Source organism: Pogona vitticeps, chromosome 3 (genome assembly GCF_051106095.1).
Source record: "Pogona vitticeps strain Pit_001003342236 chromosome 3, PviZW2.1, whole genome shotgun sequence".
Lineage (NCBI taxonomy): Eukaryota > Metazoa > Chordata > Lepidosauria > Squamata > Agamidae > Pogona > Pogona vitticeps.
In genome coordinates this window covers 37,000,094-37,072,182 of record NC_135785.1, presented here as the reverse complement: position 1 = coordinate 37,072,182, position 72,089 = coordinate 37,000,094, and the positions used below count along the sequence as shown (strand labels likewise).

The 72,089-nt window shown below is 40.8% G+C and overlaps 1 long non-coding RNA gene across 1 annotated transcript; it reads right to left on the bottom strand.

Moving 5' to 3' along the window:
* Window positions 1–23,278: 23,278 nt before the first annotated feature.
* On the bottom strand, window positions 23,279–51,263 carry LOC144587825 (uncharacterized). Its single transcript, XR_013542993.1, has 2 exons — window positions 49,605–51,263; window positions 23,279–23,580 (listed from the first exon to the last, which is right to left on the bottom strand). It is a non-coding gene; the product is annotated as an uncharacterized LOC144587825 (long non-coding RNA).
* Between the last annotated feature and the right edge of the window lie 20,826 nt (window positions 51,264–72,089).

Below are 72,089 nucleotides of genomic sequence, written 5' to 3'. Positions count from 1 at the left end.
ATGAGAAAACTGTCAACCCATTCCCAAAATTCCTGGCAGAAATTCCAGTTTAAATGACAGAGAGAATTATGCATTCTATCTTTCCTGGCAGAAAATTGACCTCTACAACAACCTGAATAACACAATTTCACTGTAAGAAGAAGGCTGACAAGGCCAACTCTAACATTAGTCAGGATGAGGCAGGTACCTCAGGCCGCTGTTTTGGGCTATAATGAATAGGTATCAAACAGTCATGTTTTAAAAACCAATATATAGTTACTTGATGCCACATTGGTATGGAGTGGGATTTTGCCTCAGGTACTAGAATAACTGGAGTTGCTACTTTTTTTTTGATAGCAAAATGTTTTAGGCTCATTTTGGATCAGATCCAATGCTTGTAAAAGTTACTTTTGTTCCCCAGAACTCCCAAAATACCCTGGTTGCAAATATTTTTCCAAACCCTATTAAATCTTATTTTTATTCTAGCAAATCAAGTTATTTAGTAACTCTTTGTCCCTTTTTAATATAGAAGGCAGAGGAAATCAGAACAATTAAATTTGTGGAGCTGTATTCAGACCTTATCCTGAGTCAGATAGCTTAGATATGTTACCTACAGTCATGCTGACTTAGTATTTTTGTAGTCTTTAAAAAGTGATGAAAAGGTCTTTCTAGAGCAGGAGTGGGCAATCTTTGTGGGGCTTCAGGCCAAATTTTACCTTTCAGATTTCACTAGAAAGTAGGTACACCAGGGGAGACACTTGGGAGATCCCCATTAGATCCTTACTGTGAAAATCACAGTCATTGGGGGCCTCAAGGTATGAAATAGTCATTCACCACCATTGATAAAACTTTTTTTTTCAAATGGGAGGCACTGGAGTCACACTGGGAGACCAAGAGTGACCTGTATGAAGCCTTGCACTGCACTTTGCCCACCCCTGACCTAGACTATTCTCAGCTCTAACTGACAGCAGTGATCCATGGTTTCAATGTAGAATCTGACCTGGACTTTTTAATGGCAGTTGTTGTTTTGCTGGTGCTGTTGTTCTTAATGGTATAAAATGGTTTAGAAGGGTTTAAATTATCTTAATTATGTACTTGCTTTATTTTGATAATGCATTTAATATTCTTTTAATACTGACATTGGTTGTGCTTTTTGCTCACACATGTTTGTAAACATAGGTCGTCAAGCCATCTTGAGTCTTCCAACAGAAGAGCTTCAGGATAGAAGCAAAATTAAAGAATGCATGTTTTAAGTATTCTGAAGGAAAGCAGATGCAAAAATACATCCAACCAGTCTAACCCGGGGGCTATTGCCTTCTCATCCTTCCCAGTCAAACTGGGATATCTGCATTGGGCGTAGATGGCTGGAATCTCATTTGCAAAACTTTCTCTAATATTAATTCATAAATAAGCCTGCTTAGAAAAAGGTAAAGGTAAAGGTTCCCCTTGACAATTTTTGTCCAGGTGTGTTCGACTCTAGGGGGCGGTGCTCATCCCCATTTCCAAGCCATAGAGCCAGCGTTTGTCCGAAGGCAATCTTTCATGGTCACATGGCCAGTGCGATTTACACACGGAACGCTGTTACCTTCCTACCAAGGTGGTTCCTATTAATCTACTTGCATTTGCATGCTTTTGAACCGCTACGTTGGCGGGAGCTGGGACAAAGCAACGGGAGCTCACTCCATCACATGGATTCGATCTTACGACTGCTTGGTTTTCTGACCCTGCAGCACAGGCTTCTGCAGTTTAGCCCACAGCGCCACCACGTCCCCCTGCTTAGAAAAGTGCTTCCTAAACCTAAGTCTCAAAAACCCAAGGTGGATATTTCTTAAATTTAGGTCTTGCTGGGCTACAGCTCCCACAATCCCTCCTCATTGACCACATTGCCTGGGCTTTTACATTAAATATATTGCAATCTATAAGAAAGAAACAGTAAAATGTGGCATGAATGTCATAGATATGAGGAGCTCATTTAAGACACGAACACTTTCATATTTTGTTATTATCACCATTTCACCAGAGTGGAGTGAAGAATAGGCAATCATGCTCACCATAACAATTATAGCTGCATGCGGTCAATTCAATTCTTACTTATGCTGACCCTTTCCAGGGTTTTCTATGTAGAGAATACTCAGAAGTGGTTGATCATTCCCTTCTTCTAGGGGCACTTTGGGACTGTGCAGATTGCTCATGACTGCATAGGCTGGCTCTTCTCCCAGGAGGCACAGTGGAGAACTGAACTCCCAACTTTTGGTTCTGTGGCCAGATATACAAAACATTGAACTGCCCCATCAGTTCATGTTCACCATATTTATTTATTTATTTATTTATTTATTTATTTATTTATTTATTTATTTATTTATTTATTTATTTTTCTATCTTGCCATTCTCCTTAAAATGAACCCAAGGCGGATTTCATAATTAAAAGTACAATATTTAAAAGCTAAAGCAGTAAGTACAAAATATTTAAAAGTTTAAGAAAAAAAATTAAACAAGTATATTACAAACGGTAAGTAAAATCAATATTAAAACACATTTTAAACAACAGTTTTAACAGAGCACAACATTCCATTTAAAAACCCTCCCAGACCACTAGTCACTAAGGAAACGCCTGCCTGAAGGGAAAATATAAGTCCTAAGTCTTTTCCTCACTGTTTTTCCCCTTGTTTTCTGGCTGTGTTATATGTTATGTTGTTTTATTATTACTTTGATCATTCGTGTTGATAATTATTTTTAATGTTTAGTGACACTTGCTCTGAGCTGCAGATGAACTGGAAAAATAGGATGTCAGCCTTTAAAAGAAAGGAATAAATGATATACAAAAGTCCAATTGATTACAATGGAACTTACTCCTCTAGTCTGTATGTCTTTGATTGTAGTCATCTAAGCCAATGTGTACTGACTTACAGTATTTGGCAGTCAGCAGAAAAAGAGAAAGAAGGGCAGCTAACCATCCCCAGCTGTGCAAGAAAGAGTCAAGTAATCGATCCTGTCCTTTTTTTTTTCCTCACAAGGGACAGGACTTTGTAGAAGGAAGATGTGAAGCTGGCAGAGGCCAGATGTAAAGTTGCAGATCAATTTGTGGGTGGTTGGCACATCAGCCTGCCATGGTACACTGCCATTTGTTGCCTAGCTACACAAGATGGAAATAGCTGGGCTAAATAGGAAGCAGGCAGGATGTAATATTTTGCTAAACAAATCCATCAAATGTAATAATGCAACAAAAGGAAAAGAGTTAATAAAATAAAGATTTCAGTCAGGAGTAGGCTGTTCGTCATCACTACAGGAGAGATAAAGTTTGGATCCAGTCTGTTAATAGATCTGAAAACAATCTAATTTGAAAATTTAGCACAATATCTATATAAAGAGGATGTCACTGGCGTCCGCATATTTCATTCTAACAAGTGTTCAGCTGGAGTCCCATAAAACAGTGCTTCCCAAACTCTTTCAATTTATGACTCCCTTTTATAATAGTCAAGTAACTGTGACCCCACAACCACCACATTTTTCATTTAAATTTTTTTCATAGGGTAAAGAAAAACCTTAAAAATAGATTTTTCAGAATATAATTCTAACCTAATATTTAATGTGATGGTTTTACTTGCATCTGAGCAACCAGATTCAAAATTCATGGCTAAGTGATTGTTAAAAACCATTCATCTGCCCCTTAATGGGCTCTGGAAGGTGGAAGCAACAAAGGTGGTTTAAAATTGGGTTTTACTGGAGGTGAGTGAGTTTTCCCTTAGGAAGAGAACTGTCATCCTTTCTGTCTTCTCTTTAAGCAGTAGCTCAGCCATCTTCTCTAATATGGCAGCTGCCATGCATAGCTGAGGTGAGGAGGGGGCAAGATCACCTCAGTCATGGCAGCAGCCTTTTCCTCCTCCACAACCATTTCTCCCACTCCAATCTGCCACTGCCTCATCATCACCTCTCAAAGCTTGCTGTACCTGGGTTCCACCTCCCGCTCCTCCCTGCCCCGGCCCCCCCACTCAAGCCTCCTTCCTTCTTATTATCATCATTATCATTATCATCATAACAAATGACCTGACCTGGAGTGCAAACACCGCTGCGTTAATCAGGAAGGCGCAACAACGGTTGTATTTTCTAAGGACTCTTAGAAAACAACAATTGACTGAGAGTTTGTTGATCACCTTCTATCGGAGTTCGATTGAGAGCATATTATCCTACTGTCTCTGTGTATGGTTTACGAGCTGCACAGTGGCAGAGAAAAAGGCAATTCAAGGGGTGATCAAGACGGCCCAAAACATCATTGGCTGTTCACTCCTCTCTTTGGAAGAATTGTATAAGAACAGATGTAAGAGGAAGATATCTAATATACTGAAGGACTCCTCTCATCTGGAACATCAGCTCTTTGAACTATTGCCATCGAGAAGGAGATTCAGGGTATTGAAAGCAAGGACAAGCAGATTCAAGAACAGCTTTTACCCAAGTGCAGTATTGAGTTTAATGCGGGGTCATAAGTTTTTGGTGGAATTTTAATTGCTGGGAGAAATGGGGTATCTATATTGGTATGGTGAGTGTTGTGTATATTTCAACTTTTTTTTCTGTAGTGGTGTTGTCCAGTTTTACCTTGGGGAAGAGCACCCCATTTCGTTGCACCCACTTGTGAGTGCAATGACAATAAATTTCTTATGTCTTATGTCTTATTCCTATATTTATTGCCATAATTGTATCTATAACCCTGTTCTGGAAGCACATAGCTAGCACATGCAATGAGGGGAGTGTGCTAGCTCTTTGTAGTCAGTCATGTTTTCAACACACAAAAGCAATAATCTGAGCAGAAGGAGATGTGGTACACTCACCACATTGGCCATGTGCCTAAAGTAAAGGGAAAATAATATTTCCGTTACAGACTGTCACTTGGCGTACAACAAAGTGGTGTGACTAGCACAATCCCTTCATTTCGTGTGCTCTTCATATGATTTCAGAACAACTCTCAGTAGGCAGATGTTCCAGCAAGGAAACATCTTCCTCCTCAAATCAATGAATCATAAAATATTGTTTATATACTGGACATAGATCCAGTTGGTTATGTACACTGCTGTAACTGCAATGGCACAAATTGCAATGGTGAATTGCTGCTGGCTAGTGAGACACCACTTGTATCCCTCAGTGAATAACAGTGGCATGACTTGGAATACAAGTCACAGTGAGGAATACAAGTGGCAACCCATTAACTAGCAGCAATTCACCACTCTGATTCATGTCATTCCCCTTATACAGACATGAAAGCCAATTAGTTAGTTAGGCATCCTTCAGTCTCAAAAGACTATGGTGACGTGCTCTGTATGGAGGACTTGGAACAGCGTCTAGTGTGGCTGATGAGGCCAATTCGAGAGTGACAATCTCTTCCACACTGAAGACAAATCCAATCTGTCCCCTGTCCAGCTCCCTGGTTTTGCTGCTTTTGTGACTTCCTCTTTGCCTCGGCCTGCTGGACAAGGGTCTCTTCAAGTTGGGAGAGGCTGTGATGCACTGCCTGCCTCCAGGCTGAACGGTCAGATGTCAGGGTTTCCCATTTGTTGAGGTCTATTCCTTAGGCCTTCAGATCCCGCTTGCAGATATCCTTGTATCGCAGCTGTGGTCTCCCTCTGGGGCGATTTCCCTGCACTAATTCTCCATACAGGAGATCCTTTGGAATCCGACCATCAGCCATTCTCACGACGTGCCCAAGCCAACGTAGACATCGCTGTTTCAGTAATGTATACATGCTGAATATTCCAGCTCGTTCTAGGACTACTCTGTTTGGAACTTTGTCCTGCCAGGTGATGCCAAAAATCCGTCGGAGGCAATGCATATGGAAGGTGTTCAGCTTCCTCTCCTGCCGTGCACGAAGGGTCCAGGACTCACTGCAGTACAGGAGTGTGAATAACCAATAGGATCTTGCCAACTTACTGAAATGAAATAAATATTATTTATAGAGGAATATATGTAAATATTTTTCCTTGTATTTCACCCTTAGATGTCTATCTGAATTTATTCTGTTTGTTCTTAACAATACTTAACGAAACAAATGACCAAATCAACTAAAATTTCATGGAGATAGTAATCATGATCACATCATTACAATTAAAATTGGGCACCTGGAAAAAAAAGTCCTGGAAAAAATTAATACACTACAGGAAGGACAAGGACAAGTGGAGCTGAGCAGATCTTCTTTGGGAAGGGGTTTCTTAGACTTCACACCACCGTAGGGGAGGTCCCAGCCATCAGAAGCACTCATCGCAGTTTTAAAACTGACCTCAATGTTCAGACAGGTTCATATAGGAGGAGACTGTTATTCATTGCTTGCTTTTCAGGAGAGTCACTGCTCTCCCCCTCATTTCCTCATGATACTTTAAAAAAAGCACACTGAGTGACTTTGGTTTCAAGGACATTGGTTTCAAGGATGACTAGGGACTTGAATCTGATTTCTCCACTTCTTCCCCATCTTTGTAGACATCACACCACATACAAATTCTTATAGTTACCCTGTTTTCCCCCTATTATGTAGCAACTCAGCAATAGGTATGTATTGCAACATATTTGAATTATTTAGACATCTTTTTATAGATGAACATTATTTACTGAAGACAATAAGCATCAGCAGATATTGCATATATTTTGAGTAGCAGCAAAAGAAATTCTATCAGTGTGAGGTTTTTTTTATCTCAACTAAGGGAAAGAACAATACTCAGTTTGGTGTAGTGAACAAAGTGACACATTAGGACTCAGGAGACCTGGGTTCAAATCCCTGCTCTACTATAGAAATTCACTGGGATTCACTGATAAAAACCACTCTTTAAATCTCTCACTTACCTTGCAAGCTTATTAGGGTCGCACTAAATCAGTTGCAGTTTGATGGTGGATAAGAACAACAGGAGAAAGAACATGTAGGTCAAAATGAACATTCTGAATTCAGTCTAGATACAGCTTTGCAGCCAAAGGAGACTGCATAAAATGTGCAACATTTGAAAACAGGTGATTGCAGTTAAGTCACAGCGACTGCATTTTTAACCTATTCAAATGCCAAACTGTATTCTTTAGCAGCTATCATCCAAGTATATGATAGAAATCTAATATCCTTAGCTATCTTGAAGGTTCATCATGGACTCTGAGCCATTAGAATTAATCTGTCATTACAGCGTTCATGTCTATGTACAACCATTTGCCTAGCCAGGTTATAATCATGGCCAGCCCTTCCATTAAGAATGCACAATGTGAGACCAGATAGCCCTTCCCTATGTCTCAAACACCAGCAGGCTACCCTCAGAGGAAATCATCATCACCTTAGAACTGCAGAGCTGGAAGGGACCCTATGGATTATTGAGCCCAGCCCCTGTCAAGGAGACACAGTGGGGAATCGAACTCCCAACCCATGCAGCCAGATATCAAAAAAATTGAGCTATGGAATATGTTGATCTGTCACTGATTTTAGTAAGATTCTTACTCTGGTTTATTTATAAACATGGAATGGAGGGCATCATCTTCTATTCTCAGTCCGAGACAGCAAAATGTTCTACTCCAGCCTGGTTTTAATACTTTTGGAGATATGATCCAGCTCTGAGTAATGATTCATTTTTATCAGAAGAATGAGTATCTCTCTAAAAGTACAATGGGTCCAATGCTGACTTACTTTGTACCCTTTAGGAGACAGGACAGATTTGGCCTTTAAGGATGGAGACCAAAGCCGAGATCTTCCACACTATTATATTCCCTATTTCTATGTATGGATGTGAAACCTGGATAGTGAAGAAAGATGACAGGGAAAAAATTGATTGATTTGTAATATGTTACATATTACAAATGATACCCTGGACTGCTAGAAAGAGGGAGAGAGAGAGAGAGAGAGAGAGAGAGAGAGAGAGAGAGTCCTGGAGCAAATCCAGCCTGAACTATCTCTGGAGGCAAAAATGACAAAAACTGAAGCTGTCCTACTTTGGGCACATGATGAGAAGGTGACCTTGAAGGCAGCAAGAAAAGAGAATGACCAAATACAAGATGGGCTGAATTTACAAGAGCTGAGCAGGGCTGTTAAGGACAGGTCATGTCAAAGGTCTCTCATTCATAGGTGACTTTATAGCATGCAATAACAACAATGCTATTTTCCTCCCAAGCATTGAAAAAAAAAAGGAGGTGAGTGGAAACTCCCTGACCTGCTCTGTATGCAAATAAAGGGCACTCAGATTAGGGATGACCCATCTAGTGTCCTTTAGGTGACATTACATTCAGGACTGATCTGGCCTGATTTGGTTTCAAGTCCAAACCAAAGTTTAGAAATCTGAATTTTCATTCTGCCCTCCTCCCTCTCTTCATAACCAGGCATTTTCCATTTACGGTGCTGGCTTGCCACATTTTGGGGACACAGTGTTTGGCTTTCTTCTACTCTCCACATCACTAAATCCATTCAAAATATTTCAGAACAATCCAATCTGATTCAGAGCAGATTCTGATGGGTCTGATTTGGATCCCATTTGAATTGGCTCAGTTCATTTTGGGATTGGGCTGAATTGGTTGTATAGTCCCATAGTCTATACCAAGACTCCATCTCTTCCATGAAAAGTTCCACAAAAAAGAACATAAAGCAATCTTCTTTCCCCATTACAGTAATGCTATAGTTATGCAATTTTCCTAAATTGACCTTCATGTATTTAAAAACCTACTTGCCTTTCCCCAGGAGATATTTTAAACAATAGTTCTCATCTTCCTTTTCAACGTCCTTTAAATATTTATAAGCAGCAACATATTCCCTCTTGATCTTTTTTTTCCCTGAAAACACTTCCATTCAGCATTTACATATATACTGTGCTTTCTTTTTTTATCTTATAGCTCCCTCTAAATACTGCTTGAAACTGAGCCTCAAATACTACTTGCTGGGCAAAATGTCCTTGCTGGTCCTCCTGACCACTCAGTGGCCTTTGAGATCACCAGCCACAGTATTCCCCTGAGGAGGCTCTCTGGGCTGAGACTTGGTGGTCTGGCTTTGTCCTGGATCCAATTCTCCTTGGGAAACTGTCATCAGAGAGTGCCATTTGGGGAGATGATGTCCATCCGTTGGAGTCTTAATTGTGGAGTTCCATGGGGGTTGATCATCTCCCCATTGCTGTTTAATATCTATATGAGGCTTCTGGAGGTGGTCATCAGAGGCTTTGACGTTTCATGTCACCAATATGTAGATGACACCCAGCTCTATCTCTCTTTCCACCCTTCTACAGTAGATGTCATCCCGCCCCTTGTGCTCTGCCTGGATACTGTGCTGGGATGGATGAGGGACAATAGACTGAGGCAAAATTTGGACAAGACAGATGTTCTGTGGGTGGGTGCCCCTAGTGTCTACAGATTGGGGGGGCTCCCTCTCTTTTGTGTGGGCTACTCTCACCACTAAGGATGTTGGTCTGTAGCCTGGATGTACTTCTGGTCCCAGCACAATCAGTGGAGTCCCAGATAGGATCTGTGGTTCACTTCACCTTTTTTGCCATCTGAGACAGATTGCCCAGTTGCATGCCTACCTTGACAGCAGCTCCCTCACCACACTGGTCCATGCACCGGTAACCTTGATATTAGACTACTGTATTGCTCTTTACATGGGGCTGCCTATGAGATTGCTATGGAAACTTCAGCAGGTGCAGAATATGATGGCCAGACTACTGAGTGGAATGAAGACATACCACCATAGGTCCCCCAGCTTGGTTGCCTTGCACAGGGTACCTGTTAGTTTCCGTGTCAGTGTCAAGGTGATAATGCTGACAAACAAAGCCCTAAATGGTTTGGAACCTCAGTACCTGGCAGAATGCCTCCTTCCAATGAGATGTATCCAGACTACATAATCCTCCCAGGCCAGGCAGTTGAGAACACTAACCCCAAGAGAATCCCACAAAGAGAAGAGCAGAAACTGGGCCTTCTCAGCAGTCGCTCCCCATCTTTTGAATAATCTCCTGCCCAAAATTCACCTGGCCCTTTTATTCAGAATTTTCAAACAATCCTTAAAAACACGACTCTTCAGACAAGCTTTCCTGGAGCTTACAACATCATTACACAGTGGTTGTTTCAGTGTTCACATGATTAGTTCCACCACTGGCCTTGGTAGCCAGATGGGAAGTACAACACTCAAATAAATACATACATAAATATTATTCATTCATTCATTCATTCATTCATTCATTCATTCATTCATTCATTCATTCATTCATTCATTTATTTATATACTGCCCATCTAGAACTTGTCTACTCTGGGCGGTTTACATATAATATGATAAATAAACTAAAATAAAATCCAGATTAATCCAAGATGGGAAAGGAAAAAAACAAAGAGGGAGGAGGAGGAGAAGAAGAAGAAGAAGAAGAAGAAGAAGAAGAAGAAGAAGAAGAAGAAGAAGAAGAAGAAGAAGAAGAAGAAGCCTAGAGTGGTCTTATGTGACTAGGTAGGCAGGATATAAATAAATAAATAAATAAATAAATAAATAAATAAATAAATAAATAAAAATAAAAAATAAAAAATTAAATAAATAAAAAATTAAATAAATAAATAAAAAATTAAATAAATAAATAAATAAAAGAAGAAGAAGAAGAGAAAAGAAAAATAAAGTAATAAAATTAATCACTTAATTATCCTACAGGAGCCAGGCCAAAATTGTTGGAGTTTTATTTGCAACCTCACATGTTGTCTGTACTTTGTGTGACTGGAAGGGCCTTTCCTGGCCAGGCTGATAATCTAACTGATGTTCCTTCCAGCCTTTAGATCCAAAGAGAATCCTTTCTGCTGAATGTTCTTTTTCTCTCTCTTTAGTCTGTTGGTGAATGTATTTTGTTTGTTGTTGATCTGTTCAGTTGGTTGTCAGTATATGTGCAGTAAAGAAAGCAGTAAGCACAAGCCTGTCATTTGAAGAAGTTGTAAGTAAAGAAATCGCTTTATTCTTTCTCCTTCAAATATCTCAGAATTAGTTGTTGAGACTTTAAGTGCCAGTCAATGAGAAAGGGGTGGGCTCTTGTAGCAATTCTCCTCTGTGAATCTCTGCACTTCTACTGCATAGCAAAAAGGAATTTCACTAGAAATTCAAAACTCTGCAACAAATATTCCAACGAATGACACAACTCCCTGTTCTCTTTTCAGTTCTTAGATATCTCTTACATACTTTAAAACATCCCATTCAAATTCAATAGAAAGGTTTCATGTGACTAGAACAGCTGACCCTATAAACAGTGTCACCCAGCCTGTTAGGGTCATTTTAAAATATCATTGGGTGAAGCTTCTCACTGTCATTCAGCTATTAGCACTTCCATTATCTTCTTCACTGCCTGACATCCCTGCTCAGCAGTGTAACAGTCAGGGGCAGGGAGTGTCTTCTCACATTCAGCAAGGCCTCATCAGTTTATTTCTTCTTGTTAATTAAAGTATTGCTGATTGTACTGTGCAATCTGGTATGTGTTCAATGTTTATTGATACACATTCCCTCATAGGGGGCTTCTGGGTGAGAAGGGAGAGAGACACAGAAAAAGGAGTGTGAGGAGTTGTAGTGATTATAATGACATGATTATTATTTCAACATAGTCATAATGACATCCCACCTCCAACAGGAGAGGAGGACTTTTAAAAAATTGTTTCGTTCTTCACTTTGTTTCAACTTGTAAACTCATTTAATTTTTAATTATATATGCAAGCTAAGCTGCCTTGAGTGTCATTCCTTAGAGGGAAGGGAGGATAGAAATGTAATAAATAAATAAGATTATAAATATCTTATGAAGGGGTTCCAAGTAAATCCTGAGTTGAATTAAACGCAGAAAGGGGAAATTATAGTCCAGAAAGAGATCATGTGATGCAGCTCCAGGAAGAGACAGCAGGATTATATGATATTTTCTAAATCTTGAATCACTTGAGTTTGGAAAATGTGGTTATAGTGCCTAAGAAACCATAACTTTCTTTTATTCTTTTTCTCAGGTGCCTGAGCTTAAAAAGAAGTTCTAAAGGAGAGCTACTAATGTCAGAGCAGACTGTGTTGGGCTAAATGTACCCATACTTTTCTTAGAAAATATTTTGCTGCTACGGGGATAAATATTAGTGATGGTTCTTTCCCATATTTCTTGACACAGATACCCAGGTGCAATATCTGGTAGACAACTGATTTTATTAATAGGGTTTGGCTTTAGACATGGATGAGAGACTATGTGACCAATGGCTATGCAACCATTCAACAACTGTGTATGCTGTAGTCCAAGAGAGAAACTTCCCCAAACCCTGTTTTATTTCAGGCAGTAAGGCTGCTAACCAAGATCACAGCCCCAAAGAAAGAGTCTCCACCTTAACATGCTTTATTTTAATCCCAAATTCTCCACCACCCAGCTCTGTCCCCATTAATTAGTTATCATGTACCATCAAATCAATTCTGATTTATGGTGACCCTTTTCAGGGTTTCCCCAGGTATATATTTAGAAGGGGTTTACCATTCTGTTCTTTGCAGGGGTGCCCTGGGGCTGTGCAACTTGCACAGGCTCACACAGGCTGGCTGTGATCACAGGAGACACAGTGGGGAATTGAACTCCTAACTAGAGATTGGCAGGAAGCTAAAAATGAACCAGGAAATGCATCAAAAATTGCTAATTTGTTTGTTCGGACCAGTTCATCCAAACAGGAAAACCTGAACTTTCCCAAACCAACAATATTTTTGGCAATTCACAAACCTCCTGATTCGTTGTCTCACCACAGCCTGCCCTGCTCCCTTCCCACCGTTGCCTTCCTATCTTTTTCTGCCACTGCCTCCTCTTTTTCTTCTGCCACCACCACCACCATCTTGAGAGCCCTGCCACCAGGCTGCCTAAAACAAATCCTGAAGGAACCAATTACCTGATTCATGGTTTGTTCAGAAAAAAAAAATGTAAATTCGTGGTTCATGGTTCATGGATGGTTGGTTCCCATCTCCACTTCCAACCTCTGGTGCTGCAGCCAGATACTGAACCATTGAACTGTCCAGCCAGTTGGACACTTCTCATTGCTTCCTTATAAATACTATGAGATGCTGCTTTGTAGCAGTCAGCAAGAAATGAATTAAAATGACGATTCTCCACAATCCTTGGCTTGTCATCACAGATAAAGTCCAATGTTCATTGAGAAAAAAAATCTGTTATACAAAGTTACCCCAGCAACATTAAGTAGGGGCATTTTCTTTTTGTTTTTCTTCAATATTTTTTCCTGTTGAGCATGGTTATAACATTATTATACTACAGTGGTGCCTCGCTAGACAGTTACCCCACATGACAGTTTTTTTGCTAGACATTGACTTTTTGTGACCGCTATAGCGATTCGCAAAACAGTGATTCCTATGGGGGAATTTCGCTGGACAATGTTTGGTCCCTGCTTCGCAAACCGATTTTCGCTAGATGACAATTTTGACAGCTTCCTCCGTCCTCACAAAACAGGTGTTTTTGGGACCTAAGCTTTGCAAGACAACGATTTAAACAGCTGATTGGCGGTTCACAAAGCGGCTTTCCTATGGCCGATCTTTACTAGGCAACGACAATTCTTCCCCATTGGAACGCATTAAGCAGGTTTCTATGCATTCCAATGAGGAAATGCTTTTCGCTAGACAATTATTTCGCTAAACAGCGATTTCAGTGGAATGGATTATCATTGTCTAGCGAGGCATCACTGTATATTTTCTCCTGGTCAATCAGTTCTAGGAATTACAGGAGGGAAAGGGTTTCATTACTGGCTTCCTCTCTTTCTTTTATTTTCTTCTTTATTAAAAAAGAAAAGAGAAAAAAGATCATTATCATCATCATTGTCGAATTGCAGAGCTGGAAGGGACCCTATGGATCATCAAGTCCAGCCCTTGTCAAGAAGTCACAGAATCGATCTCCCAACCTATGATTCTGTAGCCATGTACCTTAATTACTGAGCTATCCAGAAGTACCAAAGGGAAATCAATAAGTAAAGTCTCACATCTTTTCATAAGACAACAGGAGCTGACTAATTAAGGGGTAATTCAGCTGAATGGGAAGTAATTATGAGGCAGAAGGCACAAGGAGAACTTTTCTGAAGGCATTTTAGCCCTGAAAGTGTCAATTGTACTACACAGTCCCAGGGTGCCCCTAACTGATGCTTCTCTAATTGATACAACATGGCCATACCAGTGATCTGGAAAAGTCAGACATTGACTCATTTCTTCTTTTAAATATTTAGTCAGATAAAACTAAAACATTTCTCTCTCCTAAATTTTCTTTTGCTTTGAGCGTTTTAAAGCTTCCTACCTCTTCTTCAGATAAATTGATGTTTCTTTTTGAACATCATTATTGGGAGAAAGCAACAACAACTTGAAATTACTCCTGATGAAAGTGAAAGAAAAAAGTGCAAAAGCAGGGTTGTAGTTGAACATTAAGAAGGCAAAATTCATGACTGCAGAAGATCTACATAACTTCAAAGTTGACAATGAGGAAATTCAAATTGGTGAAAATTTTGTATATCATGGTTCAAAGATCAATTCTAGTGAACACTGTAGCTAGGAAATCTAAATAAGACCAAAATGCAGGAGGACAGTTATGAAGCAGCTAGAAAAAATGATTAAGTCTAAGGATGTGGCAAAGGAAACAAAGGCCAAAGTCATATATACTACTGTGTTTCTGATTACTATGTACAGATATGAAAGCTGGACAATGAAGAAAGCTGACAGGGGAAGAAAATAATGCGTTCAGAAAATATTGTTGGAAGATTGTGTTGTAGCTACCAAGGACTGCCAGAAAGATAAAGAAGTGGGTCCTAAATCAAACCAAGCCTGAAAAATGACAAAACTGAGGTTTTTGTACTTTGAGCACATTATGAGAAGACAAAACTCACTAGAAAAAAAATGCTGGTCCTGAGAAAATTTGAAGGCAGCAGGAACAGAGAAAGACTAAATATGAAACAGATTGACTCAGGATACACTATGGATACATTATGAAAATAAATCAGGAGATGGATCGGGTTTTTGAAGTTGGTTTAAAGCCAGTGTACTCACATGGTTTTTGGATTGGTGTGTGTGTCCTCTTGGGGGAAAAAATTAATCCATTTTTAAAATGTGTTGTCGTGGTGTTATTTTTAAATATTTTTTTATTTCTTTCAAACTGGGATAGTGCTAGCTCAGTGTTACAGATAGAAAAAAACAGATCAAACTGCAAGGATTCCCTGCAGCCCTACACCCACATACATGTGCACACACAGGGGTGCAGATGGAGAGGGAACAACTGGCAGCTGGGCTGGGAAGAGGAAAGGCACACGCCAGTGGCAAAGAGAAAATGACCAGAAAAATTGGCAAGCCCAGCAGCTTCTAGACTGGAGAGAATGCTTTCCCCCGCCCAGTCTTTCTCTGCTGGCAATATTTCAGGTTTGTTTGTTGTTGTTGTTGTTGTTGTTGTTGTTGTTGTTGTTGTTGTTAAATCTAACAAAGCTAACAATCTAACCTATACTCTGTGCTTGCCTTGTGGCACAAGTCAATGCTGTTTTGATTCCCTCCAGCTTTGATCACAAACAAGGGAGAGCAGAGACATTCCAACACAAGCAAGAACACATACCAAAATGATTCAAAATAAATAATGTTTACAGTTCAGTTAAAATAAACAACCCCCTCCTAGGTAAAAACATGTTGAGCTGTACATCATGTAAACAGATATTTTAAAATTGATTTCAACCATGCTAAACACAACACAAACCCAGGAGTATTTCAATGTGTAACCGAGCCCTCAATTAAGGAAGCTGTGGCCTTGAGCTTGCAAGAAATTATTGCATTCGAAACACCTGTAGCTACTGTTCCAAATTCTGATCTCAATTTCAGTTGTGCAAACATGACAATTGTTGTCTAAAACTGTCTTAGTTTTCTGAGTTATGAACCATAATCTCATTACCTGCTAGAGAGTGGTAGAAGTCCTTGTTCTAGCTAACTAAGCTGGAGATGTAAGGGCCATCGTTGCTCTTCTCACATCTGGAGAAAAAAGGAACAATGTCTTCTCCTTAGAGGAGTAAGAGAAAAGTGTGAGAAGGAAGTAATGTCAGCAATCCCGAAAACAGAAATCCAAGATCAAATGACTGATTAGCCCCACCTCCAAAAAAGTCTGTATTTGGTAGGACACAGATGCTAACTAGTACTAACTGGCATATCAGTAATGGTCCTTCTTTAGGGTGTGTGTATGCAGTATTCCACGCTGTCCTCCTTTTCTTTTTTATTCCAGCAGAGATTTCCCACACATTGGTCCAGTGCACTGAGTGACCATCCAACACTGGCACCATCCTGCCCTCTGTAACATGGGGTTGGCGTGGAAAAGCATCTTGTACTAAATACTAAAGAGAGAGAAAGAGAGACACACACATGCCCTGAGAAGCAGTGTACAGATCAGTCTGGAAATGACGGCCATAAAACCACACTAAAATTCAGTTTGATCATATTTCCTAGGAAGCTTAGCATGGTCTCGTGAGAGGAGAAATGGGGTATTGAGCAGTTTTCAAGCCATGCTTTTGTGTCAACTGACTCTCCAAGGAAATAACTTCCAGAATCAGTGGAAAGTGCAAAAGCATTTTCTCTGCAGCAAAGCAGGATACAAACCATTATTCTATTTCTTTGTAGGTGAAGAGGTCACTACTGTGAGCCCAAACAGACACATCTCAGACTACTGGGGGTAGAAAAATCATGAATAGTTTCAATAAAGTGAACTTTCCCCTGCCCACAGATAAATTGAAGTCAACTATGGAAGAAAACTCCTTGTCAGGTGTAGAATTGGAAGTCAGTGTATTTCAGCTGATTCTTCTGGTCTGGTGCATTTATTAAGTGCAACTCAGAGCACATGTTACAGAAGGGTAGGGGGTGGAGGCAAGCACTAAAGGCTATTTTTAGAGATTGTTTCCTGTTGCTACTGCTGCAATATGTGCTATCATAAAGTCTTAATCATTATCCCCTGCAGCTCCCAGTTTGAAGCGAATAGCAATAATGGAAAGCAGACAATGGGTACACAGAACGAATCCTGTTTCAAAGCTGATAGCAAGTTCTGGATTGCACATTTGAACAGTACTCACATCTTAGGCAAATCTTCACTAAAAGGGTATTTATAATATTTGATTGTGCTTTTCCAGTTTCAAAATGAACATACCACAACCCAAGAAAACACATGCTTTATTTGATTCCCCTTGCCCACCAAAAAATACTCATGGCAGGCCTTCGTGGGAATGTGGGAAAGTGCATGACCGCAGAACAGTGATGATAAAATTTAAGCCTCCTCTTTCACTGAATTACAGTGTATAACAAGGATGTGTAAGACTCAGTGTGTGAAAATCACATCTAACCTTCCTCCCTTGTGGTTCCAAAGCAGCCTCAGGCATGCACTGGGAACAATTCTGCTACAAAATTGCCAGCTTTGCTCCATTCTAGACCTTTTGTGTATGTTCAAAGTGGACAGGAGGTCACTTCCTATTTGTACAAAAGATCATTTCAGACCTAAAATAGGAATGGTGATGTCAGTGGGAGCAAGTGGGATTCTATGGAGGTGTGCAGTCCTATGATTACTTGGAAGTAAGTCCTTTTGACCTCAGTTACTCCATTGGCAGTGCACCTAGATTGCTACTGGAAACACTCAAAGCTGCTTTACATAAATGTTACTTGTAGCTCTTCTCACAATTTATGATGATCATGCTCCATTCCAATAGAAGAAACAGCTAGACAACATTATGAAAGAGATAGGTAGTGCTTTTCTTTGCTGAGGCAATATTTTTAATTATCTTTTAGGTCTACTGGAGAGATTTTTCCTCTGGTTGTCAAACTTAAAATTTCTGTGCATAAATCTAGCTTCATACTAGCAGATGTCTACTAACTTGATCTGACTTTTTTCCCCCTCTCTTCCCTGCAACTATGCATGTCATGTGAAAACCTACTTTGAATGGTTTCCAGCCTTCTGGAACTAGGTGCAAGAGTGCACAGGAAGGAGGGAAGAATCATCCTCCCAGAAATGTCAACGAAAGCATTGCTAGTTAGAATTATAACTAGCAATCTTGACACCAGAGGCTTTGCTGGCTCCTTGGTTAAACTTTACACATGTGAAGTTGACATATGTGGTAAGAAGAGGGAGGAAAGAAGGGGGGTGCCTCTCTTGGAGCATGCAACAGCCCTGTTGGTTCTGTGCCAAACCTGCTTGTTTTGTTTCCCTTTGCGCAAGGAAGACGAGCATGAAGTGCTCAGGGCAGGCGGGTTTGGTGCCTTCTTGTGGTGTTAGGGAGATATTTGTTCCCTTCCAGCAGCAAATGTATATGCCCTCTAAATTTCAGCATCCTGGTCCAAAGCACCATTCACCCTGCCTTAATTATGACTCTAGTTCCAACACCTTTAGGTGTTGGAACATCCTGACATGATGTTACACAGTCCAGGAAAACCAAGTGGAATTCATAGAATCATTTGTCTGAACATGATGCAAGTTCTACTGCATTTTTAAAAATGGTGTCCAAACTACCACATTTTAATCTGCAGTAGATCTTCTGTAGCTCTCTGGCTTGGCAAGGAGATGCCAAATTATCTGAGCAGCTTCTCCGTTCTGGCCAGCCATCAATGCTGCTCTTGCCCAGGGCAGCTCTGTTTTCACCGCATGTTGAAGAGGCAAAGGACTCTCAGTTGCTGCTCCAACCCTGCTGCTGTCAGTTGCTGGGAAGCTTCCCAGCATTGGCCGGCCAGCAATGTCCCACTTTAATCTGAAGAACTGCACCGAAATGGGGCATGTGCTGCAAGCAGAATCCTATCACTTTGCAGATAACCCGCAGTAAATACCTTTGCTTCAGCTGATTGTCAACATGTAGTTTCCAGCCCTGTACTTAACCCTTGACAATCATGTTCTTGGACTTCTGAAGCTGTGTTTATCTTGCTGGAACTGGTCTTATTGTAAAACAATTTTCTATTGCCATATTATGTCTGCCTTCTTTCTATTTTCGCTGTTTGATGGTGGTCTCCTTAAGTCTAGGAAGCAATTGTTTAAGATTTCCCATCTGTGAGCCCAATACTGCAGTATGGACTATTTTCTCCACTCTTCTAGTAGCTGAAGCTGAAAGATGCGATTAAAAAAATCATTAAAAGTAACTTAGGAAAGTTACTTTTTTAAAACACAACTCAAATAAAATTCCAAAGATTCTAAAAGTTATTGTGAGAAGCCCTGATACTATGAGAGTGGTGGCCCTATCCTTTCTTGAATGGTCTCAGGGCACCATTCAAAAATGATGACAATAATCATTAGCATGGTAGCTACTGTCTTCTTGCTGTCACCTTTTGTAATGTGGAGAACTAAGATTCATTTCTATAAGGCAGAATCTTTTCTTCATGAAGGAGAGAATGTAGGACAAAGCCCATGTTTTCTATTTGAAGGTCCCTAGCATCATCATTTAAGATAAGGTAAGCAGGTAATCCCCTTGACTGATTGCTGCCTTGTCGTGGAGAAGGGCCTCGAGGAATTCAGAGAAGCTATGGGCTATGCCGTGAAGGGACAACCAACACGGACAAATCATAGTGGAGAGTTCTGATGAAACATGATCCACCTGGAGCAGGAACTGGCAACTGGTATCTTTACCAAGAAAACTCCATGAACAGAAACAAAAGGCTAAAAGATATGATGCTGGAAGACAAGCCCCTCAGGTCAGAAGGCGACCAACATGCTACTGAGGAAGAGCGGAGGACAAGTACAAGTAGCTCCAGAGCTAATGAAGTGGTTGGGCCAAAGCCGAAAGGATGCCCAGCTGTGGATGTGCCTGGAAGTGAAAGGAAAGTCCGATGCTGCAAAGAAAAATACTGCATAGGAACCTGGAATGTAAGATCTATGACCGTTGGTAAGCTGGAGGTGGTCAAACAGGAGATGGCAAGAATAAACATTGACATCCTGGGTGTCAGTGAACCAAAATGGATGGGAATTTGCTAATTTAACTTAGACAATTATCAAATCTACTACTGTGGGCAAGAATCCCATAGAAAAAATGGATTAGGCCTCATAGTCAACACAAGAGTGGGAAAAGCTGTACTGGGATACAATCTCAAAAATGATAGAATTATGTCAATACGAATCCAAGGCAGACCTTTCAACTTCACAGTAATCCAAGTTTATGCACCAACCACCAATGCTGAAGAGGTTGAAATTGACTAATTCTATGAAGACTTACTACACCTTCTAGAATTAACACCAAAGAAAGATGTTCTTCTCATTATAGGGGACTGGAATGCTAAAGTTGGGAATCAAGAGATAAATGAAACAACAGGGAAGTTTGGCCTTGGAGTTCAAAATGAAGCAAGGCAAAGACTAATAGAGTTTTATCAAGAGAACAAGCTGGTCATCACAAACACTCTTTTCCAAAAACACAACAGGCGACTCTAGACATGGAAATCACCAGATGAGCAATATCGAAATCAGTTTGACTATATTCTCTGCAGCTAAAGATGGAGAAGCTTTATACAGTCAGCAAAAACAAGACCTGGAGCTGACTGTGGCTCTGATCATCATCTTCTCATAGCAAAATTCAAGCTTATACTGAAGAGAGTAGGAAAAACCACTGGGCTAGTCAGGAAAACTGTTCAAGAAAACTGGAGATATTAAAGGAATGTTTTGTGCAAAGATGGATATGATAAAGGATAAAAATGGGAGGGATCTAACAGAAGCAGAAGACATCAAAAAGAGGTGGCAAGAATACACAGAGGAATTATATCAGAAATATTTGGATGTCCCTGAAAACCCAGATAAGTGTGTTTCCTGACATTGAGCCAGACATCCTGGACAGTGAAGTCGTGGGCGTTAGAAAGCACGGCTAACAAAAAAAGGCCAGTGGAGGTGATGGCATTCCAGTTGAACTATTTAAAATCTTAAAAGATGGCGCTGTTAAGGTGCTACACTCAATATGCCAGCATATTTGGAAAATTCAGCAGTGGCCAGAGGATTGGAAAAAATCAGTCTACATCCCAATCCCAAATAAGGGCAGTGGCAAAGAATGCTCCAACTACTGTACAATTGCACTCATTTCACACACTACCAAGGTTATGCTCAAAATCCTACAAGGTAGGCTTCAGCAGTATGTGGACCGAGAACTCCCAGAAGTACAAGCTGGATTTCAAAGGGGCAGACTTAATTGCTGGATTATGGAGAAAGCCAGAGAGTTCCAGAAAAACATCTACAGTTCTGCTTCATTGACTGTTCAAAAGCCTTGGACTGTGTGGACCACAGCAAACTATGGCAAGTCCTTAAAGAAATGGGAGCATCTGACCACCTTATCTATCTCCTGAGAAATATATATGTGGGACAGGAAGCAGCAGTTAGAATTGGATCTGGAACAACTGATTGGTTCAAAATTGGGAAAGGAGTACGACAAGGCTGTATATTGTCTCCCTGCTTATCTAACTTATATGCAGACTACGTCATGCGAAAGGCTGGACTGGATGAATCCCAAGCCGAAATTAAGATTGTCGGAAGAAATATCAATAACCTCAGATATCCAGATGATACCACTCTGAGGAGGAATTAAAGAGCCTCTTAATATGGGTGAAAGAGGAGAGCGCCAAAAATGGTTTGAAGCTCAACATCAAAAAACTAAGATCATGGCCACTGGTCCCATCACCTCCTGAAAAATAGAATGGGAAGATATGGAGGCAGTGACAGATTTTACCTTCTTGGGCTCCATGATCACTGCAGATGGTAACAGCAGCCACGAAATTAAAAGATTCTTGCTTCTTGGGAGGAAAGTGATGACAAATCTAGACAGCATCTTAAAAAGCGGAGACATCACCTTGCTGACAAAGGTCCACATAGTCAAAGCTATGGTCTTTCCAGTAGTAATGTATGGAAGCGAGAGCTGGACCATAAAGACGTCTGACCGCCGAAGAAGTGATGCTTTTGAATTGTGGTGCTGGAGGAGACTCTTTAGAGTCCCCTAGACTGCAAGGAGAGCAAACCTATCCATTCCGAAGGAAATCAACACTGAGTGCTCACTGGAAGGACAGACCCTGAAGCTGGCTATATTCAGTTACTAAGTCACTATAATGACTTAGTAACTGAACTCCAGGTTAAATGTGGGGAGTAACTTATTTTCCTTAGTATCTAGTTTGACCTGTTGATGACCATTGTCAATAGTGGTAGAACAGTGTCTCATATCACTTTGTGAATGAGCTGGCTGGCATTTTTATTCCCTCATTCCAAGGAACACAGATCAGACAAAAAGTCACACCTGCACTACATACCAGTTTTGCCTACTCAGTTTCAGAACTATCACTCATAAGCTGAAATTCTATTTGCATAAGTTAAGTTGCATAAGGCTATGTTCATCAGAGACAAATCTATTGCAATGAAACATTTCCTATTTCTGTCTGGGGCACTTGCTGCTCTTGTATTATCCCTTTCACCATTGGGAACCCATGGGGCCACAGTAGAGGAGGAAGAAATCTTTAATTACCAAAACCCACCACCACTGGTATGGTTTAACAATAGCAGTAACTTTCAATAATTAAAGACATTCTCTTCTCATCATCAGCCCTTGTGGGTCCACACTGATGAAAGGGATTACAGAGGAACCATCTGTGTCTCAGGACATAAATAGGAAAATGTCCTGGCTGATAGTCGTCAGCCTTATGTGCTGTAACTTGCATGAACAGGATTTCAGCCAGGGAAAACTCTCTGTTTAGATTTGAATGTGGTGGCGCTGTGGGCTAAACCGCAGAAGCCTGTGCTGCAGGGTCAGAAGATCCGGCAGTCGTAAGATCGAATCCACGCAACGGAATGAGCGCCCGTCGCTTGTCCCAGCTCCCGCCAACCTAGCGGTTCGAAAGCATGCAAATGCGAGTAGATAAATAGGGACCACCTCGGTGGGAAGGTAAACAGTGTTCCGTGTCTAAATCACACTGGCCATGTGACCACGAAAAGATTGTCTTCGGACAAACGCTGGCTCTATGGCTTGAAGAGCGGGATGAGCGCCACCCCCTAGAGTCGGACACGACTGGACAAAAATTGTCAAGGGGAACCTTTACCTTTACCTTTAGATTTGAACAATCAAGACATCAGGTTCATACGGATATGAAATTAATTTATTCAAATGCTTTTCTTCAGATTTCAGTTAATTACAATAATGTCTAAGCCAGCATCCCACTGTTCCAAAACTTTGGGATTGAACAGACCAAGTCTCCATTTGTTGTCTTAAATTTTTGGAGGCCATCTCAGGCTTACCAATGAATGGGGTTTATATAAATAATACTATGCCCTTAACCACAATGATCGCCCCTTATATATCCTTCCAATAAATGCAATATTCTTTATGCAAGACTCCCTCACTGTGTGACCAGAAAGGTTTTTTATTTTGGATTTTCTTTTTATTTATTTTTTTTGGCCTTTGAGTTGGGAGAGCTCACTTTGAAATAGCATCCACCTCAATAGTCAGGTGACAAAGTTAATAGAATGAAACCATTTAAATTAATTGCAAACAGGTAAACATCCCTCAGGCACAGTCATCTTTGGATTCAAAAGGAAGTATACAGAAGATGAGAGAAGGAGCTGGTGCGCTGTTATTATGAATTTTTGACATGCTCCCCTTTCTTGTTTGTTCATTATCTACAATTGTTTGGGAGACATCCAGTGCTGTAAATCTCATATCTGCAGGAAAGAAACAAGGGTACAAAGAAGGAGAGTTTTGTCTGAGGCACCATTCCAAATGATATGGGATGGCAGAAAATGAGTCTTTAGGTCTATCCTAATTACATGAATATGTGTCTGGTTTTCAGACCAAAGGAGTATAGGCAGACATAAACACAGAAACAGCTTCCATGCAGTTCCCTGATGCTTTCCCCCCTCCCCCCTTCTGAGCTCCCAAATTACACGTGAGTTTAGCTAGGAGAAGCATTTGCTGAAAGAAAAGGTTGGAAGGTACCAGCAGGTGAGTCTATTCCTTAGCCCAATTCAGCCTCTTCTGTTCAAATTCTTTTGGGCAACTCTGGGTAAAAATAAATGGGTCTCATGCCAGTGCTGTGTATAGCAGAATTAAAGCATATGTATCCATACCCAGCCTAACCAGTAGTGTAAGATGATGGGAGATGAAATCCAGCAGCAGCTGAAAAGTCACATTTTGTCCACCCCCGGTGTATACTGCATTTTGTTTGTAATTGTGCCTTTAGAACTTGCTTTTTTTGAAACTCCCACATTCCTGGACTCCTTGTCTTGTTAGAACCTCCTGTTGTGGGACCATACTTCTCATTATTATTATTATTATTATTATTATTATTATTATTATTTATTTAATTTATATGCCGCCCACTCTACCCAAAGGTCTCTGGGCGGCTTACAACAATTAAAATTCAATGCAATAAAATAAAATGATTAAAATACAATTAAAATACAATTAAAATACAATTAAAATTGCCATCATTAAGACCCACAGTTAATGTTATTTCAATTAAAAGCCTTCTGGAACAGGAAGGTTTTGACCTGGCGCCGAAATATCATCAGTGTCGGCGCCAGGCGAATTTCAGTTGGGAGGGCGTTCCATAGTCTGGGGGCAGCTGCCGAGAAGGCCCTTTGTCTACAAGCCATCCCTCTTACCTCCTTGAGGGATGGCTCTTTCAAAAGGGCCCCCTGGCTAGATCTTAACAGCCGGGTAGGCTCATATGGAAGGAGGCGGTCCTTCAAGTATCCAGGGCCCAAGCCGTTTAGGGCTTTATATGTCAAAACAAGCACTTTGAATTGGGCCCGGACAGCAACTGGTAACCAGTGTAAATTATACAGAATCGGCTTGATGTGCTCTCTGGCGGCCCCACCACTCACCAGCCGCGCAGCTCGATTCTGAACCAGTTGCAGTCGCCGGACCGTCTTCAAAGGCAGCCCCACGTAGAGCGCATTGCAATAATCAATACGAGATGTTACCAGTGCATGTGTAACTGTCATGAGACTCCACTCGTCCAGGTAGGGCCGTAGCTGGTATAATTTCCGCAGCTGAAGGAAGGCACCCCTGGCCACCCAGTCCACCTGAGCTTCCAAAGTTAGACTGGGGTCCAGGAGCACCCCCAGGCTGCGGACCCTGTCCCTTAGGGGAAGTGTAACCCCATTCAGGACAGGGAAGTGGCCCTCCAACCTGTCCGGCGAAGCACCCACTAACAGCACTTCCGTCTTGTCTGGATTGAGTTTCAATTTATTAACCCTCATCCAGTCCATTATCAGGTCCAGACACGAGTTCAGCACAGAAACCGCCTCACCTGGATTGGTGGAAAACGAGAGGTAGAGCTGAGTGTTGTCAGCATATTGCTGACTCCTCAGCTCAAACCTCCTGATGACCTCTCCCAGCGGTTTCATGTAGATGTTAAACAGCATGGGGGACAGTATCGAGCCCTGAGGAACCCCATGACATAAATGCCATGGGGCAGAGCAACTGTCCCCCAGCACCACCCTCTGGATACGGTCAGCTAGGAAGGAGCGGAACCACCGTAAAACAGTGCCCCCAACTCCTAACCCAGCCAGCCTATCCAGAAGGACACCATGGTCGATGGTGTCGAAAGCCGCTGAGAGGTCCAGGAGTATCAACAGGGTCACACTCCCCCTGTCTCTCTCCCAGCAAAGGTCATCGTACAGGGCGACCAAGGCTGTCTCTGTACCAAAACCCGGCCTGAAACCCGATTGACATGGATCCAGAAAATCCGTTTCATCCAGCAGCGCCTGGAGTTGTCCGGCCACAACCCGCTCCAACACCTTGCCCAAATAAGGGAGGTTCGCCACTGGTCGGTAGTTGACCACCAGCCTTGGGTCTAGGTTAGGCTTTTTAAGGAGTGGTTGAATTACCGCCTCTTTCAAGGCGGTAGGGACCACTCCCTCTCTCAGAGAGGTGTTCACGGCCTCCTGGACCCAAGTGCGAACCCCCCTGGCAGATCTTCCAATTAGCCAAGATGGGCAAGGGTCGAGCGGCGTGGTGGTAGAACGGACAGATCCAAGCACCCTGTCCACATCCTCGGGTCTCAACAATTGAAACTCATCCATTAAAGTTTGACCTAAGCACGGCACACTGGACACATCTTCCGATTTTGCAGTAACAGTGGAGTCCAGCCCACTGCGAATCTGAGCGATTTTTTCCTCAAAATGAATAGCAAACTCATCACAGCGAGCTGATGAGCAGTCCGGGACCTCCACCGAGTTTCCCGGTTGAAGAAGATCCCGGACCACCCGAAACAGCTCTGCTGGACGACATTCTGAGGAAGCAATGCGGCTGGAGAAATATTGCCGTTTCGCCAGCCGTATTGCCACGAAATAGGCCCGATAATGGGCTCTAAGTCATGTTCGATCGGATTCCCAGCGGGACTTCCTCCACCTGCGCTCTAGCCGTCTCCCCTCTCGCTTCATCGCCCGCAGTTCAGAAGTATACCAGGGAGCTGTCTGGGCTCGGCGAGCAGGGAGAGGGCGCTTAGGCGCAATCGTGTCAACCGCCCGGGTCATCTCCCTATTCCATAGGGTGACCTGAGCTTCGACAGGAGCGCCAACCATATCAGATGGATACTCCCCCAGAGCATTCAGGAAACCATCCGGATCCATTAGTCTCCGAGGGCGGGTCATCTTAATCGATCCCCCACCCTTGCAGAGGGAAGAAGAAGCTAATAGACTGAACTTGACCAGGAAGTGGTCTGACCATGACAATGGGGTCACGACCAGCCCCTCCACATCCAAACCACCACCTTCCAGTCCCGTTGTGAAAACCAGGTCCAAGGTGTGGCCCTTCTCATGTGTCGGGCCGATGACACATTGAGACAGCCCCATGGTTGTCATGGCGGCCATGAAGTCCTGAGCCGCCCCAGTCAAGGCAGCCTCAGCATGGATGTTGAGGTCCCCCAGCACCAGCAGCCTGGGAGTCCTCAACACCAGGTCCGAGACTGCCTCCGTCAGCTCAGGTAGGGAGACTGTTGGTACGCAGCAGGGTGGGCGGTACACCAACAGAATCCCTAATCTGTCTCGTGAGCCCAACACACAATACAGGCCCTCAAGACCTCCTCTCAAAGGGATAGGAAGCCTGGTCAAGGAGATAGAACTCCTATAGACTATAGCAACTCCCCCTCCCCAACCCTCCGAGCGACACTGGTGCTGGACTGAGTACCCAGAAGGACACAGCTGGGAGAGGGGGACACCACCTTCCTCTCCCACCCAGGTCTCAGTAATGCACGCCAGGTCAGCACCCTCATCCAGAATTACATCATGGATGAGGGCAGTTTTATTTTGTACTGACCTGGCGTTCATCAACAGCACCGTGTGGCTCGAGGGTTTGCTGATATGGTCACCTGATACCATTTGGTTGGAGGTAGGACTAGAAGAGGGGATAGATGTAAGATATCTAACCTCTCTTCTCCTACGCGGGCATGTTCTACCCCCACCACCATTCCTTCCCCTACCCAGCACCACCTCAATGGCTGCCCCCTCCAACGCCCTCCCCCCTTCCTGTTCCATCAGGTCCACTGTGGGTCTCTATGCAACCTGATGGCAATTAGTAATACTAACAGTTAAAACAAACAAACAAGAACAAACCCACACACCCTTCTAATGCCCCTTCTCCCCTCCCAGCCAGGTGGCTGGTGTTGAGGAAGGGGTGGGGTTGCCCAAAGCAGCAGCAGCAGCAGCAGCAGCAGCAGCAGCAGGGTCCCAGTCCTGAAGGGCAGGGGAGTGCAGGCCAGAAATACTCCCAGGCACTGTCTCTCACCCAGTGCCTGGGGATGGCAGATGTTACCAGCGACTCCCCCGACGACAGGAACGTTGCTCTCGCAGGGCCCTGGCACCGGCTTCTTGCTTTTACAGCTTCCCTCCCCTCCCAGCCAGGTGGCTGGTGTTGAGGAAGGGGTGGGGTGGCCCAAAGAGCAGCAGCAGCAGCAGCAGGGTCCCAGTCCTGAAGGGCAGGGGAGTGCAGGCCAGAAATACTCCCAGGCACTGTCTCTCACCCAGTGCCTGGGGACGGCAGATGTTACCAGCGACTCCCCCGATGACAGGAACGTTGCTCATTGTCCTGAGTTTATTAAAACTGACGTTTTAAAAATCCAGCATACAGTGGTGCCTCACTTGACGATGTTAATTTGTTCCAGCAAAATTGCTGTAGAGCAAAAACGTCCTAAAACGAAATTTTAAAAAACCATTGAAACACATTGAAAACTGTTCAATGCATTCCACTGGGCTGAATACCTGCTCGTCCAGCGAAGATCCTCCATACGGCGGCCATTTTCGGAGCCTGTAAAGTGAGGAATCCGTCCTAGAAAACAGCGGAGGGCCATTTTCTTCAGCCGGTGGCCATTTTGAAACCCAATGATCAGCTGTTTGCTGATTGTCGTAAAGCAAAAATCGGTTCCCGAAGCAGAGAACCGATCATTGCATAGAAAAAAAAAAACCATTTAAAACATCGTTTTGCAATCGTAAAAGCGATCGCAAAAATGTCAACATAAAGTGGATTCATTGTAGAGTGGGGCAATCATCCAGCGGGGCACGACTGTATATGTGTGGCTACACTCTGCTTTGAAATAAAGAATGCTAGTAGAACATGGTCACTCTTGCTCAGAGGTCCCTTTACTGCCACTTCCTCCACCAAGTCATCTACCAAATTATCCCTATACTTGATCCCTGAATGTACATCTTGCTCTTTATTATCCACTACCCTTTTTACCTTGTTGCATGTTTGAAGGTCATTTACTCCACAACTTGCATTGGATTTGGCATGGACAAAATCAAATTAAGAACTTGCCACTACACAATACAAAGTGATATGTGGGGAATCCCGGGGGGGGGGGATCATCTCTTTTTAGTGGGGAGCCTTTTTTTTTTTAAGTTCAGCTATCAGGGTGATATAATTTGGCTTTGCTCAGGCATCACATTTCTCCACTTTCTGCTCTGAGTGATTACCAGATCTGATACAAATGGGTGCTCACAGGGGTGTCAGTTCCCCTCAACCAAAATGGAAATGTACGGCAGTTGATATATTTTCATCATATGCATAATGGTGACAGTGTATGCATGTTCTTCTTTAACCTTGGATCACCTGCGACCTTGGAAATTATGTGTAATATGGAGAGAAATAAATGACAACTTCCTAAGCATTTTAGGAGGGGAAGTGGTGATGGGAATATGGTTTGTTTGTTTCTGCAAGAATGCTGTACACCATATAAAAAGTTGAACTCCCAGTTACTTTGCTTATTTGGGATTTAGGGTTCTTTAATTTTTATTTTTGGTGCAAATTATTCAAAACATTTCAGCTTCAAGGAAACTGTTCCCATCATCTTTCTTTCCACATGGAGCTATGAGATAGTCATGAAAGATTCACCAGTGCCAATTTTCTAGACGTATAAGCAAAAGCAACATCAATATTTCAATGTCTCAGAAAAAAAAATGTGACTATTCTCTGGTCTTGAGTAAGTGGTTAGGAATCATTGCATTTTAATGGACTGAACATTTCTTCAGAGATTCCTTATGAAAATTTAGAGGGAGCAAACAGCTCTGCAGCCCCCCCACAGCTTTTGTAACTAATATTTTTGAGAACAATGCCATCTTACAATATGTGAGGAAGCAACAGTGTCAGAAAAGATGCAACGACTGGTGATCTTTTCATCCTGGTCCTTGTAGACTGCTGGTTTCCTAGGCAGTTTCAGCTGTCACACTTGCTTAGAGTTCACTGAGCTGTTTTTAGTTACTCATTCAAATATTCATAAGAACCGAGGGCTGCAGTTTGCTGTCTGGTAACAACTTCATTTTCTGCTCACACAGAGCTTGCCCTTGTGGGAGGCTGTTTGCTGCCCTGATTGGCTCTTTCAGCGTCATGTGGCCTTTCAAGGATAATGGAGTTTCCTTGGGAGTAGGTAAAAGAAGCATGTTCTACCTTTTATCTTTGCTTGGCTGAACGATGAAAATGATTGCAGGCGACAGTTATGGATTATCAAAGAGATGTGAAGTGATCAAACCTATATCAAGCACTGGTTTGTGCTACCAGAGAAAGCGCATCCTTTAATTATTTACTTGGTGGGATATCTCACACCTCAGGAAACCTTAAAACGGTCACAGTTTTGGGCAAATATTTACTTAACAATATTGTAGTTGAAACACAGTAATGAAAATAGGTGTAATTTTGTGTAATGCTCTTAGGAAAGACCAATGGACTGTGACATTTCCCTGCATGGGGGCTGAACCACAGGAGCACTGGCTTTTTATTTCATTACAGCTTGAGTTAAATTAACCCTTTGAACAGCCCAGTTGTGCAATTGCTAAGGAAATTAGCAGAAGCAGAAAAATGAACCACAAACTTTCTCTGGTGTTAGTATTAGCTATATTCGGGGATTCCAATTCACCCAACAAATGAGAGAAACCAGCATCAGCATGCTAGCTTTGTCCCTACACCCTTAACCCATCACTATCCTTGTTGCTCTTGCATGAGTTGAAAGCAAATGTCAGCAGTGGGAAACATCTATTTGTGAAACCTGTGTCATCTAGAATCCTCTCAAAACAGGATTCTGAATTTTGTAAGGGATCTACAGAAGAAGAAGCATGCCCTTTGCCCCTATGCCATTCAATGGAACACTCATCTCACTCTTCATAATACCCAAGCAAGCAGTATTTTTAGTGAGATCAATCACAATCTCACAATCGACTAGTGGGACTCAGACAACATAAATCTGTCATTCATTAGTCCAGGAATGAGTTTTCAGTAGGCAACTGTGAAGGATAAAAGAGACCAATCATCAGTCTAAATGTAGATGCAGATAAGATAGGAGAGACACTTTGGTTGTCTGTTTGTCTATGGCTTTCTTCCACAGCTTAAATCGCCTTTTACATGTACTAAAATAGGAAATCCACAAGTGGGACATGAGCACAATAGTGCCATCGTGTTCATATTTCCCAGAAAGAGGCATACAATATCTGAGAGTGGTAGCAATACACGGCATCATAAATAGTAAAATGGATAGCCAGGAATTTATATTCAGAAGCACAGTCTGTGTGCTGGACACAACATTTCACCACCATCACCAAAAGTTAAAACATATGCATTAACCATTGATTCATTGCTCCCTACATTGTTCAATGGGATTTCCAGTATGGTGAAGTGGATTGAGTGGTGGACTAGGACTCTGGAAAACAGGGTGTGAATCCTGACTTAGCCATGGAAACTGACTGGGGAAGTGGAACTGGTAAATCCACTCCTTAAAATATAACATTTACCATACCTTGAAAGCTCTATTAGGGTCACTACAAGTCAGTTCTGACTTGACATAACAGAACACACACTTTGTTCAATAGCAATATTCATATTTATTGTATTACTGTAATTGTGAAATGCCCATGATGATGTTCTTGAGGAACAATTAATATCTCTTATTACTTCAGTGTTTTACTGGCCATTTTTAAATCACCTAAGTTCCTCATTTGAAATGTGATATTGGAGGAGAGCTTTATGGATCTTGTGGACTGCCAGAAAGCTAAATAAGGGCTCATTCAAATGGGCATTTGTACTGTTGTTTGGTGGACTGTAGGAGCAGATTGGTTTGCTCTTTATTCAAGCAACCACACGAGTGGATTAATTTGCTGCAATTTCCCCCCATGGCATCCATACCTGCAACTTTCTGAGCTCCTGTGAAGGGCTTCTATGGGGGGTGGGGAGTTGGTGTGCTTTATTTTAGTCCAGTCCCAGCACATGTGATCACTGTAAATAGACTAAAAATTGAGCCGTATCCTAAGACTGCTAAATTAACCTCAGGTGCCACACAGTTCACACACATGTAGGACCAAGACCAAAGAAATGAGTGAGACTTCTGAGTAAACACTGGTCAGATCAGGCTGTCTCCTGGCACTAACCGCAGCCCAGCCCTCCACCTCTTCAGTTTCAAAAGAAATTCACTCCTAAATGCTCGGCAACCTAGGTGTTCTTGGACTGCAGCTCCCAGAAGCCTTTACCACTAGTTATGCTAGCCAGGGTTTCTGGGGGTTGCAGTCCAAGGACTAAATCCACAAGTTAATGTCATTTTTATCCTATTGTTTTGATTATTCTGCAACAGGCTGCACATGTCTGCTGAAAAAACGACAATGGAAAAAAGCTAGAAAGTTACTATTTGAATCCTATTCTTTCGTTGTTGTTGTTACAGCCTAAGTGGCTGAAATGGTTTATTTTTTCCTCTTCAATAGTGTCACTTCTAAACCATGTGTCACTATGCTCACGGAACCTATCAAGGTTAGTACAGAGGTTGCTAAGCCAGATGACAAAGTTGCTCCCAAGCCAGAGGCTTTGGGGGCGTGAGTGAGCTTTGTGCCCCCCCCCAGATGGCACGAGACTTACCGGGCGAACGTGATTGTTTGAAGAGCGGGAAAGCCCCTGGGTATATAAGGGGAGTTCTTCTCCTTATCCATCCTCTTCTTTCAAAGGCATTTTTCACCCCCTAGACAAAGGTGAAAATTGAGGAACACATTTCTGCACACATCTCAAGTTCTGCATATTAAACCAGAAAAGACTTGGCTAAACCTAAGGGTAACAAAAACAACACACCTTGACAAATGTCTCTCACAGGACAAGATTCTGGCTGGATCATTTGGAAGTCATTTAACAGACTTTGAAGTGAAGTAGGAAGATCAAAGTATAATCAAGTAAAATGGGGCTAATTAAATACAGGACAAATTTTCTGTGACTGTGGAGAGATTCAATCAATGCAGCACTTATATACAAGCAATTTATGCCCCAACACATGTACAGTGGAAAATTTAGCATATGGCTGAGATAACACCATAGAAGTAGCCGACTTCTGGTAAAAAATTGTCTAATTAACTTAGCATTTTAGTTGTTTTATATTTCATATGCACCCATAATTTTAAATCATGCAACAGTTTGATACAAATAGAGAATTTTTCAAAACTGGGAGTGGTCTTCTAACCATTTCCAGTTTCATAGTGACACATTGTTGGAAGACTTTGTGGTCTCATGAGGAAGCCAAGAACAGATTTAGAGTTTGAAACCAGCAGGAGGGAAAAGGATGAAGCTCTACTGCTCTAAATTCCTACTTCTAAATGCCATTTTTCACTTGTAAAAAGTGTTGGCAACAGTGGCCTTCCAGATGTTTCTGGATTGCAGTTCCCATTATCCATTACCCTCAGCTAGCTGAGTTGGCTAGAGAGGATGGACCTACAGGTTCACAGCATCTGGATGACCAAATTTGCTCATCTCTGTACTTGAAAAATATTGGAGTTCAGTAATACAGCTTTGCAAGGAGACATAAAGCAGTTCGTCCTGCAGATAACCATTTCCCCACAGTAGGAACCACGGCTTGGGGACTGCCTTAGGGAATAATTTGATCAGTGTTCAATGAAAGCTGTACTGAAGATAAAGGAACAGTATTGTCCATAAGTTTTTAAAAAATCAAAATTAGAATTTGGCAATACATTTATTAAATCTGCTAGACTATTTCAAAAGTGAGGTATATGTGGTGCAAGCTTTGGAGCTCTTCAGGAAGCTGCCTCAGGCAACATAATATTTTTTTTAAATGGAGATAAAAGAAGAAACAGGAAGTCTAAAAATTACTTACAAGCCACTTTTGTGGCATTTAATGGCAGTAATGAAGGTATTACCCAGCTCTGATTTTTGTTTCAAATAAAACTACGGCTCATAAGGATCAAACAAAGCAAGCAGAATCAACATGGTGAAGAAAGAGGAGCCACAGAGCAGTCATATCTAACAGCACGATAGCCCAAAAAGGGAGCCAGGAGAAAATAGCAAAAGGGGGCTTGATAGCATTGGGCACAGCTGAAAGAATTTATTACACAGTTGCTGGCTAAAGTACAAAACTGAATAGACAGCAGAGAAGCCTTCTGTCCAAAGTGAACAAAGGCAGGGACAGATGCAATAAGCACTTCATTTTGTCTTATTCTCCTTCGGATCTGCTGAAACGAAGTCTTGGAAAAGGTAAGCCCACCATCACCCCACAAAAGGATTGCAGTTTTCATTGTAAATATAAGATAAGACCATCCCTGGAAGAGGAGCTAAAAAACAAACTAATAATGCCATTTTCTCATAACACCCACTATCACCGTTTCAGTGAGGAGGCTGTCAGCATTTCTATTACAGTGCCATATTTCAGGGGCTTATAACCAGGCCATGAAAAGATGCTCTGAAAATTGAATCCAGAACACAGTCTGTCTTTAGCTGCAACTTGTATATTACTCTCAGACCTGCAAGACTGGATACCGTGAAGATGAAATAGGGATCATAAACAAGGCAGAGCTAAATCGTAACAGGTGCGCTGATGTGGTATTAAGTTAAGGCTGTCACAAGGCCGGGTGGCTGATCTTTCATTCATGGTCTGTTTTTCTCCAATTTTAATATCAGGGCTGGTGGTATGGATGGAGGGTTGAGTGGGCGAGGGAGTGGAGAAATAAACAATGTAAAACTATTTCAAATATTGTATCATATTGGTTTACACAACCTGACTTAGATGCTCCTGTTTATTATTTTTGCTGTGTGCTTCCCCTTCTCTTGGTATCATTCTGACCTTGTGGTTTATTGATTGACTGATTGAAAATATTTTCACCTCACCTTTCTCTTTAAAAAAGACCCAAAGTGGCTTGCATCATTAAAAGATAGTATGTAAAGCTAACAGCAGTAAGTATCCAAATGCTAAAAAGGACCATTCTAAAAACAGTAAACAAAAGCAACACCTAAGCACCTTCAGAGCAGTGAGGTACAACAATCCATTTAAAACCCCGGTCAGGCAGCGAGACATTAAGGTAAAACTTGCCTTTAGAGAAAGTTCCTTGCCTGCTTGCATAAGGACAGCAAAGCTGGGGCCAGATTGGTCTCCTCTGGGATGAAGTTACAAAGTCTGGGAGCAGCAATAGAGAAGGCCCTCTCCTGTGTACCCACCAAATAGTGTGAGTCCCACCACCTGTGGAGGTGGCAGGATGAGAGAAAGGGCTCTTCTGATGATCTTACCACTCTAGCAGACTCATAAAGGAAGATGCAATCCTTGAGATAGTTTAGGCTCAAATCATTTTGGACTTTATAGGGTTAAAGCCAGCAGTATTTCATTCTGGGCTGTAGAACTATTTGCTCTGCACTTACTTGCTGTCAGTACTTGAATTTTTTTAAATTTGCTATATCTTTGACTGTGTCGTTTGGATTTCCCTCTTCTGGACTGGGGACTGAGTTGTTTCATTTACCCTTTTAAACCTTGGACTGGACAGGCCATGCCATTGGATTTGATCTGACTCTAACAAAATTAGGGAAGCAAAGGAGAAATGGTGATCTGAACAAGATAGGGCAAGAGAAAACCTAGAGAAGATCCATGATTCCTTTAATGCGCATACAAAGATCAAGGAGTAGCAGTTATATTCAAAAACTGAAATGCCCACTACTGATGGATAGTAATAATTCTTGAATATTTCATGTCAAGGGTAGAATTATAGCATGGAATTAGTACATGAAAGAGCTGTTTGAAGATAACAGACCAACATAATTTATTGTACCAGATGTCGAAACTGGACAGGCAATACAGAAGTGCAAAGTCTGAAATGCAATATACCTGGGGGTGAGGGAAACACCAATGCAACCTGGACTTAATAATGTTTTTGCAGATGTATTAAAGCCAAGATGATGGCTTAGATGTTTTAGTGAATCCCCTCATTCGAATATACAGGCCTGAAATTTGCTCCAGAAATTAGACTGAGACTGACTTTTATTCCACTTCTCACAAAGGAAAAAAGTCAAATATTGTAGTGAATGTAGAATAATAAGCTTAATGTGCCACTTGCTTAAGGTTGTCTTTAAAATGACAGAATTTAGAAGAAGAGGGAAGGCAGGCAGCAGACAAGCAATTCAGATTCAGAGGAGGACTTGGAACTGATGAGCACTATCCTGCAACAAACACTCAGTGGCTTTGAGAATGCATATTGTATAGTACTATGTATTTTTGGTTCTGCAGTATAGCATTGGATTGTGGCTATTACGACCCTACAACTGAATTTCCATTCCAAGAACAAGCTAAAACACTTAAATGTGGTGCATGAAACTGAACAGCCCATAGGCAAAGCTCTATCTATGTAAAAGGATCCCTGGAAATGAAATCCTAGCAAATCAAAATCCAATGGATGAACCGGCAAAATCCGGAAGGCCAATTTCACATCACACTTTGCCAGCTCGGCCCCCACATCACACTTCCTTACCATGTGAACTGCCTCATGAAAGGAGGTGTAATGCACAGTACAAAGTTCCTGAGGAATGGCATCGTTAACCGAATTCCCCTCAGGATAGGACAAATGATGAATTCATCTAAATTTGCCTGGGGACTTTTTTGGAACAATTACCAAGGGTGACACCCACAAGGTCCCTATAGGGGGCATCACAAAGGTTCCTAGCACTCTTCCTTCCCTTACTTCCTTAGCAATCTTCTCCTGAACAATATTCTCCATGCCTAAAACAGATTTCAGGTTTTGTGCAAAGAATGCTTTATGCTCACCGGCCACCAGTATCCTAAGACTGAACCTGAAGCCGTCCAATAAGTAACTAACATCCTCTTTAACGGAATAATCACGCAGCCACCCTTCCAAAACTGAAACTTTAATTGGGCTGGGGCCCTTTTCTAGGGCTACCCCCTCCACTATTTGGTTTTTTACCTCCTCTTGGACCTTTGCCTTGGCGCTGGGCCCCAGCCTTAAAACATGAGATGCTGTCCACCGGACACTGAGCACTCATTCCAGGACTGGCATGGCTTCCTAGTGCAGACCCCCTTGTAATTGTAATCCCAGCAGAGCCAGTGGGGTTGAACCACCTGCCCCGCTCCAAGATGGGGATTTTGATTCAAGGCAGTCTTTCTAATAAGATGTCAACTATCACATCTGTCTCCAAAATTGGGCCTGGCTGGCAGGTGCTCATTCCAGTGCAGATTATGTTGAATCACACTGCACATATGGAATGATTCATCATAACTAAGCCATGCTTGGCCCACGAAGTCAACATAAGGCCTATAGATCATATCCAAATATTTAAAAAGAGATTGGGCCCACCAAGGTTGAGCCTTTACAACCACCCAGCATATATTATAAAGCCAGGTAACTAGTTCACCCATGTCCTGTCAGGCTTCTTCCTCCTGTGCCTCTCTTTATCTTTCTCATCTTCCTTGTCCAAGTCCTTCTTTACTACCTTTCTGTTTAGCAAGTCAAAGAAATCTACATATATTCTCTCATATTTTTTCCTCAGTTGCCAGGGTGAGGTGGTCACCTAAAGGCGTTGAGTAATCCCCCACTGGCAAGGCTTGTAGAGACATAGTATTAAGCCCGGTGTCTGGAACCGATGGGTATGACCAAATCCTGATCCTCCCCCAGCTGATGTATTGGGGATGGGAATGTGACTTGTGAGTAGACTGCCGCCCATGCGCCTAATAGTGCACTTGAGCAAGGCCAAGGGGAATTATAAGCCCTAAAACTCTGCATATCATAAAGAGTGTAGTAAGGAGAACCAAGCTGTCCAACATCTGGCCAAGGCCATACAGATGTCAGCAACAGTTGACTCACCAGTTGTCAGAAGTATTACCGGTGGTTCTTCCCCGCTGTACTGGCTTTCTGGGCTAGACATGTCCCACGCTTCTGACCCTCCTTGGGGTCAGCAGCTGAACCTGCTGCTGCCATAATCGGTGTCATATCGCCAGCCTCACCTTGTTGGCACATCAGTGTAACCACTGACCTTTCTAAGTCTTGCCCAGATGTCCCTGCCAACCACTGCTCAGCTTCTAAGGCGACAAACCTAGACATTAGATTGTCAGCCATGGCTTTAAGCTTAGCCTAGTGATGGCTCTTAACCTCCCTAGCAGAGCAACAAGGTTGCACCTGGCCAGACTGTCTTTCCAATTTTTCGGCTTCCAAGGCAGCAATTTTTTCTTGTAATTTTTGCCAAACTGGCCAGCATTCTTCATCTGATGAAGACTGGGGTGGCAATACCTGGGAGACTGGCCTTTTCTTGGCTGGCTGCTTCCCCTTCCTGTTACCCTGACCTTTTCTCGAAGCCATTGTAACACAAGGCCCTGTTCCAATTGAAACATCTTACCTAGCTGCAAATGTTTATGTTGCTAGTGTAATCAAAGTACCTAATTAGTTATATGAAATCAACCACAATTGTCAAGGACCAACAGTATTTATTATATGCGTATGTGCAAGGTAATCAAAATGCCAATGTGGCTGTTTTTCCCCAATGCTTATGTATTAATTCAGTGTAGCTAGTTATAGCCAATGCCTGTTCCTTAAATCCTTAAATTATTTGTTATATGCAAATATACTAGTAAGATATAGATATTCAATATACCAATAGATTAATCAGGAGCAAGTATTTAAGAAGTCCAAACACTAACCAAATTTATGTTGATGATCAAAATCTAATGAACTGAATCCAGCCAATATGATTTAATTACTATTACACACACACACACACACACACACACAAACTAGGTTATTAGCTGGAATTAAGGGATAGGACCGTAGATTATTAATACAATTTAGATTAGACAGATATAGCTATATATTTACTCAAGCCCCAATAAATGAATTAGCCTATGACACCTAAGTAAAAGAAGATGGACGCCTAGGTATTCCTATGATACTTAGGTAAAAGAAAATGGCTGACCACCAAAAATGTGTGTGGCTCAGCTGACAAGCATGTAGCCTGTTTCAAATTTAGGTGCCACCCACATCCTTCCACCCCCTTATAACTAAGGCAAAGCAGGGGGGGTTAAGGATGGTGCAGTACCAGGCCCTAAGAGCTGAACGATCTAGTCCACCACAGCTGCTTCTAGAAGTCAAACCTTGGCAGTAGGGCACCAGCAGCAAACTCTTACTTCTTTTGCCTTTTTTTTTTTTTTTTTTTTTTTGAAAGGCCTAGGCTCACCGTTGCTGATTCAAAAGGCAAACCTCTACGAACAGGCACCCTTCAGCAAACTCCTCTTTTCTTTTCTTTTCTTTTCTTTTCAATAAACAAATAAAAGCAACACCAAATTACAACAGATTGCGGCTCTGCGCCGCTGGCATGAGCTTCACTAACTCATGCCCCCCTTTATTATCTGTTAAACAAAACTAAAGACCAAATTTTAAATAATCAGAAAATGGTAGGAAACAACCCAAAAGTAAACAAGTAACCTGGAGCTCTGAGCAACATCGGCCTCGCAGCCAGCCAGCACTCCAAGGTTAATGATCAACCGAATGCCATTCGAGAAGACCATCAACCACATTCACTTTCCCACTGATGCCAGCGATGAAAGAGGAAGAGTAGAGGTGGAAATGGCTCTTTAAATAACCTTCTTCCATGAAATACTCTCATGAGACTCTGGAGGCCTCACTATTTCCAGGGAGGTAGGCAAATACAAGCTGCGCTGCCGAAGCAGCTCAGCAGTGGTGCCAACATTCTTGGCTGTCACCATCCAGCCACCCACTGGACAAGCTCTCTCACCTGGCTTGCTGCTAGACAGCAGTGGCAGCTAAATGGCAATGACCTGGAGTTCATCGGTAGCAGCACCAGCACCAGGGGTCTCCCCAGTCATTGAAGACACTGCTGACACCACTGCTGCTGGACTATCTGAAATCTGCCTCCATGTGTCAAGATGTCAGGGTAGTACCACCAAATGATCCTTTATTCTATTGGGAATTGCCAAGTCAACAATGGGCATTGCTTCACATGGCTTTACATTTAGGTGTACTCTGTAGCTCGATTCATGGGAGCCTTACTTTTAATGCTGATGAATATACATGACAACTAACTGGAGGCATCCCCAAACTATTCCATCCCCTGCCACACAGGATTTTTCATACTATTGTGATAGAGTGTGCTTTTGTAGGACCTGCCAAAATTACAAACTAGAAATTGAAGGGTTGTAATTTGAACATGTTTGCTCAAGCCCACCATTGGAGCAAAATACATAAAACTGTTTCATCCTGTGTGACAGCTCTTCAAATATTTTTAACATGGCTCTCTCATTTCCTTGTGGGTCCTTCCCTTATCTAGCCTCAGCAAACTTAACTCCTTTAATTTCTCTGTATAGGACTCAGCCCCTAACCACCTTTGCTGCTCTCCTCTGGACACACTTGTTGCAATACTGCTTCTGACATGTTTAGCTGATATCCTTATTGTTTTTAATTCAGAAAACCATAATGTTCAGGTTATCTCAATTAGCTGATTGAATATACCAAATAATGCTCAACTAGGATTAAATGGCATCAAATCACTTAACCTTCCACTTGCAGCACCACACAATGTCTCACTTACATTAATATAGTATTACATTATTAAGTGCTCCCCACTGCACTTCATCAAGAAATACTAAGTTTGAGCAGCAGCAATATAGAAGTTAGGCTGCAGTTGCAAACAGTCCTATTAGGAATATTTTGCAGAGTTTACTTTAGAATGAATATGCATAAGATATTAATTAGTTTTCTGTGGATGAAAGAACACTGCTGATTTAACACTGCTGAAAGAACACTGGTGTCTTCGCATTAGTTACTTTGTTTGCCCTTATACATAAGGACAACACAGATGAAGCAAGTAAATGCTTTAAGCAGACAACACACTTGATACCCCTGCAACAGGTCCTCCAAAAGAAGAACTGCACACTAATAAGACCATCTACGAAAATGTATCCAGGGGAGGGGATAGAAGCCACATAATGGTATATTACCCTAATTCACGTACACAGTATGCAGCCTTACAGTACAGCATGTCTGTCAGTGTACACTGAAATAAAAAATTAATTTAGGACTCTAGGACCAGCTCTACCTTTCCCCTGCATCCATGTCTGCCAAGCTGTTTTAGCTTCAACCTACTCCCAGTTCCTCTAACCATACCCTTCCAAACACAGATTGTGGTGTTTGGGGATGGGGAGAACCTGTCCAATACAGTAAGACACCTGTATCTGCAGGATCCTTATCCACTAATTAATTTATCCATTGTCTGAAAATATAAAAATATTAAAATTTCTAGAAATATATATTTTGAAAGTTGAAGTTACCATGGAGCCAGAAACCATGTTATGTTTACTACAGAATTATTTTCTATGATGTATTTACTAGAACTGGCCAATAAAGGGAGCCAGAGACTATATATATAGTGTTCATTGCTAAATTATTAAAAGAGAGTTCACTATAATTTAATTACAGTATTTGTAGGGGGTGGGATTTGGAACTGATCCCCCCAAAATATGGGGATCCTACTGTGCTATTTTTCAACCATATTCCATTAGTTCTGAAATATATCAGCTCTATACATTCTATTGGATATGTACTGTCTTTACCACTAAGCACACTGAAGCTGTCACATCAAGCAGCTGATTCTGCGCCTGATGAAAAGGCAGCTCATCATAAGTTATTTCACATTGTTAATTTTTATCACTTATGATGAGGACATGCAATTCTGAAATTATTATTATTTTGCCTTGTGTTCCTATATAACATTATAGGTTTTAGATCAGCGGTTCCAAACCTTGGGTCTCCAGATGTTCTTGGACTACAATGTCCAGAAATCCTGGCCAACACAGCCAGTGGTGAAGGCTTTTGTATAGAGATATGCACGAATAAAAAAAAATCAAAATTCATTTTGATTCATGATTTGTCATGGTCAATGAATCATAAATTATGAATTTACACAAAAAATTGACAAATCAATGAATTGATTCATTGATTCAATGAATGAATGAACCATCAAATAGAATCCCAGACTCCTCAGCACCTAACGACACCAAATTCACATAGAAGATTTCCCTGGCTCTCCTATACAATCCCTCTAAGTTTAGTAAAGATTGGGTTTCAGAAATCCAAGTTATAAACCCACAAAATGAGTTCCCCAGGAAAGTGCAGCTGGCTTGGGGAAAACAAATCTTCAGATCTTCAAATTCAAGCTTCATGGGAAGCACCTCTGTGATTTTGGTGCCTCTAGGTGCCTGATGGTAACTTTCATGGGGGGCACTCTTTGTGGGTGTATACCTTGGATATCCAAAACCCAACCTTCACCGCATTTGGAGGGATTGTAGAGAAGAGTCAGAGGAAACCTCTCTGCAATGTTGGTGTCTCTGGATGCCTGGGGGACCATTTTATAGCCCAACAAATTGACAAATCAAAAAGCATTCTGCCACACCAATCATTGATCGGTGTGGAGGAATGCCCAAGTCATGCCTGTCCATCATGTGGAGCTCTAGAGCTGGAGCCCATGACAGGACAGGAGGGGCGGAATCAAGGAGGACATTTGGAGACTAAGGGGAGTGAGAGAAGAGTTTGGAAGGGTTAAGACAGAGATTGGAAAGTTGGTGTGTGTTAGAGAATAGATAAGAGATAAAAGTAATAGAAATAAATAGTCATCAGTGGTTAATGTGAATGAATACAAACAAGCAAATGTGTACAGTAATCCTATCCAAGTTTAATGATTGAACAATAAAAGAACATCTATGACTTTTCTTCTGTGATTCACCAATCAAACAAAAAAATAAACCTGTTATATTTGGCAGCCTGTGTCTAAGAAACATATTTGGTACAGTGTGGATAAAGATCCACTGGGGGCAGTGTGTAAAGGGAGAAAATAGCACATCATGTCCAAAAGTTTGAGGAAAAACAAACAGGGGACACTGGGGGAACACGACAATTGGTATTTGTCAGGGGCATTCATATGAAGGTGAATTGATGAATTAGCAATTTTTGAATGACTTTGATGGTTCATTTTTTAATTCATGCCCATCTCTACTTATGTTTTAGTCCAAGAACATCTGGAGACCCAAAGCTGGGAACCACTGTTTTAAACTCTATTTACTTACTTTTAAATAGGTGTCAGCAGCTGCTTTTGCTTCAGGAAGCATATGTCCTGGTTTGGCCCTGTGGACATGATTTCCCAGAAGATCCTGTCCATCAGGATCTATTCTGTACTGATGTAAAACATTCAGTGATCATCTTGGTTGCCCCACAAACATTACACCATCATTTTGGCCTGCTATTTGTAATATATCAGATGGTAAGAAAGTTCAGTGCTTATACATATATAAGATGTTTTATAGGTGGCATATGACTCCGAAAATAATGTCAAAGATTTATACAGAGGTGTCAAATGTTTGTTGGAAGTGTGAAGCACAAGAGGGAAGCTTTTACCATCATAGGCATCCTTCAGTCTCAAGAGACTATGGTAACATGCTCTGAATCGAGGAGTGTCCTCTCCAGAGCATGAAGCCTGGGTAAAGGAATATGGAAGATAGGCTGTTACCCAAGCAGCAGTTCCCCCCTCTCCATGTTGCTGAAATGGTCCAATGGAAAGGCAAGAGCAAGTACAACTGGTTCCAGCAATGTCACAGAAGTTGGCAGAATGACATGAACTGCCTTCGGGACTCCAGCTCCGGATTTTGTCTCTAGGTTAACTTCTGAAGCCTTTTCCATGAGCGGATATAGCCGCAAGGCAGTGGAGGTATGAAATCAGAATTTTCCTTCTCCTAGATGGGCTGCCTTCCATGGCTGATGAGCCCCACCTACCGGTCTGCTCTTTAATAGTGCGGAACTATGATCCAACCCTTAGAACTTTCCTGCCTCCCAGGTGTATGCAAATCTAATTGGCTTTTCTATTTACCATATTAGGGCCAGAGACAGAATCAGAGAATTTAAGAATTTGAGAATTTCAAAAAGAAAAGAACAAAAAGAAAACCCAGGGGAAAAAAACTCAGCAAAATGTCCATACAAACATACCTGGCCTTCAGCCTCGGCCCAGCTTCCTAGGGAAAAAGGCCCAGGGTCCTGGGACATGCTCATTTAAAGCAGAAAGCCCCACCCCCTAGTCCTCACCTCCAGGCCATGTGGTGGGGGAGACAAAAAGAAAACCCAGGGGGGAAAAACTCAGCAAAATGTCCATGCAAACATACCTGGCCTTCAGCCTCAGCCCAGCTTCCTAGGGAAAAAGGCCCAGGGTCCTGGGACACACTCATTTGAAGCTGAAAGCCCCATCCCCTAGGCCTTTTACCATATATCGTGGACTTGTAGCGAAACAGTATTGGATAGCAGTACATATTCTGTTACAAAAAATACTGCTTTGTAATGTTCCACTAACCCCAGAATTGTTTTTACTGAGAATTATACCAGATAATACAGACAAGACAAAAAACTACCTAGTCACTGCAGCCAGAATTCTTTATGCTAAGAACTGGAAGAAACTGGAGATACCAAAACAAGAGGAACTCATTGAGAAGATATGGGAAGCGGCAGAAATGGATATTCTATCAGAGGTGTTGAAAGACTGTCCAATACAAAAGGCAACTGAATGATGGGATTTATTATATAAATGGCTTGAGTCACCAGATAGTGCTTGAATAACATAGAATTAAACTAAGATGTAACTGTAAGTTGAAACCTGGAGGGCAATCAAATTGTAGAAAGGCGAAAAGTCGACTTGATATCGCAACATGAAGAAACATATATTGGATTACAGTACATTTTGTGTTCTCCTCCCCCCTCTTTCCCCCCCCCCCCATATTCCCCCTCTATCTTTTGTACTCCTTACCTTATTCCTAGTTTCTAAAAATAAAAAATAAATTTAAAAAGACACTTGGGATAAAGATTATTGTCCCCTGATGTTTGATCTATTCATCAAACATCTATAAATCAGAAGTATAGTGACTTTAACTATTAGCTTTCCTTCATTAGTTAATACTTGTCATCTTTTTTGTACCTAATAATTTTTAAAGCATCTAATATTATCTGTACAGCTGGCAATCAAACCTATACATTTATTCATTATTATTATATTAATTTAAAAATTATATGTGCACAAATATAATTTTCTCTTGTCTTTCCAGTGAGTGAATAAAATGGTTATCACTGTGATTTTTTGTTGTTGTTCATTTGTCTGACTTGCATGTATTTTAACCTTGCAACTATTTGTGTTAACCGATCTGAACTGGTATTCAAGGTCTTCTATTTTTAAGTCTGTTAAGATTTTATTGTTGCAACCTAGCAGTTTGAAAGCAGTTTGAAAGCAAATGCAAGTAGATAAATAGGGACCACTTCGGTGGGAAGGTAACAGCGTTCCGTGTCTAAGTCACACTGGCCATGTGACCACGGAAGATTGTCTTCAGACAAATGCTGGCTCTATGGCTTGGAAACGGGGATGAGCACCGCCCCCTAGAGTCGAACATGACTGGACAAAAATTGTCAAGGGGAACCTTTACCTTTACCTAACTCTCTTGCAGGCCCCAAAACATTTTTAAATAATAAAATCTTTCCATTCGTTTGAAAAGTTCTGCCAAATAGATATGTAAGAACACAGAACTGCCCCTCAAGATGTTAAAATGTTAAGATGTTAACAAGTCCGTCGCCCCAAGTACTACAATTGTTTCCTCTGTTTCTGACATATAAGGTATTGAATGCTGTCATTAATATGGCCAGAACATCATCATCACACACACATGCAGGAGTTATAAGGAGGTTTGGAATCTCACTCTGCCTCAGATAATAAACACATGCAAGTGCACAACATACATTTAATGCAATATAGAGTTTAGTGCAGCAGAATGTCTAAACATACTGAACATATCTCTTCAGAAGAAGCATGACAAAACTGATCCAAAAGAGGTATGACAGGATTTAGCCCACCATCTTGACTGGGAAACCAGTGTTCTAAAATGCATGAAGGTTGTTTTCTGCCTAGTGTTCAAGGAAACATATTTTTCACATCTTTGGTAAGATATTTCTAGACTAGAGCTAAATCCTGGCATTAAATCAGGATTGAATTCTGACCAGGGCCACAACAGGGCCTACAAAGACTTCCTGTGACAATATGCCATCAACTGCTCTCCTCCAGTCTTTGGGGGAAAAATGAGCTTAGTTCACCTGACTTTTACTCCTTAATTGGTTTCTTCTTTTGGAACTCTATTTCTTTTTCCTACTTACGATTGCCATGAAAAAACTTAGACCAATGATCCACCCCAGCTCATGATTACATATCTGTAAGGACTTTAGCTAGATTCTTGAACAGAAAGTGTAATAACCTCCTAAATAATACTCTACTTTATTCCAACCCACAATCCCTGAAGTCATATTCACATTAGCATATATTACAATAAAAATCTTACAGATCTTTAGATTCTAGTTCAATATTGAGTTAATGATTAAGACCAACAGAGTAAAATTGCATGGAAGGATTTTTTTACTTACATAATGGAGATGGATAATTTTTTACATTACATGAACTACTGAGGGAATTCTGCATCTTGCATAATTCAGAAGACCACATCTGAAGACTATGATGGCCTATCTCATAAAAATGTATAACTAATTCCAGAGCTGCATTTATTTTTACACAGACAAATCCTATGATATTTAAAAAATATATGAAATCTAAGTCTTTGCATTAATTCTTGAAATTATAGGCCAAGTTGTATTTACAGGCAACAAGTAATTCATGAATCCAATCCAACTGTGATTGTTAGCACAAGAAAAAGACTCTGGATATAATATTATGCTTGGAATATAGGTGAAACGTCTGTTTCTGACTGGCTGAGGTGATTTATAAACATTCCAACTACTCTGGGAACAGCTGTCAGAATGCTTGAAGTCCAGATGTTCTCAAGGAAGGAAACATTGTCAGTTCTGCTGGGATTAACCCTTTTCATATGCTTAGAGACAAAAGCAGCTTTGTGAGGGCAGGGGGATAACTGGGTGGCAGCCTCTGGCATCTAAAGAATTGAAATTATAGGGACAAAATAGCAAGGTTGCTCAAGAAAGGACGGGGCCTTGGCAATTAGCTGATTAAGTAGGGACCTGCAGGAAAGGTTGATGATGAAGGAGAAATTACAAATCAAAAAAGATGGTGAAGTGAGGAAAGGGGGTTTAAGGAAGAAGAGGACTATGCATGGGAAAGGCAGTTAAGGAAGACTCACGGCACGTAAGGCACAATTAGGATGTATAGACTAGGGTGTGCTGTTTAGTTAGCCCAACTGAGAGGTCAGAGGACATATTAAGGAATATATGTATTTTCTGCCATGCATGCCAAACTTTCAAAGGTAACTGCCTGAAAAATCAGACAAGCAAAGGAAACCTATATTAGCAAGTTAGTTTACAAAATGAAGACTGAAAGAAGTTTCTATTAGAACAGGCACTGTTTTACTTAAGGAAGCTGTTTTTCAAATGATGCACTAACTGTATTTCCTACTTCACCCGAAGACCAAAAAGAAGCAGATGATGAGTTGACAAATATAGACCAGAGGAAATGAAAAGTGAAGATATGGAGTTATGGGTTTCTATCTGTCAAGATATTTGTAGATTAGAGTCTTGAACATATAAACTGTACTCATGTAAGTAAAGTATGTAAGAAAGACTGTATGTAAAGTTCAAGCAAATACCTATTAACAGGGAGAGTTTGAGGCATAGGTTGCCTTGGGTAGGTGTTACGGAGGTTTTTTCTATGTATAAAGAAAGTTCTGGGAGAGAATTATTCTGCTGCTCTGGTTTAGGAGCAGTCATGTTGTTATGTTGTACTGGGTTGTGAATGGGCAATATGCTGCTATGCTGAAGTTAAGCTGTTTAAATTACATGTGTAACTACAAAATATTTTCCTAAACTAAGTTTGGCCTGTCATAGGTTTTGCATCCAGAGTTAAGGAAATAGCACAGAATTCTGTTAAGTCTCCTTCAGTTCTCTCCAGAGAGCAACATTATCTCCTGAGATGACTTAAAATGTTTCTGCTAGTACCTATTTATGTACACATGTTCAGAGTCTAGCAATTTACTCATGACACTATCATCACAGCATTATGAGCAGACAGTTATAATGCATTATGTTAGTTATTGTTCTACATTGTTTTAATGTGTTTTAATTTTTGTAAGCCGCCCCGAGTAGACGTTGTCTAGGGGGGTGGGGTAAAAATTGAATAAATAAATAAATAAATAAATAAATAAATAAATAATAAATAAATAAATAAATAAATAAATAAATAAATAAATAAATAAATAAATAAATAAATAAATAAATAAATAAATAAATGGGACAAGGGTAAAACATTTGTGAAAGAGATATATTTCTCACAGTGGAGCAAACAAACTGGTCAATTATTTACTTGTAAGATTCTAGTATATAGATTCACCCTGTATACTAGAATTCTTTATCACAAAACAAGGGCATTGGATGGACAACAGAATTGAATCCCCAGTCCCTCAAAAACTGGTGTGATTTAAAATTTTAGCCTTTCCTCAGCCATAAGCATCTATAGATTTATTATAGACACAAGAACATATCTTCCTGGCTTCTTTCAAAGTAGGTTGGAGTTTAGTTTATTTCACCATGTTCCTCCATATATAAGAAGCACCCGTTATGTATCATGGTCTGAGGTAGGGTATCCTGTAGCTGTTATAACAATAATGCTTTCCTCTGTTATTTCCCATTTGTTCTTTCTCCCATGGATTTTGGTTATCTAACCACATAGCATTTGCAGCTCTTTGCATCAAAGAGCAACTAGAAGATAAGTTTCGTGATAAACCACAGGTACTTGTCTCAGTTTAGAATGGTTGTGTTCTTTCATGGCAGCCAGCATCTTAAGCAAAGGCTTTTCACATCCCAATCTTTTTAAACAGATGTGCTAGGCAATGAACATGGAGCCTTCTGGATCAAAAAGAGCCAGAAACATTGAGGCCTTAAGCAGTATCAAGTTTAATAGGCTGTATAGCATCATATAAAAATCTATATTTTTCTAACAGTGATACACATTTTAATGGAGGGCACAGTATGCATTTAGATCCATCCTTAATTTGAGGCTCTAAATTGTACTTTATTTTAGCATGTATTATGGACAGCATTTTGAAGGAAATCAACCCTGAGTGCTCACTGGAAGAACAGATCCTGAAGCTGAGGCTCCAATATTTTGGCCATCTCGTGAGAAGAGATGACTCCCTGGAAAAGACCCTGATGTTTGGAAAGTGTGAAGGCAAGAGGAGAGGGGGACGACAAAGGACAAGATGGTTGGATAGTGTCATCGAAGTGACCAAGATGAATTTGACCCAAGTCCAGGAGGCAATGGAAGACAGGAAGGCCTGGTGTGCTCTGGTCCATGGGGTCACGAAGAGTTGGACATGACTGAACGACTAAACAAGAACATGGGCAGCATAGGTCCTAATGTACAGCTACATGTCTACCTCACTGGACCTAACTTGGTACTGCCTTAATTTTCTTCCATAAATTACAATGGAAACAAACTGCATGTACATTTACTCAGACTTTTTTTTATTAAACTATTATGTGAATAGAAATATATTTCACAAATTCTAGGTTCTATACATAAACCATCAAATAAGAAATGCAAAATCATGGATGTGATAGATGCCATACAATGCAACATTTCTATGCTAATGGTACAAAGCAAAAAATGATGATTGCCTTATGAAAATGTTTACAGTGTTACAAAGAAAGCAATAACTGCTTAGCATTAACATTTAGAGAGAAATTCACTGTACTCTAGTGGATTGCTATTCCAGTCCCTTATCATTTTTTAAAAATGGATATTTCCTTTTAATCTGCAGCACAAGCTAATCTTTCTGAAAGATTAAATGACACAAATGCTGCCACTTTATACTATATTCAAAGTGCGCGGGAACACAAGGCAACTAAATATTGTTAAATATATTGAAATTATAGAGACTTTGGATGAACAAAATTATATTACTTACGGGCAGAGAAACTGGGAGAGTAAGTACACTGAATTTCTTCACGGAAAAGAGAAATACTCTATCAATTCCTCAACCTATTAGCACAGGTTGTAGTAGAGTTTCTTTGCTTCATTGTCAGGATTACTGGGTTTTGTACTGTCATTTCAAGTGGAAATGGCACCAAATGGGGATGGACACTGGCTACCCTTTTTTGCATCCAGAAATGCCCAGTGAGAGGTGGGGATCCCAAAGAAAGAAAAGAGAATAAAAGAAAGCAAAAGAGGAAAAGGGACTGGTGAATACAGTTTGGATAAGATCTTACAAATCCAGAATCCTATTATAGTTGCAGCTAGAGGAGATCCATTGAATAAACAGGATTTACATAATTTGACAATTGATTCAGTGGCACCAGTTGGGATTAGCAATGGAATTCTGCCTTCTCTTCCTAAAATATTGGGGGGGTGGGGTGGTTGTTGTTAAGAACCATGTCCAATGATTTTTTTCCTTCTTCTTTCATTTCTTGACAATTACTTAATTTTGTTTGGTGCTCCTGCTTTATTGTGCAAAAAATCAATATTTTGTGCTAGGCACTAATTCGCTATTTGTTCATCAAACCAAACATTACATGACTTCCATTCACCAATATCCACGAACTTTTGTCAGATCCATAAACTGACATATACCGGCTTCTGATCCAGAACATCTACTGACTTGAGGACACAAATTCACTTCCCACTCAGTAAGTCTGACTACCTAGTGAAGTAGTGCACTTGACACCTTCTGCAATGGTTTACTTTACTGGATCATCTCCTTCTATCCACTTCCTTCCTTCCCTTCCCTATCATCTCTTTTAGTCTGTGTTCTTGAGTACATCCATCTGAGAGATGAAAGTAGTACTCGAAATCTCTTTCAGAGATTGTACACACTCTTCTGTAGAACTTTATACCAAGATATTTTTGTTACCATCTGGGCTTGGTATCTCTAGGACAGTTCCAGAAACTGCACAGCTTCCTCCCTTGCTTTTTGATCTGTATGGGAAAAAATAGGTGATTCCCTCAGTTTTCCATTTATTTTTCTTTTCCACAGGTCAGTGTAGAATCACAAGGATCACTTGCCTCTGGTTGTGGCTACCAGCCGATCACACAAGCTCACAGTTACTTAAGTGAGCATCTTATTGTCTGAAATCTATTTACGACACTACAAAGAACCAGCTGCCTGCAGCATGTAGATATGAGTCTCAGGATGAGCTGACCTTTAGTAGTATCGATAACCACTCAAAATCAGAGACTTTTTGGCTCAGTTTACCCTTAGGACATTGTTGTGGATTTACCACAAAATTACAGCATACATAAATTAGGAAGAGTACATATGCATAATGTTTTCTTGTGACTTAGAGAAAGCATTTTCAATTACCTGTTTAAGATGCCAACCCTAGCAGGAATGGTTGCCCTTGCTTGGGGGGCCAAAAATGGTTTGTGGGGGTGGGTTTTTTTCCTGGCTCTGGGTTGCTGTATTACATGGTTAGATCCTAGGTCCATTTATCCAGATTCCCTTCCACCATCTAGTTTCTCACCTGCCTCTCAACCTTTGGCAGTCCCACCCCACCACATCACAGTGATGTGAACAAGCCCCCAAGTCTCAGGTATCACCTCTGAAATGTCAACACACACACACACACACACACACGCACACACGCACACACGCACACACACACACACAGAGTGCCTTCATGTTGATGCAAGAAGGCACTCTATTTCTTTTTGTAACTAGAAAAACAATACAGTGGTGCCTCGCTAGACAATGATAATCTGTTCCACTGAAATCGTTGTTTAGCAAAATAATTGTCTAGCGAAAAGCATTTCCCAATTGGAATGCATTGAAACCTGTTTAATGCATTCCAGTAGGGAAGAATCGTCGTTGTCTAGAGACGATCAGCCATAAGAAAGCCACTTTGCGAACCACCGATCAGCTGTTTAAATTGCTGTCTTGCGAAGCTTAGGTCCCGATAACATCCATTTCCAAGCATGGAGGGAGCTGTCAAAATCGTCGTCTAGCGAAAATCAGTTTGCGAAGCAGGGACCAAACATTGTGCAGCGAAATTCCCCCATAGGAATCACTGTTTTGCAAATCGCTATAGCGATCGCAAAAAGCCAATGTCTAGTGAAAAAACTGTCATGCGGGGTAACTGTCTAGCAAGGCACCACTGTAATCTGGATTAGTGCCCATATACTTCCTTCCATCTGTTCCCCCCTCCCCCAATTAGACAGGGCCTTTTCTTTTGCACATCATTTTATGTTCTGTTCCCTTCAAACAAGAAAATTTGTAGTCACCCCTAGGATAGTCAAAACAAAATGGGTTCAAAACATAGCAGCCTAGCTGTATGTATTTGCCAGCTCAGTTGTTGGCCTGCACAACCTGTGCAAATGGGGGAAAAAAGTAATTTTTAGAAGCATTAGATTTTAAGAGTGTTTGTGTATTGGTTTGAGAAAGTAAAATTTTAGCATTGACATATTAATTCTAGCATGTTATTTTCATACTCTGGTTGAAGCATATGGAAGAAATACATCTGGAAAAATGGCTTTTTGACTTGCATTGGACACACCCTACACACATACTCATGAGGAAACCACACATAGATGTGCATGCAGCACTGCCTTCAGCCATGCCAAAGTGAAACAAACATGAGCCACAACTCATGACATTTTTGCCTTGAGTGTGGTGCATGGATTGCATTGTGTGGATTGTTTTCTACTAGCCTCCAAATCTATGGAGATTACTTATAAGATCACTCCTCAATATACCAGTCAGCAATTCTGGATCATACCCTTGTGATTCCAGAGGATTAATTCCCAGTGTATATTTTAGGAGGAGTGTCACCTTTAAGAGCCCTCTGACAGCAGGACCTACTAAACTAAGCAGAACATCACCTACATGCCCTGCAAACTGAATTTTGTCACTAAATGTAGATGACAAGGATGCCATCTACAGTATGTAGGCAAAACAATAAACGTATCTGCATGCTTCAGGAATCACAGGTCTGCAGACTTAACCAGGAAACTGCAAAAATAAGAAGTTAGACATTTTATGTAGAACATCACATAGTATCTTCTATTTCTCTGTCTGTCTCTGTGAGGGGAAAGAGAGAGAGAGAGAGAGAGAGAGACTTGGTGGAGATTGGGATAGTAATTTCATCAGATCCAAATATGATAGGAAAAAAGAGTAAACGTCTGAATTGAGAGACTTCACATCCTAGCACCTTATGGTCTGATCCCAAAGAACAATAGCTGACATTGTATACCCACTTGGGAATTTTCTAGCTTCTGCCGTCTATCACTGCCATCTTGGATGCAGCTGAAAAATGTGACAGCTAAAATTTCTTCCCATAATGTTTTTTTCTTCTGTTTTATTAGTCATTCTATTAAATCTCTTTTGAGTGATCAATCTCATCCTTTGAGGATCAAGAACAGGCTTCTTTGAAGTGTCTGAAAACTTAAAAATAAACATATGCATTGCACACACACACTTAAACACACAGTATACATATAGATACATTTAGATATATAAAAACACATACACACAGGCTGAAATCCTGTTACCATTATGTATGCCACATAAGACAAAATTAATTAAACTTTTCAAAAAATTGCAGAGGATAAATCATACAGCTTTAGTCCTAAAGCTTCAGAGGCTCCCTTGCAATTTCTTTCATTGTAGGGAAGCTGTAGAAGCTGGATAGGAAGGAATATCTTTATTTACCAAAAACCATCCCTGCCAGGATGACTTCAGTGGCAGCCATAAGTTTCTGTAATTAAAGACTTCCCCTTCTTGTCCGATTCCTGCCCTGGCTTCCAGTCAATAAAAAGTATTACATGGGAGCCTACGGAGTTCCAAGATGAAAGTCAGAAACATTTAACTTTCAAAATGTCCCCACTGCTGATGACATCATCAGCCTCATGCAGCATAAGATACAGGAACAGGATATCAATCACAGATTTATATACATAAACACATATTACTGTATGATCTAAAAATAAAGCATAAAGAGTACAATACTAGTAGCCTGGAGTCTCCCCAAATATACTTAAATTATCTATTACCAACCTTCCCATTCACAACAACACAGAATAATTCATATTGCATATAATATAAATAGACTATGATAACAAAGAAAAGAAAAAATGCATACAGAAGTTACAGGAGAGGATACATTTTCAATAAAGATCCCTGAAATTTTGAATTTTCTCCTTCTCTCTTCTCTGGAAGGTTTCAGTACTTTAAAATACATGTTCCCCCAACAGTTTATTTTTCTTAGAAAGCAATTATTTGTACATAAGCAGTAAGCATATAAGACACATGCATGATTTCAGTAGGCTTTTTTCCCCTGTGAAAATAACTCAGGAATAGTTCCCTATAACATTTTTATAAAATTTGCCTGAAAAATCTCGGATGAGTGTATATCAATCATAACTATACAGTGTTTTCACCATGAAAAATGTATTGTTTTCCATGTCCAGCAGTGTATATTTGAGAGGAAGTTTAAAATATATATGTGGGTTGGTGAAATTTTACATTGCTTCAAAGCTTTTAGATTGAAAGTAATTTTTAGAATCTCTTTGCAGAAGGGAAGGGAAACATGCAGTCTTGCAGCACCACCTACTGTTTAAGCCTGGACATATCTAATGACCAGCATTTCTACAGTATACATGGATGGAATTAAGAGAAGCAGAGAGAGCTAATATACCAATATGCTATAGCGGCAGGCTGAAATAGCAGGCTACCTAGCATAATAGTTCAGCCCACAGCATGTTTACTTATGTTGTATTTAATGGAAATTAGACCCTGATTGCTGTGTACAGGAATACAGCTTTTGCAGGAGAAGATGAAACATTCCAATTTCCCAGCTATTCTGGCCTGCTGAAGCTAGGTTTCAGTCCTGAGCGCACCTAGAAACATCACCTATGCCAATCTGAATTCCATGCTGATACTATATCTGGCCCAAATCCTGTTACATAGCTCTGCCTGAGAAAAAGGAATGATGTCATTGGTAGTGGTGGATCACCATTGATTCAAAGCTTGCTTTTGTGATTTCCAGATGTGCACACTTTGTATGTGTTGCAGTGTAGCCACATGCACTCCAAAATAATCAGAGGCAATCGGCCATTGGCATCATTCCTGTTGTGGAAGTGGACCCTGTACAACAGGATCTGGGCCTCTGATATTGTTCAGAGGAGGTCAGCAAGGATGATCAAAGGACTGGAAACCAAGCCCTATGAAACGATTGGGTATGTTCTATGGGTATGACTGAGGGGAGATATGATAGCACTTTTCAAATTCTTGAAAGGTAGTCATATAGAGGTGAGGCTGGAACTGTTCTGGATCATCCCAGAGAGCGGGACACATGACAATGGGCTGAAGCTACAGGAAGCCAGATTTAGGCTAAATAGTGGGGAAAGCTTCTTAACTTTTAGAGCAGTACAACAATGGAACCAATTACCTCAGGAGGTGGTGAGTGCTTCAAATGCTGGAGGCATTCAAGAGAAAATTGGACAACCATCTGTCAGATCTCCTTTGACTTTGATTCCTGCATTGAGGAGAGGGTTGGACTCAGTGGCCCTTCCAACTCAATTATTCTATGATTCTATGATTGTTGTTCTGCTTTATACTACTGAGTCAAGCTGTTACTAGCTGGTGCTTTTCTGGGATTATGATTTTCTCCTCTTTGCTCCCTACAAAACTCTGGATATTGAATGACTGATAAACAAAATCAATTCTTTTAAAAACCTAATAAGGAAACATTAAAGTAAAAATACCGATAAGTATGGAGGCTTTCTTTTGTAGAATTCTTTTGGTGTGGATGTCCAGGGAGGAAGGCAAACAGTGAGTTTAGGTACTTTCACCAAGATTAACAACATGAAAAGGCAAACATGGCTATGGGGCATACCTAGTATCCATGTTCTCTCAAAATAAATCCACTCTTTAAGATGCTTTTAAAGATGTTTCATCTGCTTTTCGATCCTGAGCCTCTCTTTGCATCAAATGCTCATCAATGTGTCACTCCATCCGCCTACACACCATGCAGAGTTGTTATTTAAATCTTCCCAACAATGCTTCCTCAAACAGCTAACATTATAGCATGTGTCACGGTGCCAGGGGAACTTTCATTACTTTGAAAGACATTTAGAACAATTGGTTTTACCCGTGATCACAGGTGGGTTAGGTTTGGATTACCTTATTTTGGATTTGGAAGCCTCTCACCCCAGTAATCATCAGGTTTCCTGCAAAACCTACACCAGTAGAACAGGGTGTTATTCATATTCATTGTGACTTTATGATAATGCAGTTCAAGTCTTTGTATCTAGATGGTTTCAAGGTTATAAAAGAAATCTCTCAGACTCTTTCCATTCTCAGTCTTAAAACAATTAATGCACTTGAGTTTGCTGTTAACCTTTATGGCTGCAATCTGTTATTTATTTAATCTACCATTTTTATAGGAAAAAACTGCCTCACCGTTCTGGCTATTCTGGCATACATATATGGCTATCTGCTACATACAGTGTAGATGGACTTTGGCATGTGTACATTCACTTGCTGTTACTGATATCCTCCATTTGTTTCAATGACAACAGTGTTGTCCATACGTTCCTTGGTTCATATGGGCCGCTATTTCTTTTTATTGAAATTGCACATACTGGCATCGACGAGATTAAGATTTGCACAGTCTAAGTGGGACCTTTGAATGTTCTCAGCACAAAAAAATATTTTGGTAACTTTACAGAATTCAGAGGCTGGTCAGTCACTCCAGCTTTTAATGGACTCTTTGGGAAGGGATGTGGTGGCGCTGTGGGCTAAACCGCAGAAGCCTGTGCTGCAGGGTCAGAAGATCTGGCAGTCGTAAGATCGAATCCACGCGACGGAGTGAGCGCCCGTTGCTTGTCCCAGCTCCCGCCAACTTAGCGGTTCAAAAGCATGCAAATGCAAGTAGATAAATAGGTACCATCTCGGTGGGAAGGTAAACAGCGTTCCGTGTCTAAATCACACTGGCCATGTGACCACGGAAAGATTGTCTTCAGACAAACACTGGCTCTATGGCTTGAAGAGCGGGATGAGCGCTGCCCCCTAGAGTCGGACACGACTGGACAAAAATTGTCAAGGGGAACCTTTACCTTTTACCTTTTGGGAAGGGGACATAAATGAGCAACATTCACTTGCTGAGTCAAGAAAAAGGAAGGACTTTCCGGATCGGCATGGGCTTCCCTGTCCCACAGCCTCATCTGCGTGGGCGGCTGCCAGAGAAGGTGGGAGAGAGAAGCACAGGCTGTGGTCGGTAAGAAGGGAAATGGGATTGTACTAAAACAGAAATGGTTAGCACCTAGGTCTTGATCAGCTGGTTAATTTTAGGGTTATTCAAGATTAATAATGGCAATGATCCCACAATGAGACTGAGGAGACAAGGAAAGGAAATCTTAAAAGAAAACCTGGACTTGCTTGTTGTGTAAAAAGTCTATGAACTCAGTTCTGGTAGGGATAAAGAAGGAGGCAAAAATTGGGTTAGCCAGTGTGCCAAGCAGAACCTGGAAATATATTTTTAAAAATAATTAGTCACAGTTATAATAAAAGACTACAATAGCTATTCGTTACCATTATACTTAAAATGGTTTAAAAGTGAAATACGATGAAATATTGTGCTTTTCATGTTGCTATTACCCCTCTTGAAATTGAAGCATTTTTATGCAACGACACAACATATTCCATACATTTTTGGGGAGGGGGTTTCATTGGTTTATTTTGAACAGGTGATGAGGAGTTGTTTATTTTGAAGCAAGGTAAGAAGCTTCCCCCCCTCCCAATTTCCTAGTATGTGTGATCGCTTCATTTGCGGTGAATCGTTCAATGGGAGCTACCAAAAGGCATTTCCCCTCTAAGAGCATGGCTAATGTTGACCACTCGAAGAATATATTTTTTTATCTAAAAACAAAATCCTTTCCAAGTTAGCTCTGTATCACACTGTCATTTCAGCAATAAGACACTCTAGCTTGGTTTTTATTTGGTTGTGCTGGGTTCTTTTTTTGTTGTGTTGTTTCTTAATGCAGCTGCAGTTGCCATGTCTTTTGTCGTGATCTGGGGACAAGATGAATTTCTCCAAAATGACTCATCCTTCTGGGGCTGCCCTGGACTGTGCAACTTGCCCATGGCCACACAGGCTGGCTCTACCCTCAGGAGGGACAGTGGGGAATCAAACTCCCAACCTCTAAACCACTGAGCTATCCAGCCAGCTATATTTCTGCAAGTGTGGGGGGGCGCAGATAAAGCAAGCAAAAAGGAAGGCCGAGAAAAGACTTCCATGGAATTCAAACGTTACAAGCCACTTTACTGGTTGATTGGATATTCAGCAAAAATCTCACAGACAATTGTAAAGGCGAGAAATGTCCCCAGAAGGCAGATATGGCAGCATGTGCAAACAAGTGTCTTTTTTATGTCACCATGCTAAGGATTTTCTGATTCACTCTGGACAACTGAATACCTGGAAAACAGTCTACCTTGCTGGGGTTTTTCCCCTCCTAAATGTAAAAATAGGGGAAAATTTGCTTTTCCTTGTTTCTCCTTGGACAACATACAACTTGAACACATCTTAAAGAAGTTTGCAGCAGCATTTAACTATTAGACTCGTTTTTATACCCATTGATTATTTTGTTGCTTTTGTCACTTGTGCCAAGTGAATAAAGTCATTATTAGGTCAGGAATTTGTCTCCTTTAAAAGGATAACCCAGATTCCATCATACAGCATTTCATCGGCTTAGTATATCAAGATTTTCATTACCATCATAAGGAAGCATTAAGAGTGGTGAAACAATCTGTCAGCAAAAATTCTATTGCTCCTTTAGGAAAAGTGGCCATTATAATCTCACACAAAACTTGCCTCATCTCCTGAGTGATCCGATGCAAATGCTGAGAGGGAAAGGAGGAAGAGGAGGTGGGGGCAAAAGCTGTCATGTCAATCATCCCCTGCTCTGTGCACAAGACTGTGAGAGGGAAAAGGTACAGTATGTCTTTCTGGAGATTTTGATATAGTTTTGATGGGGAGGCGGAGAGACAAAACCGATCACTTTTTCTTGAACATGATTCTGTAGTTTCATATTTTAGTTTCCTCCTTATGGAGATATTAGTTTTTGCAACATTTAGCAAAGGTCCCTTTCCCACCAAGCTTGTAACTTTCTTTTTTAAAAAAATTAGCAATAACCATTAAGTACATTTATATGTCACTTTTCCTCCAATGAGCTCAAGGCAGCACACAAAATTCTTCTCCCCACATCACTCCCACTTCATGTTCAAAACTCTAAGTAGGTCAGGCTGAAGGAGTATAACTGTTAGAGCCACCCAATGGGTTTCATGGGCCACTGGGAAACCAAACACTTTCCTGAGTCCTAATATGACACTCTAACCATTATACCATTCTGACTCACAATTGTGGGTACAGTTGGATGGGCTTGTCCTTCTGTTGGGTCCGCTGTGGGTAGGAAGGGCTGGTTCACTCCTTTTGCTGCCGATCAGATGATAAAACTGCTAGAGTGAAACAATCTATCCCCAAAATATTCCTACCCACATCTTTCTGGGTCCCTGCCAGGAGCTACTGGTTTTTTTGTATGTGTGGATAAGATCGCTCTATTTTTGGTTCATTTCTAGCACATGCAGTCACTGGGATCAAATCAAAGTGGAGTTTGAAGCTTTAAATTCATCTTTCACTTTCAATTTCCCAATATCATTAAGTGGCTTAAGAAGCCAACTTAGCCACTTCACAATATTGGGAAATTGCACCCTTTCTCTGCTCCCCCATGAAGGGGCAAAGGAAGTAATCAACCCTTTTTATTTAAAAAAAAAGTCTACTAGGACAGCATTGATGTGCTATAACACTTAGAGGAAAAATTGAAAAAATTGAAAACTTCCATAAGGAGAAGAGAGCATGGGGCAAGAAAGGTTTTGTTTTGCTCTGTTTTGTTATTTTCTTAAGAGAGCTGGGCTAAATAGCTCAGATATTTAGCCCATATGCTTGAGATACATATGGCATTTGGATGCAAAGATCACAAAAATGATATATTGGATCTCTATCTAACCTTAAGTGACTCTGTTTAGCCTGCTCCTGCCTGCTCCAATCGAGCTATGTAAACAAGCTTTGTCTATGTCTTCTTAAATTTCTTCCAAGCATTGCTACTTAGGAATCATGGTTTCTGCCCAAATGGATCTGATGCCTAAAATGTCTCTGAAAAAAAATCCATAAGGAATTATCTTGAAAAGAAGACAGTTGTCTACCTTTTGGAAACAACACTGCATGATCACTGTCACGGAGTGTCAGTTCCAGAGATATTTCTAACCCTGTAGAATTTCTGAAAATTTGCTAACAAGTCGCTCTTCCAAAAGCCCACCCTCTTCCTGCTAAATGTGACTCACCTTAAGGGAAAGTGCATTGCACTCGGAAATCACAGAAAATTCTGCTGGTATCATTGGATGTGGCCTCATCTTTTCATGGAGTTTCTCTTTCTGTACTGATGTGCTCTGCCGGTTCTTGAACAGGTGTACCCCCTCATAGGTGCTCATTAAAGGGGATTCATTAACAATCCTCTTAGTACCTAAACAGGCAGTTTTCAAAATTAAAAAAGCCAAAAATTGCCAAACTCTTCAGGGTGTGTCTTGAAAAATAAATAAATAAAACAAATGAGATAGAAGATATCTCAGTGGTCTTAAAGACCACACAGACTCCTGCTATAATAATGTGTTAAAGGGCTTTTAAAACAGCATTTTCCCCTTTGAGGTTTTAGAGAGAAAATGGCAGATCCAGGAAACATCTAATTTAGCTGTTCCTAATGGCTGGAGACAATGATCTGTCTCACAGATGTACAGAAAGGATAACACAGATCACCGCACTCTGTAATTTATGAGGAATAGGAAGGTGCTTCTACTACTGCTAATGCCATGCAAACCTCCTAAGCACTAGATATTAACAGCATATTCAATAACCAGCATTTTGGGAGCTTGTTTAAATAACCCAATCCTTTTTGCTGAGCCAAAGAATTCATTAAAAATGCCATTCAGAAGAAAAATCCCATTATCCCTGATGAAATGATTAAAACAGATGCTGTGATATGAAACACACTAGCACCTTCATCTTGAGTGTGTTCTTACTTGAAAGCAAGCCCTGCTAATTTCAAAGTACTTCCAGGTACTATGTAGGATTCATTTTTCTCTACCTCACACGATGTGAAAATATAAATACATGGAAATCAATTTTGGCAGAATGAAGACCTCCAGAAAATAGGAAACGGAAGTGCTGTTAAATCATTTTTAAGTGGAAACACTTTTCAACCAAGATCTAAATCCCAATTTGAGGAGACGGTCAGAGGCTGCATTCCAGTAACGAGGTACGGCAAGGGTCTAAAGATATGGGATGTGGCCAGGGGGAGAACAGGTAGGACCAAAGTAGCTCTTATCAGTTTGGACATTTTCCTGCCAGGATTCCTTGCAACCAGCTTTGCCACCTGCAAAGTGCAACTCAGCTCTTTGCAGACTACTGTAATTTAATTTTTGTAAGTCTTGAAATGCCTTGTTATTTATGAAACCTGATTGGAGAAGAACCTTACTGGTAGTGGCCCACCACGCCTCTTAAAAAGCAAGTAGATCAGTCTATGAGTTGTAGGAAGGTCAAAGCAAAACCTTCCTCGAATCAGATTAAAATCAGGAACCTGCATTTGATACATAACAAGGTACACAGCATTTGCTGAAATCCTATTTTTTAATGTAGTAAGTTGCAACTAAAGTGGGCCCATTGAATCGGTGAGATTTTGAGAGTCAACTCCTCCATAAGTTCTATTGATTCAATGTCCCAATCTAATCATGACTCAATGTCCTAAGCAACAGGATTTCACCCATTGTTTCATTCATCTGTTCCCATCATTGAAAGCAGGATGTGTAGTGGGAAGCCTTGAGGTATATCCACTGATAGAAATCAATTCTTTTTCTCTCCTAGTGTTGGTGGCTTTTTGTCAGCCAATAAAGAAGAAATTTTAGGACAGTTTAGTTCACTGAGGCTAAATGGACCAATTGTGGTCAATAGGCTGAAGGTGAGCTCCTCACCAGGTACACAAGTAAAGCACTCTACATACCCCATTTTTAAAAGAAAAATAAACTCACAAAGCCTGCTCAGCTTTCTAGAGGGTTTGGGGGGGGGGCAATTCTGATTCACAAGTTGTTGCAGTCTACACAGACTTCTATCCAAAATCAGTAGTAATTTCTGGTGACCCATCATTTTGAAAAAAAAAGGCCTCTCTTGGGTCTAAACTAGATTGATGAATACTAATGAAAGTAGCAAAATTGCTCCAGTGCCTACAAGAGGGTCTGAGGGGGTTTCTTGGATAAAAATGAAAATTAAGCATTTTGAGAGGCTGGGATTTTGTGTGAGAATGGATGCATACTTCCAAGATCCATACATGTGCATGTTCTGTCCTTGAACCTCTAGAACAGTGGTTCACAACTCTGGGTAACCCAGATGTTCTTGGACTGCAACTCCCAGAAACCCCACCCAGGACATCTGGGTGAAGGCTACTGGGAATTGCAGTCCAAGACTACCTGAGTTACCTAAGGTTTGGAACCACTGCTCTAGAACAGGCATGAGACGTCCATTTCTTTTGGAACTGCAACTTGTGGAATTCACAAGGAATTCCCCCCCAGGGAGAATGCTGGGAGTAGCAGCCCAAAAACAGTAGCTTAAAGAGGAGCTTCTCTCTCTTCCATGTGGATCTCTGTTGCCATTATATTGGTCTTCAAGGAAGAAGGCAACTGCTCCTGGTGGCGGTTGGGTGTGTTGTAAGGGCTTATAGGAGCATGGGGCAGGTAGTCTCACTGTCTACTAGACTCTATAGAGGGAGCCTGTCAAAGAACTACCAGTCCCGTGCTTCCATAAAATTCCCATGGAGGACCATGTGGAGGTGAGAAAAATTCATCTTTAAACTGCTCTGTTTGGGCTTCCAAGACTTTCTCTGAAGGAGCTCCTGGTGAATTCTGGTGAATTTAATACAGAAGAAACAAAAGCCCCATGTCTACTCCAGAGGTAGCCCACCCCCACATTAAAAGAGTGGCCCAAGACTATAGTAGACCAATAGTGTTACTGCTGCTGCTACTATTACAATATTGTACTGTGTTTCCCCGAAAATAAGACAGGGTCTTATATTAATTTTTGCTCCAAAAATATGCATTACAACTTATTTTCAGGGGATATTTTATTTTACAGTCATGTCATCTCCTGGTTGCTGCACAATGGTGGAGGGCGGGGTTTCATTTAACTAGGGCTTCTTTTTGGGTTAGGGCTTATATTACCAGCATCCTGAAAAACTATACTAGGGCTTATTTTCAGGTTAGGTCTTATTTTGGGGGAAACAGGGTGATGGCAGTTATAGCAACCACCACCACCACAACAATGTGTTGTCAAATCCAGTTTGTCAACCCTCTCAAGATTATGTGACTATAAAGTGATCAAAAGTGGTATATCAGTCCCTGCTTGTGGTGGGGCTCTGGGACTTGCAACAGTGCATGCAACCCCATCAACCATGAACAATCCAGGTGATCTTGACTGGACACTCCACCAGGACCCACTGCAGGAATCTGAACGCCAGCCACTGGATCCAGAGCCAAGTGCTCCAATCCACTGAGCTATACTAGCTCACACTAGACACCTGTAAATGCCACTGTGTTGTTTGAACCTTTGGCTTGAATGATGTACACCACATTTTCATTCAAGCCAAACTAGTAGTCTGGTCCAAATCCAGGCCCAGGCAGAGACCCAGAAGGTTCAATGTAGAAACAGCATTCCCCACCCAAAACTACCTTTTCATGTACTTCATTCACTTGCTTCTTTTGAAGTGTCCAGTGACCTCGCACCAGAAAGGACACACATGCCTCTTTGAACTACAACAGTTTTGTGAAAGGAAGTGGAGTTTAAGAATGAAGAAATATTTTCCGTTCCAAACCCGGAAATGTATCTGTGCGGCTTTCCAGTGTATAAATATATGAATTACAGCATATCTGAGGTGACTTCCACTATGCAAATAAATTTGGGCGGCTGAATGTAGAAACAGCTAACCTAGTGCCAAGATGGTTTGCTTCTCATTGAACTCATAAATGACCATGGGCATTCCCTGAGAATCATGCTGATATATAGACACTCAGCACTTCGTGGGCATTGTCTTTCACAAATACTCAAATCCAGTTCCAACCATAATGACATCACTTATGCCAAAATACAGAGTTATGCTAGGATTGTAATGGTTGGTACTCCATTTAAGCAAAGCTCAGCATGCATCTCCAGGACTAAGGACACCTCCTCTTAGTAATGACTTTTTACTCCACACATATACTGACTCCAGATCTATCCAGAACATAGTGGAGATACTAGTCTCCACTTTGACTTAAACAAAAGAGCCAATTCAGGATAGTATTGAAGCTCAAAAGAGATCTCTCAATTTCCTTTGCTGCTGGGATATTTGTGTAATTCATTTATTAATTATAATAAATTACACTTGTAACATAATTGGCACTTCAGAAATAAAATGGCAAGAACCAACCATTTCCCTCCTTTTCAGCAAATCAATGTGCCTTTCAGCCTGGCTGGTCCTTGCACACAGTTTTCAGCCAGGCAATCAATCACTGTGATTAGATCTAACATCAATATGGTACAGTAGATCAAGTAAGATCTTACCCTAAACAAAAAGGATAGCAGAACTTTAACATTCCTTTCCACCTCTGTGTGTCAGAAGTGAGCTTGGAGGTATAAGAGACAATTAGAATGATGGACGATATAGAAATATGTCAAAACCAGAAAGAACTTGATATTCTGGAAGGTCATGCCCCAAACAGGGAGAACTTTATGGTCTGTCCAGAAGGTCAAGTTCCCACCTTTGGTAGGACTGCAGGGAACTAGTCCTACAGCATGGGACATCACATTTTGGAGCACACAGTACTATGAAAGAAATAGGAGGAGGAGGAGGAGAGCAGCTAGAGAAGACTCATGGGGAAGGAGGACTCCTGTGTGACAGCAGTGCAACTATGGGTCTGAAATAGCCCCTAGCTGATAGACTGAGATTCTACTGACAGTCTGGTTGCATCCTATTCTGGGATAAGACTATGATTGCTGCTACACCTAGCAAGCTAGTTTAGGGGACACAGGACATGCATAGATCTTATTTCCAACATATCCAGCCCCGTGAAATCCTGTACCACATCTCCTGCCTGAGGCTGCCACCTCATTCTACATAATTATCAATGGTTGGGAAACTTTTATTCTTGAACTAAATTTCCCAAAATTCCTCAGGCTGCATGATCACTGAATGGCACATAGAGTTCAAGAGTTGCAATCCAAAACAGTAACTTTCTCAAATAATGCTAACAGTAAAGTTGGCTTTGCTTGTTTTCAGCAAGAGACCTTTATTGCACATACATTAACAAGGTTTTGCATGATCAAACCTTATGGCCATTTTAAATCTCTGTAAAATTGTTAACATTTAAATAACTGGCCTGACCTTTTAAAATTAATCTGTACATTAAATAGTCACAAATTTAACAGGACAGGGACATTTACACTAGTAACATGATTAAGCCTGTGCTGCCTAATGAACTAGCACGCACAGACATTTTGCTTCCAAGTAATGAACCCAGGCCTTTGATGAATGTGTCAGGAACGTATTTCCCAGCACACCATTCTTCAAATTTTTTAAAAAGTGTGACATCGCAGCATAATTTTATTGGTGCAAAAATACTTTGGGGGACTGAAAAACAGCTAAAATGATTTTCACTCTTTTGTAGAGGGCTGTTAATAACGTTATGCAAATGTAGGTGTTCTACAGACATGTCATTTGATTTAAAGTCCCTATTTAAATTAAACTACATAGATAAAAGAAAAGCTTTCCTGTCTTGAAGCAATCCAGCTATCTGAGGTCCAGCCAAACTCTCCTCCCATTTACTATGAGCAGGAGGCACATCCTGTTTGTAGGCTAGGTTGTAGCAGCCTTTTTGTCTTACAGGAAAAACAGTCTGGGAAAGTGAAAAACTAAGAAACTTTTTTAAAAATTGCTGGCCGCACATAATTCTGAGATATTTCAAACTTATAACATCATTGTTTCATTTTAAAAAAAAAGTCACTACATACTTTCACAATTCTCAGAACTAACCAAAATAATTAGATTGGGGTTTTTTGTTCAGCAGTGTAAGGCACAGAACTAGTCAACAGCTAAACTGTGTGATATTCAGCTTTTGTTAAATGAGGTAAGATTCCTTTAACTGTAACAGTAATTAGAAGGCTATCATTACATTGCAAAAGGAGTGATGGTGCTAACTGCTAATTTATCAGTATAATGTGGTATAGATACACCTTGATTAGGAGAAAGAAAGAATTAATGAGAAGTCTCTAATTATATTTGTAGCTAATTACTTCAAGCTGTGGGAAAAGGAGCTCTGGTACTAAAACGAATGGAGAGCATAGCTTCAATTTTGTCACTAAATTTCATCTATTTATTAAGATTTGCAGTTTCTCTATATCCCAAAATTATAACATTTACTTGAAAATTAGTAACATAAAAGCAAACAATCCATATAGCGCCTTTAAAAACCATGTCGAAAAGCACACCAAATCCAAATTAATTCACTGTATAGTGTAGACAGGCATGGAGTATTTTTGTAAAATGGCTTAGCAATATCTGACAAAAGCATCACACAGGCCCCATGACTTATGTAGGAAACAAGTGCATTTTTCTTTAAGCTGAAGATTACATGGTTGCTATTTATGTCCCATGATGTGTATTTTCATACAGTTATTTTGCAACTGACCACTAGAGAGCAGTCTTCCTCCATATTGTCCCTTAAAGAGAAACATGACACAATCTTTTTCTCATGTCTCTAGCATCTCTCTATAAAAGTAACCTTATTTGGAAGAGATATTTAGGTCACTGTGTTAACACTGCATGCGCATAATCTCTCTCTCTCTCTCTCTCTCTCTCTCTCACACACACACACACACACACACACACACACACACACACACACAGAGAGAGAGAGAGAGAGAGAGAGAGAGAGAGAGAGAGAGAGAGAGTACCGTGGCACTTCAAGATTAACAAATTTATTTTAACATAAGCTTGAACAGACTGGGACCCACTTGATAAGATGTATGAAACATTATCCACCATTGGCAAATGTATACACACAGAAACACACCAAAAGGCGGGCATCCATATTTCGCTGCAAGTGGAAGACTACAATTCATTAATCTCAAAAAAGCAGAGCCAAGTCACAAAATGATAGGATATACTGTACAATATGTCCTAGTGCTGAGCCCAAAGTTTTCCAGAAACATTCTTCCTTCAGAAATCTCAAATTATACTGATTTATAAAAATCATACCAGCTGAGCTAAAACTCTGAAACCTGATGTACTGTATGCTATAAATACTACATTTCAAACCAATCCAATAAACATTGCCAGAACTACATGCTTGTTTTGTTTTTCACTCTGGTATTAAACCAGTAGGGTGTTTTATTAGTCTTTTTGTTTTATATTGATTTGCTTGACAGTTGTATATTTAATAAGTAGGAGTGTATAAAAAGCATCCCATAATCTGTCTATAGGCATCCTTCAGTCTTCAGAGACTATGGTAACGTGCTCTGAATGGAGGTCTTGGAACAGCATCTAATGTGTGGCTGAGAAGGCCAATTTGAGAGTGAGAATCCCTTCCACACTGAAGACAAATATCTTCTGTCCAGCTCCCTAGTTTTGCTGGTTTTGGGACTGCCTCTTTGCCTCGGCCTGCTGGACAAGGGTCTCTCCAAATTGGGAGAGGCCATGATGCACTGCCTGCCTCCAGGCTGAATGCTCAGATGTCAAGGTTTCCCATCTGTTGAGGTCCATTCCTAAAGCCTTCAGATCCCACTTGCAGATATCCTTGTATTGCAACTGTGGTCTCCCTCTGGGGCAATTTCCCTGCACTAATTCTCCATATAGGAGATCTTTTGGAATCTGACCATCAGCCATTCTCAAGACATGCCCAAGCCAACGTAGATGGGTTGTTGTTGTTGTTGTTGTTGTTGTTGTTGTTGTTGTTGTTCTTGTTCTTGTTCTTGTTCTTGTTCTTGTTCTTGTTCTTGTTCTTGTTCTTGTTCTTGTTGTTCTTGTTGATCTAGCAGATATAGGTGTACAAATGCACAACGGAACTAGTCAGAAAAAAATTTTTATCAACATTAATTAAAGATGATTTGGTCTAGGTTAAGGCTGTGAAAAGGCTTATGAAAGAACCAGGTCTTAAGTTCAGCCTTCAGATTTCTGAAATTATTTATAGATATTTGTATGTTTCTAGATCAGGAGGTAGAAAAACTAAAAATGGGAAAATTAAGGTCTATGATAACAGGGAGGCCTGTTGTATTATACAATCAATTTTGGAAATATGGTGAATCTTCAGTTCATTAAGCAAAGCTCCTATCAGCTCCCTTGCCTGCTTCCACCTTTCCTCCCAATCTTGAATTACCCCCAATCTTGACGTACCCCATATCTGCTCTGCTAATGTACAAATATCCCTGCTTGGCCACTTTTGACTCTTTATTCCAAAACCAGTGCATGTTTCTAATAATAATATTGTTCACACCTTTGTTTCTGATCAAAGTTTTTTTTTTCCCCTTCAGTTTTAATTCTCTGCAAAGGAAAATCAGTTTTATATTAAAACTAGATGGGAAAGCTATAAACTTCTCCCATCCATGAATGCTGGTCCTGATTCATAATGGTGTCATTCATATTTACTGCAGAGTTTTCAAAGCAGATCTTCAGCTTCACACCCTGTGTTTTTAGTGCAAAAATGTTGTGTCTAGTTCAAGTGAGAGATACTATAGCTACTGCAAGCAAGACTGTAATTGGTAGGACTTCTGTTCTGTTGCTTAGGCAATTTGAACAATATCATCATCAAGGCTTAACCTTAATAACCTTAGAGCTGCAGAGCTGGGAGGGCCCCCATGAATCATCAAGGACGTACAGTGGGGAATCAAACTCCCAACCTCTGGCTTCACAGCCAGAGACCTAAACCACAGAACTATCCGGCTTATGGTTCTTCCTTAAACAGTCGTCCTTTCTTATTGAAAGAATTGGTTCTGTAGCTGCAAAATAAATATAGGCTTTTTAAAGTGAAAAGTTTAAGAAAAAGTTTGTTATTAAAACATAAACAAGCTGTTATTGTGTTCTGTTGTGACACAAGACACAATAACAGAGATAGTTGCTTAACTGCCTTGAGATGGAGCATGTCCAATCTGCGCTGAGCCAGGATCATCTCTAATTGAAATTGTTGCTTGTTAGATTGTAAAACAATGAACTGCAGCAAGTGCCTGTTGGGGGAAAAACACATTAGGCGAGTTAGATAAATCCAAGTACATATTTCAGAGCCATTGTAACTCAACTTACTGAAATAAAAGTTACAACGCTATTGAGACATCCATATTTCTAATTTCTCAGGATAAAAAGGCAGAGGAAAAGAAAGCTCATGCCTAATTTACATAATTTTAGCTAATTACTCTAAGAGAAACTGTCTTCCTCATTATAAGAATAAAAAAATAGTATGTTTGTTTCAATTTTGAATATGGGAAGGAAAGATAAACATGAATAAAATGAAAATGTAGGAAAAACAAAACCCTAAAATTCATAGTGTAATAAGGGGTGCTTTTGCTTTCTTCTGTCCAAACATTTACATATTGAAATAACTATGTGAAACAACCCCCATTAGAGAAGTTTCCAGTAAGCTTTTTTTTTTAAAAAAAAAATAGAATTTATTTTTATAACCACAAGATGTTTGCTTTATAATATTAGCAAGGACATACATTGATCTTCATTATGCTTTTTCTTTCAGATTCCAAATGAGCACAATTTTTTATTACAACACATTCCCATCTAGATACCTCTGGTGCCTCCTGTTATTATTCTGCTATTTTCATTGGGGATGAATTAACCAGTGAGATCAGAACCTCATTGGCATTGGCTGAAGGCCTTTGAGAGGAAGCCAAGCTTTTCTGTATCCAAATGGGAGCACAAGGAGCTATTAGGATAGTTTTCTAAAGTGTCGGCAACACTAGTTGGTCAACTTTGTAGTTGACTGCACACATTCTACCCCAATCATACTTATATATTTCAGACAATTTGCTCCTCTTTCTTTCATATCACTGTATGCTCTAAAGCATGAGCATAACCGAGGATAGGGAAAGTATACATGATGTACATGTTAAAGCCTAGTTCAGTTATATATTAGCTGATTGTTGGGAATATATTTAGAGAGAAGCAATTAGCTCTCTCTGCTTCCATCATTTTCTCCACATGGACAGCAATGCATCTGAAGAAGAGAGGCCACATGCAAGCAGGGTCCTTCTCTATGAGGAGAAAATGACAAAGAGAGGAAGTAGTTGCTCTTCTCTAAGTCATCATCCTTCAGTCTTGAGAGACTATGGTAACATGCTCTGTATTGAGAAGTGTCCCCTCCAGAACATGAAGCCTGGGTAAAGTAGTATGGAGGATAGGCTGTTACCCAAGCAGCAGATCCCCCCTCTCCACGTTGCTGGAATGGTCCAATGGAAAGGCAAGAGCCAATAAAACTGGTTCCAGCAACGTTGCAGGAGTTGGCAGAACGACACAAACTGCCTTCAGGACTCCAGCTCCGGATTTTGCCTCTAGGTTAACTCCTGAAGCCTTTTCCATGAATGGATATAGCCACAAGGCAGTGGAGGTTTGAAATTCTCTATCAGCCATAATTATACAAATAACAAATTATTAGGTCTTAAAGTATCTCCCACAACACTCCAACAGTTAGGGCTCCACTCAGAGATGCTTGGGTGGGGTACCTAGAATCTTCTGCTGTATTTCAACAGTAGACACATGTGTTTGTTTACAGAGAGTTCCAAGTGTCTTGCACAATTAGAAAGCCCAGGCTTCCATAGCACGGAGTCATGACTGTTAAACGCATATCAAATTTCTCTAACTTTATAGTGCAGGTACATTTTGTGTTATACCATGTGGTGCTTAAGAATGCAATTCCACTGGCCTCTGAGGACCACGGGAGAAACTGAAATGATACTGTCAAGGACAGAGACAGACCTCTGCCCTAATCGGTCTTTCTACATCCACTGCCTGCCCAAGGTTGGCAAATGAAGCAAATGCGTGGCAGGTAGCTCTGAATGCACAGTATAGCCAAAGTCCTCCCAGCCTTCCACCACAAGCCATAACATGCAGTGCAGTTCATTTCTCCCCATTGATGCAGAAACCTCCACAAATGACATTCTCTCTGTGTATTTTCAGAAAAATTCCTTGGAAGGTGTGCTACCTTTCCAAACAAGAACCTCCCTAGGTGCATTGCAGCAGCTTGCTTTAGAGAAAGCTGGGTTAGTGACTTCACTGGAATGTTGTTTGTGTCATTTCTGCTTGCAACATTCTGCTTGAAATTGCCTGTTTTATGCCGACCAATTTTTAAAAAAGAAGTATATCAAAAATTAATCTGGCTGAAAATAGGATTAGTGGTTATGGCACTTTTCTTGCATTTTGTTATGTCAATAAACATTTGCCCTATGTAGCCATAGTCATAACAGGTATATAACTGGTATCTAGAATCTGGACTGTGTCCTTCTCTAGGTGCATTCCTTATCTGATTGGGTTACATTATGCATTTCAGCAATGTTGAGTTGTTGCTACGTAATTTATGAGGTCTTGTTTGTGACACATTTAAGACCATCAAACATGACATGTGTTCATATTTGGGATGAAGTGAGAGACATCACCTTGAGTTCCTTGATGTCATCAAGGACACATACCTCCAAAATGTATAATCCAAAGTTGACAATTTTAGGCATCAATGAACCAGAATTTGTCTTTAAGAAACTGTAAGATACTTGATCTTTCTGCCACTATTAGTAGCCGTAATTGTACAAAACAGACAAATTGCTGTACAGCTTCTTGTGAAGCCTGAGTGGCTTTGAAGACAGAGCTGGAACTGAGTGGTATATCCGACCTAGATGGCCCCTGAGCCTTGCAGCCTTTCCCTCTAGGAAAGTACAGTGACAGCAAAAGAGGCATCAATAAAACTAGAAAAATACAGAGTTTGGATCAATTGTTACTGTTGTTAGAATTGCAACTCCCACAATGTTAAAGACAATATGACCACTTTTGCTGGCTGGGGCATGCCTTGAGTAAATGACTGCTCTTCTTCCACAGAGGCAAAAAGTCTGGTTCAAATTCAATGAATTATCTGTTTCTTTGGACAAAACTCATTAACTCCTAAGCAGGCTTAGAGTAGAGTCAGTCTCTATATTAATAATAATCATCATATGCCATCAAGTTAATTCTGACTTATAGTGACCCTTTCCATGGGAGCTCTCTTCCAAGGCTACACAAGATGGCTGCTGTCCCGGGAGGCATAGTGGGGAATTGAACTCCCAACCTCTAGCTCTGCAGCCAGATACCT